General features: G+C 53.3%; 4 protein-coding genes across 7 annotated transcripts in view; 1 reads left to right on the top strand and 3 right to left on the bottom strand.

Moving 5' to 3' along the window:
- Positions 1–1507: 1507 nt before the first annotated feature.
- Chrnd (cholinergic receptor nicotinic delta subunit) lies at positions 1508–9276 on the bottom strand. 4 transcript variants are annotated; one of them, XM_036173669.1, is made up of 12 exons: positions 9225–9276; positions 8834–8988; positions 8387–8431; positions 7719–7828; positions 7417–7572; positions 7087–7199; positions 4979–5179; positions 4378–4489; positions 4180–4294; positions 2673–2877; positions 2468–2586; positions 1582–1764 (listed from the first exon to the last, which is right to left on the bottom strand). In XM_036173669.1, exons 1-12 carry the CDS (start codon positions 9274–9276, stop codon positions 1582–1584), a joined length of 1566 nt encoding a protein of 521 aa, XP_036029562.1. The 4 variants fall into 4 exon arrangements, with proteins under 4 accessions (XP_036029564.1, XP_036029562.1, XP_036029563.1 ...); XM_036173670.1 differs by having other exon boundaries at positions 8834–8979; XM_036173671.1 differs by lacking the exon at positions 8387–8431 and having other exon boundaries at positions 1508–1764; positions 8834–8979.
- Positions 9277–11872: 2596 nt separating this feature from the next.
- Prss56 (serine protease 56) lies at positions 11873–16859 on the bottom strand. Its single transcript, XM_036172764.1, has 13 exons — positions 16578–16859; positions 15821–15928; positions 15438–15491; positions 15146–15335; positions 14709–14808; positions 14462–14621; positions 14112–14254; positions 13715–13877; positions 13412–13591; positions 13168–13332; positions 13010–13072; positions 12661–12767; positions 11873–12329 (listed from the first exon to the last, which is right to left on the bottom strand). The coding sequence occupies exons 1-13, from the start codon at positions 16678–16680 to the stop codon at positions 12054–12056; spliced, it is 1812 nt and encodes a 603-aa protein (XP_036028657.1). The 5' UTR covers positions 16681–16859; the 3' UTR covers positions 11873–12053.
- Positions 16860–44940: 28081 nt separating this feature from the next.
- On the top strand, positions 44941–53831 carry Ecel1 (endothelin converting enzyme like 1). The gene is made up of 18 exons (XM_036173400.1): positions 44941–45047; positions 45993–46877; positions 47480–47548; positions 47676–47786; positions 47874–47966; positions 48146–48270; positions 48870–49092; positions 49542–49640; positions 49906–49980; positions 50069–50172; positions 50424–50482; positions 50560–50611; positions 51777–51844; positions 51999–52123; positions 52404–52469; positions 52837–52932; positions 53192–53268; positions 53411–53831. The coding sequence occupies exons 2-18, from the start codon at positions 46092–46094 to the stop codon at positions 53508–53510; spliced, it is 2328 nt and encodes a 775-aa protein (XP_036029293.1). The 5' UTR covers positions 44941–45047; positions 45993–46091; the 3' UTR covers positions 53511–53831.
- Positions 53832–68275: 14444 nt separating this feature from the next.
- The window catches only part of LOC118573277 (intestinal-type alkaline phosphatase), a 3014-nt gene continuing 2662 nt past the window's right edge, over positions 68276–68627 (bottom strand). The window contains exons 11-12 of the mRNA XM_036173545.1: positions 68549–68627; positions 68276–68467 (exon numbers count right to left, since the gene is read on the bottom strand). The exon at positions 68549–68627 is cut by the window's right edge and continues 130 nt beyond it. Coding sequence (XP_036029438.1) covers positions 68276–68467; positions 68549–68627 — 271 coding nt within the window. The remainder of the gene's footprint in view (positions 68468–68548) is intronic.

The raw sequence follows: 68627 nt of genomic DNA, 5'->3' as shown, positions 1-68627 counted from the left end.
GAGTTCTGGACTCCCGGCTTCTCTGGTATGTGTCGGGTCAAGCTTCTTTTCCTGAACTTTACCTTGAGTTTGTAGACAGTTCACTCAGGATGCAATTAGGGTTAGTTTGGGGTTGAAATGGGTTTCTCTTTTCCTCAGTCACATCTCAAGATGCAAACCCTTACCCGCTGCTGTCAGGACCAAATGGCATCACCACTTCGCTGTGATGAAATAGACTGAGCTGTGATGACCTTACATCTGTACAAGGAGACAGATAATTGGGCCACTGTCTCCTGTCTGGGTTCTTCTCTGTCACAATGATAGATGTGTCACAGGATGCAAGAATCCTGGGCACAAACCCCTCTGACTGTGTCCTGCAACCCAACCCCACAAATGAGGACCAGGATAAGAAATGACCCCTGGAGTTCCCTAGATTTCTGGAACACAGGTACTTTTACCCCAACAAATATATTTGGTGTTAATCACAACTTGAGAACGGGTCTTACTGCATGCATAGTGCAGATGAAGACCCTGTAGCTAAGGGCTGGGGTGCAGCTGAATGATGGGAATGCTTGCCTCTGTGCAGGCCTGTGGGTTCCACCCCCTAGCATCATAAATCCCAGCATTCAGGAGGCAGAGCCAGGTGTATCTCCGTGAGTTCAAGGTCTGGTCTACAGAGTGAGTCTCAGGACAGACTCCAAAGCTACACAGAGAAACCCTGTCTAGAAAAAAAACAAAAACAAACAAACAAAAAGATGCCGGGTGTTGATGGCGCATGCCTTTAACCCCAGCAATCGGGAGGCAGAGCCAGGCGGATCTCTGTGAGTTTGAGGCCAGCCTCGAGGTCTACAGAGCGAGATCCAGGAAAGGCACAAAGCTATACAGAGAAACCCTGTCTCGAAGAACAACACAAAAAGACAACTGGGTACACATTTAAATTTGAACTTCAGACAATTCTTTATCATAAGTGTGCCTCAAATATTGCAAAGCAACCCTGGTTTGGGGAACCAGGGACAAGGAGGAAGGGAATTGGTGTAGGGATACCTTGGGGGGGGGGCTGGTGCTCTAAGATAATTGATGCCAAGCATGACTCTCCCACACCAGTCCCCAGCTTCTCAGAAGGACCCAGATAGAATGACCAAGGCTGGCAGATGACACTCAGGACAGTCCCTCACTATATATAACCTCCTTCCCCTGGGGACTGGACACAAGGTACCCCCTCTTCGGCCCCGGGTCAGCACTGGGAGCCCGAGTTTGAGGAGCAGGTGGGACAGGAAGACACAGAAACAGGAAGCTCAGTTCTGATCTGCCCCAGAAGGGAGCAAGGCAGAGAAGTGGCTCAGGCTGAGGGCCCTATCCAGTGCTCTTCCCAAGAAGCCAGTCCAGTGTCAGCCCCCTGGCCCCTGAACAAGTCCCTTGCCTCTCCCCCATCCCTGGGGCCTCCCTCCCACCATGTCCACTCTCAGCCCATCTCAAGCTCCCCCTCCTTTATTTGGAAAGGAATTGCTCCAGCAAACGGCATCAGCTAGGCCCAAGCTCACGGCCAGGAACTAACTGCTGTAATCAGACTACTGTCTTCCTGGCTGCCCACTCATGCTTGCTCTAGATGAAGCGCCTGTCCTGCTCTTGGTAGGAGAAGGGGTCCCCGGGGAAAGGCTGGGGTGGGGGCTGGTTGTAGACACCCTGCAGGAAGATCCAGGCTGTGCCGATCATCATGACGGGTGTCACTACAAACAGGCAGAGACGGTCCAGTGTGCGGGCCACCTGGTTCCAGTTGTCCTTTTCCTACAAGGAGGGCCAAGACACCATGGGGAGAGGGAGGTCCTCAGACTGCAGGCCCATACCCCCAGAAATGGAGGCACATAAACTTGGCTTCTATGTGTCTGTGGGGGCCACCTCAGACTTGCATCAGATAGGGTTAGAACAGGCTGCCATTACTCCCAGTAGGGGCCTAAGCCATTAGGGGTTGTTTCCAGCCGTGGATGAACAGGGGTATATAAAGAACTGTTAAGAAGTTGCTTAAGCATAGACAACCCAGTATGGCTGCTTTTGAAAGGTCTGGGGCTGGGCTGGGAGTGTAGCTCAGTGGCACCGTGCTTTCCCAGCATACATAAAGCTCAGAGTCAATCCCTAGTACCACAAAAGTAGCATAATAATAAAATAAATATAATCAACACCTGACATGGTTTGGAGTATCTTAGCAGAAAGGAGGGACCCAAAGAAGTACTTGGAATATGTCCTGGTGGGGTAGGGTTATATGTCTGTTTGGGCCCCCCCCGAGCTTGTGCCTGACCCAGTGTGATGCTGTGGGGTTTCATGAAGGAATTCTGCCTTCTTGGGAGAACGTACATCAAGGGATCCTTACCCACCATGCATCTCTTCATCTAAGTGGGCATATGAGGTATGAAGTATATGAGGGAAAGACAGAATTCCCTTGACTGGTATACCACTTGAACGTCTGATTCCACAGTGAGCCCAGGTCACTCACCTCATTGTAACTGTTTTGGTCCCTCATGTGGTTGACGATGAAGTTCGCCCCATCCACAGCTGGCTTCAGTTCGCTCAAGAGCTCCTGTTGTGCCTGCTCAGAGCTTGCTGGGGGCCTGCCTGTAGATATGAGTCAGAGGCAGGAGTGATGCCTATCCACACCCACTGCCCACACTGGGCCATGCTCCATGGCTACCAGAACTCACGGGCTGTGGTGAGGCGCGGGGCCAGCCCATGGCGCCCTGACTGCTTCTCAAACATGAGGTCACTGCGGGACTTCAGGGAGAAATACTCCTCGGCCTTGGAGATGTATCCCAGGGAGCTGCTCCTCCGGATGGGAGTCCCGGGGCCAGGGCCCTCCTCTGCTGGCTGGGACATGTGCAGGAACTTGGGCAGGATCTCCAGGAAGAACTTGAGCAGTCAAGGGGACACAAGATAGGCCATTTCACAAATGTGGAGTGACTTTTACACATTCTGATGTCTCTGGTTGCCACACACAGCTCCCAGGCTGAGCCCATCATCTGTTTCCCAGCTCCCCACTGATTGGCATGAAGGATGCAGTCAACTCTCCCTCATTATTCAGCACAGAGCAGAACTCGGTCACTGAAAATAAATATTAAAAACAAAAAGCTGAGGGTGGGAATACATACCTTTACTCCCAGCATTCAGAAGGCTGAGGCAGGAGAATTAAGAGTTTGAGCATATGCTTTTTTTTTGCCCTTGGTTTTTCGAGACAGAGTTTCTCTGTGTAGTTTTGGTGCCTGTCCTGGATCTTGCTCTGTAGATCAGGCTAGCCTTGGAACTCACAGAGATCTGCCTGGCTCTGCCTCCCGGGTGCTGGGATTAAAGGTGTGCACCACCACCACCTGGCTGAGCATACACTTTATCACAGAGCCACACCCCAGCCTCCGCCTTTTCCTCCCTCTCCTCTTTCTTCTTCCTCTTCCTCCTTCTTTTCCTTTTCTTTATTTGAATCAGGTTCTCCTGTATCCCAGGTTAGCCTAGAATTCACCACATAGCTGAGAATGACCTTGAACTTCTGATCCTCCCTCGAGGATTATAGGCCTGTGTCATCAGCTGGGTTCACCTTCAGTATTGTGCCTTGTGCATGCTAGGCAAGCACTCTACCAACTGAGCTCTATACCCATCCCTCCTCTTTTTATAAGCTGTATAGTAAGACCCTGTCTCAAATAAATAAAAGTCCAAATGTTGAGCTCCCCCTTCAAGCAATTAAAGACAAACGCCGTTAAAGAGCTACAGAGCCATTATCCTGAAGACGATCTGTTCCAGAAGAGCCTGCTGGCCCGGAGAGACTTAGAGCAAAGACAAGCTTGTTCCAAGCAACCTGTCCTCTGTGTCCTCACCAAAATTACTCCTTCGTTTTGTTCTACTTTTAAATTTGCATTTATTTGTGTGTGTGTGTGTGTGTGTGTGTGTGTGTGTGTGTGTGTGTGCAGGAGTTGGTCCTCCCCTTTATACCATGTGGGGCCTGGGAATCAAACTCAGGTGGCCAAGCTTGGTGGCAGGTGCTTCAACCCACTGAGCCATCTAACAGGCCCCTTAGTTTTTAAAGTTTAGTGGAGCAGAGGATTGAACCCAGGTCCTCATTCTGCACCACAGGACCAGTGCTTCTGCGGTGCTTCTGAGCATACTCATCATTCCCAGTGCTCCTCCTGGCCAGGACTTGGTTTCCAGCTTTAGGCAAGCACTCACCTTCTTGACTCCCTCCGACAGCACGTGAGTGCTGGGTGTTCGGAAGTGGATGTTGAGCACGATGACACAGATCACTACAACCATGGTGACCAGCACCATACCGAAGAGCAGGAACCTGAGGGTACACACCATGCCTGGAGCTGGGGACTAAGGGCCAGGGGCTTGGGCAGGGCTGGGTGTGGGCAGGGCTATACTCACTTGCCTACCAGGGGGATGGCCATGGATGTGGCAGGCAGCCTCTTGGAGATAAGCAACAGGAAGACAGATTGGGCCAGAAGCACCGAGATGGCCACTGATGTCTTCTCTCCACCTAGAGAGTAAGATCTAGCTGGAAACTTACACTTCCAGTCCACAAGGTCCCCCCCATGGCAGGGCCCTACTACCACTGTTCACAATACCATGATGAGTATCATAGAGTACATACAGCATCCTGTGCCTGGGTTTAAATCCTGACTCCACAGCTTATTAGTTGAGAGATCTGGACAAACGCGAATCTCAAACTCCGTTTCTCAAAGCATTTCAAGCATAAAATTAGGTAAGTGATCAACACTAACTATTATGTTTGCTCAGTCCCTGCCACTCAGAAAGTTCCCAAGCATCCTAGTAGAACCCCAACATGCAGTTCCTAAACCAAAGACCAGCCAGGCCTGCCCGCCCTTCCTGCTGAGTTATACACAATGCCATGCACAATCATTGCTCCTCTCGAGTGAAGAGAAGGGCAGGCCTGGAACACCTGTGCTAGGTGGCCTAGGGAGAGTCTGCCTGTCCAGGAGGACAGGGAGTGGGACATGAGGCTCACAGTCGCCTGGCAGGTAGAAGACCAGGTTGATCATGAAGGAGATGAGCACACAGGGTACCAGGATGTTGATGATGTAGAAGAGAGGCTTGCGGCGGATGATGAGGTAGAAGGTGATGTCTTGGTGGTTGGTGCTGTCCATCGGGACACTGGGGTCCACATTGACCTTAGCTGCCCGGTGGACTATCTCCCATTCACCGTTCTCTGAGGGATGTATTAGGACAGCTTGGGATCGAGCTGGAGAAAGGAACCCATGGGGCCAAGGACTCTTGGGATAGGATGAAGGGCTGGGGTGGAGCAAAGCAGGCTAGGGTGTTGTCTGCATGGAGGAGTCGTGGGTACTGTGGGGTCTGTCTCTGGGGATTAGGCTAGCAGGTTCAGTCTCTGAGGAAGAAGTTTTCCTCTGTGACTTTTCTGGGGGAGTTCTTTCATGGTTTTGTTTGTTTGTTTGTTTTGTTTCTCTCTCTCTCTCTCTCTCTCTCTCTCTCTCTCTCTCTCTCTCTCCCTCTCTCTCCCCACTTGGGAAAAAACCCAGAAGCTGAAGCCATACAAGGTTCAAATAAGTAATATATTTTGCCTTAAAAGGTATCACAAGGGGCTGAAGAGATAGCTCAGCAGTTAAGAGCACTTGGCAGCTCTTCCCGAAGTCCTGGGTTTAATTCCCAGCACCCACATGGCTGCTCACAACAGCCTATAACTGTAATCCCATGGGATCAGATGCCCTCTTCTGGTGTGCAGACATACATGCAGGTGAGACAACCAGACACATAAAATAGATAAGTAATTTCTTTAAAAAAAAGTTATAACAAGTCAAAAGTAGGTTGTGTGACAAAGATAAAGTTTTTAAAGCTCACTGTCGGGAGCCTATGAGATGGTTCCATGAGTCGTAAGGTGTCTGCCAAACCTGATGACCTGAGTTCAATCTCTGGGACTCCAGAAAGGAGAGAACTGACTCACGCTAATTGCCCTCTGACCTTGACACATGTGCTATGGCATGGCTCGAACCCACCCCCTCAGAGTAAACAAACAAACTATATATATACAAACTATATAAACTAAATATATAAACAAACTATATATGTATATACATGCACACATACGTATATACACACATATATGTATATACATACACACATATATGCATATACATACATATATGTATATACATACATACATATATGTGTACACACATATACATACATATATGTATATGTGTATATATACACACATACATATATGTATGTATGTCTAAAACAAATGCTCTCAGTCCTAGAGTCTGCAGCAGTTCAGGCTGGTATCTTGGTATCACTATGTAGCCAAGGCTGCCTTTGAACTCATGATCCTCCTATCCTAGCCTCTGAAGTACAGGGATCACAGGTATGCACCACCACACTGGCTTTCCTTCCTCCTTTGTTTTGTTAGTTTTTTTGAAACAGGTCTTGGCATGTAGCCCTGGATGGCCTGAAACTCCTTGTGTAGACCAGACTGGCTTTGAAATTGGGCAGCTCTGTTTTCTGCCTCCCAAGTGCTGAGATTACAGATCTGTGTGTTACCATGCCCTTTTGAGTCTGTCTTCTAGGTTAAAAACCAAAACTCCAATGCCATTTCTTGGCCATTCTTCCTTGGCCTAGATCTTAGGGAGAACATTAGATGAGTATAAAACTCCCATCTAGGATGTCCCAACCCTGAAACTGAAAGACTCGGGTTCTTCTTCTGGACAGGGCTGAGCAGGGAGCCCCACAGAGCTGAGCTTGTCACAGATGCAGTCTGTGGTGGCCTACATCCATCCATGGGACCCCAGGCACATCTCCAGGCTCTCTAGGTGCAGGAAGGCCCAATCACCCTGTATCAGCCACATCCATCCTCAGGGACCCTGCCATATTCACAAGTATGTCCTGAATGTGTTGAGGAATAATGAGAGGTCCCTGCTTCCTTCAGCTCTGACTCTGGAGTCTCTTTGGGTCAGTAAACGTAGGTGTGTAGGCTGTGCTTGCATGCCATCCCTGCCTGTACACACATGTAGCTGTGAGTGTGTGAAGTGCTGGTGTGACTGTATGCACATCCACAATGTATGTGTCTTCAGGGCCAGTCCACCATGGTTTCTGAAGTACCTGTGAAACCCTCAGGGTCAATGATAATCCACTCGATGGGGTAGGTGCGGCCATCTTCCTCCTCCTCCTGCTTCAGGCTAAGTCTGATCTCCTTGGCTGTGTACTTGAGTGAACTGGAGAGATCAGTAGGCAAAGAGTGACCATGAGTCTCTGGATGGGCTTCTGAGGACAGGAGGTGGAGGCACAGGGGGAAGGGCTATCTGGGGAAGGTCAGGGTCTGAGAGGATTCTGGTCAGCACAGGACCAAGGCCTCTGCTGGAGAGCATTTCATTCACAACCTTCTGCCCCTGGCAGCATGCCCTGGACCGAGAGACATTCAGGTGGACGCACCTGAATTTGAGGGAGCAGTTCTGCCAATCAAAAGGAAAGTAGGTGACCGAGATGGGGCAGGAGGAACGGAAGATGGACGGTGGCAGCCAGGTCACAGAGCCCGAATTATAAACGAGCACATTGCAGGCGAAAGAAAGCTGGAAGGAGCCGTCATTGCTGCGGGATGGGGACCATGGTCACTGTGTGCCCTGGGCAGTCAGGAAGGGGAGGAAGGGAGGGCAGGCAGGGTTGGAGGTGCAGGCTGAGGGGCATAAGGAAGGGAGCAGGATGAGGGAGGGAGGTCTGGGAGAGCGCCTCTCAACTTGTTCTCCAGCACAATCTCCGGTAGCCACACCATGTCGGAGGGCAGGCGCAGGACAGTGATGTTTCCAAACTCTTCAGCATCCCATTGTAGCCGGCTGTCTGTCCAGGCCTAGAAGTCCAAAAAGCACATCAGAAGTGGGCTCTGCACTGTGTACCCTCCCCAGTGGTCCTCACTTCTCTAGGGAAGATGGAGCAAAGCCTGCAAGTTGGGACAAAAGAAATTTGGGGGAGATAGGTAAAGAGTGAGGCCTGAGGCCTCACTGACAGTTGTGTAGGAACACAATTTCCATCCTGGGAGGCTTGTTTTGGTGCCATAAACTCTACCAGCTCTGTGTTTTCATGAGAAGAGTGACTTCTAATGCAAATAGGGGCTGATGTAGTGGTGTACACCTTTAATCCCAGTGGTCAAGAGGCAGATGCAAATGAATCTCTGAGTTTGAGGCTAGCCTGGTCTACATCTTAAGTTCTAGGCCAGCCAGGGAAATAGGGCCAGAGAACCCTGTCTCAAAACAACAACGGAGCAAGTCAGGACAGAGTGGCAATTTTAGCACAGGGGAAAAGGGCAGCTGGGCTCTGTGTAGTCAAGCTCTCCCGAAGGAGTGTCTGCAGGAGCTTGTGGATCCCTAGCAAAAGCAAGCGGCTGGAGCCTTCAGCAGGGTGTCCTTACATGATCTATCCACACGTTGGTGGTGAGGGTCTCCTCCACTTCTTTCTGTAATCAGATAAGAGGGCTGTTGCCAAAGGTTCCCACCAGTCTTTCCCCCAAACTCACTCACCAGGCATCTAATCTGCCTGGTTCCAGGGGACCACGGCATCTGGAAGGGCCAGTGCCTGCTGGAGCAGTGAATGGAGGTGGGTTGGCAGACCACAAAAAGCAGAAGGCAGAAGGCTGCTGTGGTGAGTCCTGGGGGGGGGGGTGTCGAGGGGGGGCATAGCGACCAGCAGTGACACTGGAAGGCAGAGCTGCCGGCTTTGAGTGGCTGAGGACTGTGATGCCATCCGGCATGGAGAACACTCAGGCATGTCTCACGGAAGAGGAGCTGGTCAGCCTAGAGCAACTGTCCATTCTCTCCTTCCTCTCCCCGGTCTATCCCATCCCAAATGGTCCACTCACCAGGGAGATGAGGTTGGAGAGGGTGAGACTTAGAGCGACATCCACTCTGTCCTCTTTGCGAGCCACGGGCCGAAGTTCCTTCTTGTAGCCCTTTTCCTGGAACAGGTGCCGGATCAGCCGTTGCTCCTCATTCAGGCCCCAGCTGCCTGGGAGGGTCAGGGAGAGGAACAGGGTGCTGGTCACTGGACCCAGAAAGAAAGCTTCCCTGTGGTCCTGCTGGGTCAGGGCAGAGCAGAGGGAAGCCAACTGCTCCCTGGGAGTGGGGTACCTGAAGTTAGGAAAGCCTGAGTGGGAGTGGGAATTAGGCGTAATTTTAGGGAGGGGACCATGCAGTGGTGGTGGTGGTGGGGCAGGTGAGAGTCCCCAGTAAGGGAGTCATGTCCACCCTTACCACACACAACAAGGGTAGCCAGCAGCCCCAGTATGGGCACAGGCCCTGCCATCCTCCACCTCTGACTGGGGCTTATGTCTTCCACTCAGCCTGTTTGTTGGCTGTGGAATGGAACAGGTGCTGGGTTGGCTTGGGGGTTTGGAAAGAAGGGGCCGGAAACGCAATCTGATACTTCAAGGCTGGTGATGAGGGGGTGGGACTTGCCAGCTAGGGCAGGATGCAAAGATCCCAGGCAGAGATTGTCACCCATAGCTGGGAGGGTGGGGTCTGGGAGGGTGATGGAGGGTAGGGACACGTGTGTGTGTGTGTGTGTGTGTGTGTGTGTGTGTGTGTGTGTGTGTGTACACGTACGCGCGCTGGTAGCCATGAATAGGTCGGTGACACATAGGCCAGCAGCTGCCACTGGGAGGTGTTAGCATATCAGTAGCTTCCCTGCCTCTAGCTTCTTTGGTGCATGTGGTATATGTGTATGGTATGTGTATACATGATATATGTATATACATGGTATGTGTATATATGGTATGTGTATACATGGTATGTGTACATGTGTCTGGTGTGTCTGTGCTTGTGTGTGGGCCTGTGGAGATGAAAGTCTATTGTTCTCCATCTCATCTGTTTTTAAATAGTCTATTAAATATTAGTGTGTGTGTGTGGTCAGAGGGTAACTCACAGATGTTTCTCTCTTTCTATAGAGGGTTCTGGAAGTGAACTCAGGTTATGTCAGGGCTGTAAACCAAGCACTGTGGCCAGTTGAGCTGTCTTGATAGCTCTCCACCTTTACATGTGAATTTTTTTTACTTTAAAAAATATTACATTTAGCTGGGCAGTGGTGGCGCACACCTTTAATCCCAGCACTCAGGAGGCAGAGGCAGGTGGATCTCTGTGAGTTTGAGGGAGCCTGGTCTACAGAGCTAGTTCCTGGACAGCCAGGGCTACACAAAGAAACCCTGACTCTAAAAACCAACAAAACAAAACAAAACAAAACAAAAACCATCAAAACCAAAAAACAAACAAACAAGCAGGTGTTTATTTATTGTGTGTGCATACCTGCATGTGTGTGTGTGTGTGTGTGTGTGTGTGTGTTTCACAGCATGTGTGTGGAAGTCAGAGGATAACTTGAAGGAATTAATTCTTTTCTTTCCCCATGTGGGTCCTGGCAATCAAACTCAGGTTGCCAGGCTTGGTAGCAGGTGCCTTTACCTGCTAAGCCATCATGACAGCTCATTTTTATTTATCTATTTATTTATTTATTTATTTATTTATGTTTTTTCGAGACAGGGTTTCTCTGTGTAGTTTTGGTGCCTGCCCTGGATCTCGCTCTGTAGACCATTTCTTTCCTTTATTTAATTTTAAATGAAGGTCCCTTACCTTCCCTGCTTCCATGAGTAGCCAAGACCAAGGGACAAGGGAGGGGGACCCACTGGGCAAGGAGAGGTCATTCTATAAGTTTCCACTTACACACTGAGTTGGACACACCCAGAGTCAACACTGTAGGTAGAAGTTGGCAGTGGAGATAGATGCTAAAAGAATACATCCACCTTCAAACTGGGTGCCTGGGGCATCTTGGTCCGCTCTACACAAGACAAAGGGTCTGCAAAAGCTAGAACAATCAGGAGCGGTGGGGAGCCGCTGGTGTGGGGCCAGGAATACTGTTTAGTAATGGGGTGAGTCTGGCAATGACAAGAAGGGTGCCACCTGCAATAGCCACGGGCAGTTCTGAGGCTGTTCTTTGTTCTAGGCTGGGGACTGGAGGTGACACCTGAGCACGTGCCCTCAGGGAGTCGAGAGCCCCGCCACTGTCACTGCCAGGGCACAGATGTCCTTGACATCTTTGGACTCATTGGTTGCACTCCGTGTACTTCCTGGTGGCAGCTTTGGAGCTGATGTGGATCACTTCGCTCGTATGCAGGGGTGGGGGACACTTGTAGAGACACAGAAGAGGAGCGGCAGGTCATCTTTCTTGCTGTCATTGGCCTCATAGGTTGTACCACACAGGGCAGAGTGGCAGTGCTGCTCTGGCAGCATCTTGTCATAGGTTTGGCCTGCATCACCTGCCACATCTCGGTGCCCTCCCCCAGGAGGGTGTCCTTGTCCTCACTCAGGCAGAAGAGCACAGCCTTGCTCTGCGCTCCCCCTGACATGTTTGATGTGCACACCTTCATGTCACTGATCAGCCACTCGAGACTGCCCCACCAGAGGCCATGTTTCCGGAAGTGAGAGGGAGACAAGGAAGCCACAGAAGGACTGAGGCCCTGTAGCTGCTGCTGGGATCCAACTGCACCCCTCCACCTTTTTTTGAAGACAGAGCCTCTTCCCTGAACTTAGAGCTCACCTGGAGCAGCTAGAATGGCCAGAGGCCTCCTGAGGTCTGTCTGTCCCCACTGCCCTTTCCTCCTCCAGGGCTGTGGTGACAGGTGGGTGCTAAGGACCTGAACTCAGATACTTATGCCTGTGTAGCACTTTCCCCACTCACAGCAATCCCCCTGCCTCAGTTTCCAGAGTGCTAGAACTGCAGGCACGGGCCACCACTCCCGGCTCCCTCCAGATTCTCTGTCATCTCTGTTAACTGCTTCTGGGGGCTGGCCCCTGCCCTTCACCCATCTAATGCCCCCTCTTCCCATCCCAATAAAGCTCCAGATTTTAATGTGGATTATAAATAACATTTATTAAAGCAGCTGTGTCTGGTGACACATTTGGGAAGACATGTGAGGTACAGGACCCCCACTCTATCCACACATACAAGATCAACTGGGATAGTGAGAGTTTGTCATAGCTCCTACAACCTCCTTAGCCCCTGGGGACAATGTGACCTTCACAGGGCTTCCTGGCTCAGGGAACAAGAGGCTGGAGTTGGCGGTGGTGCTCCTTCCCTGGCTTCTGTCCCTGTCCCACACCCATCCAAGGTCCCTGGGGCTCTCCTTCTGTCTGGAGAGCTGAGCGGAAGGCCTTCAGAGCCTGCACTAGCAGCCGAGGGAGACTATGAGCCAGAGTCGAAGGCTCCAAGCCCACCAGGCCACTGAAGACTACACGCTGGTCCCCCAATCCGGCCCTCACCCAAGCTCTGAAGAGCCCTGTCAGTGTCTTGGAGCCCAGATCTGCCAGCACCTGCAGAGGGAGGAGATCGGGCCCAAAACCACTCCTGAAGGTTTTTGACCTAGGGGTCATTCCCTCCTCCCAGAGCCTAGGAACCCACTTAGATCCTAGCCCCTCCCCCTTCCTCCACCCGCAGTCCCCCTATTTTCCTGATTAGGTGGACATCCACATGAGCCCTTTCCCTCCTGTTTCTCTGTGTCCCCTCTTCATATTCTCCTGTTAACTATTCCAGCTCACCAACTCCCAAAAGTTGAGCCTCCCTGTCCCTTTGCTGCACTGGGCTCCAGTCAGGTGAGCCTTCCCAGCCAACCGTGAAGGAGCTTGGGCAGCCTGGGAAACCTACCTCGTGAAAGTTCATGGCCAATTGCTCAGCCGGGATCTGTAGGATCCAGGCGTGTGTTCGCTGAATCGCCGCCAACTTCTGTTGCAGGGGCTCCAGCCCAGGGCAGCCTGCAAGAAGGGGAGATCCCTAGACTATCAGAAAACAGTAGAGGGTGCTAAGGATGGGCATCCCAGGGCCAGCAGCCTCTGCGGGCTCCAGATAGGGAAAGGGAGGCTGGCAGAGATTCCGTGGTCATTCATGTTCTCTCAGAAGAGAGGGAGATAGCAGGTCTTTTCTGTTGTCTTTTGGGGCTTTCTAGCAGACAATCGCATCACCTCTCAAGAAGAAGGCCGGCAGGGGGCGACATTACCCTTTGTTTCCGCGCGCCGCTCTGGTTTTGGCTTCTGGAACCAGGTTTCTGCAACTTGCGCTCCTGGGGGAAAGCTAAGGAGTTAGGGTTCACGCCTCGGCGAGGAAACGCGACTCCGAGACTCGAGGGGCTAGGCCTGGCTGGGGCACACGGGATACCTGAGTACAACCGCTGTTCGCGGGCATTGTGGCCGGGAGACTCCCGGAGCGACGAAGCGGAGCGAGCAGGCACGGGAACTCCACGTTGCAGGCCCGGACGGGGACCGAGCAGCTCTTGCGCGCCCCGCAGCAGGCCGAGCAGCGTGTGAGCCAGAGACCGCAGCTCTAGAGGGACAGAGGTCTGAGCGGTCGTCCCAGGGTGGTGGCCTGGCCCCCTACCCCGATCTGGGAGAACTGGACTGACCGCACCGCCGCCGGCGCTGCAGACACTGTTGGAGAGCCAGGCGTGCACAGGAGCGCTCGGACCCCGGGCACAGGCGCGCGTAGAAGGCGCAGAGCCCCGCTGCATCCACGGCCGGCTCCTCCTCCCGGGGGTCCCAAGTTAGAAGTTCTCTGCAGCTAGGCTCGCGAGTGGAGGGGGCCGCTGCAATCAGATGACAGCACCTCTTGTCACTCATCCTCAATTCCTCCAGAGACCAGAGCAGCAGGATGAAAACCCGGTTTATCCAGAACAGTCTGAGGGACCATTGTTGGCAGGGGTACTCACCGCTCATCTGCTCCTGCAGCCAGTCTTTGAATACTGCCACACGGGTGTAGACCCCAGGCTTCCCTGGCTCCCCACAGCCATCCCCCCAAGAGGTGACTCCAAAAAGGACCTCTCTGGGGTGCGGGCCGGGCTCAGAACAGGTTAAAGGGCCTCCGGAGTCACCCTAAGGGACCAGAGCCAACAAGGAACAATGCATTCACCATGCTTCTGTATTATACCTGACTTGTACCTGGCAGGGAAGGCGGCTCTGGCCGCCTTTGTGGTTACCACCTGTTGACATTTTATTAACGAAGACTTAGCGGTTGGTAGGCGCTATCAGCCAGACCCCAAAGCGAAGAGGGCTATCTTGCCAAGAGGAGCAGCGCATCCAGCGCCCCCTGTCAGTTTGAGTTCATACCTGGCATGAGTCGATGCCTCCTGCCAGGTAACCAGCGCAGAGCATGGTGCTGGGACGCAACCCAGGTCCCAGGGCCTTTTGACAGGTGTCTGCACTGAGCAGCGGAACGCGGGCCTCCCTCACCGCCTCGGACTCGGGTCCGTCTACAGGAAAGAATGTAGGGGGTCCGGGGTTGGAGGGCAGAACCTGCTCCTTGAGATCCCCCACTTGCCCTCTTTGATCCCCGTTCGTGAGCTGGAACATCATCCCAGCCTCCCCAAACTCCACCTCCTTAGCTTACTCTCATTCCGCTGCTGGCTTGTCCACTACCACTACCACAGGCAGTTTATCCAGGCCCTAGCTGGCAATACCTTCGAAGAGGGCCCCCCAGCCTGCGATGGCGCAGGGGGTGCCGGGAGGAGGCTCCCTCGAACCCTGGGGTAGGCATACAGGGCGCGCCGGCCCCTCTGGGCTCACCGGCGTCCAAAGCTGTACCAAAGCCAGGTCATTGTGAAAGGTCTGCGGGTCAAACTGGAGAGCGGGTGGCGGTACAAGGTCAAGGAAGAGGGTTTGGAGGTGCTGTTCCCAGCTCCGAGGACACAGGGCGTGTCTTCTCACCTTAGGGTGGGGCAAGATGCGGTTCACTTGCACTTCCTCGGCTTGCTCCCCCTGGGGCCCCTCGGCTAGCGTTACAGTCCAAAGAAGCTCATTCGAGGCACTGCCGAGCAAGCAGAGGGTGACAGGTATCAGGGACACAGGTGCTTGCTGTAAGGCCCCTGGGAGGCCCAGCCCCTCCTGCACGCGCACCGGGCAGTGATCCTGCAAATGTGATTATTGTGGTCCTAGGGGCAGAGAGGGAGGCCTCGCAAGGTGCTCTCCCACCCTGGGGTCCCTCCCCTCCCCTGGCAGCCGGCATTTTGAGGCCCAGGGCTGGGAGCTGGCTTCCGCTAGGAGGCAGCAGAGACCTGCTCTGCTGTGCTTTGGCTCCCGGGTGCTAGACTCCTTCCTGATTGGGTAGCCCTGCTGGGCAGGTGCCTGGGATCTCGACGACGTACCCGGAGAAGCAGTGTGCAGCCGTGAGCACCCAGGACGCAGCCACCAGGACGCCGCCGCACAGAGGCTGCCCCCCAAGTTGTAGTCTTACTAGCCAAGGCCAGGATCCGGATGGAGCCGTGTTGCCCCCGACTATACGACTGTGAGCCCGGGTTACGTTGGCAACGCCCTGGCGCCTTTCGCCACATGGCCCTAGAATGGCAGAAACAGCGTCGTGAAGGCAAAGTTCCAGCTGTCTTCACATCGAGGTCCACCTCGCTCTCAGCCCTGCTCCTTGGAGCCTTTTTGTCTCACCCGGCTCGGGTGGGTCCCGGAGGAGGGCAGCTTGAAGTCTGCGCCGTCCAGAGCCTGCTGAGAAACAATCCTTTGAGCCTCACTGCCAGCCTCTTGAAGATCCTCCATCCTGTACTGGGTCTGAGCCTGGTTTCTCAACCACTCTCCTCTAGCACGCAGGTACTATTTGAGCAGCCCTGGACTCGACCACATGAGCCCACACTGTCCCCAGCTCCCTGCTATGCCTCGAGTTTGGCATACCCCTTCCACTTGGACCTTCAAAACCAGTCTGACCCCAAGGAGGATGGACCCTAAAAATAAGGGGTGGGCGTGGGCGGGAGAGTGAGTCCCCCGGAAGAGCATGGGTTTGCTGGGGCATGGGTGGGGTAGCACTGTAGTACAACCTTGACACTCATGCAGTCTGTGCTGGATCTCCATCAACACACGCCTTATGGCCCACTGGGCACTCCTCTGGGCAGCCTGCAGTGCCTGAGTCCCCTGGACAGACAAAACTGCTGGGGACATGGGACACAAAGTCATATCTCCTTGGCAGAGAGCCTCAGTCTAGCCTTCCTGAATCCTGTCTAGAGAGACTGTGGGGAAGCAGGATAGGCTCCTGGCCCCCGAGGGATGTAGAGACAGGGAGAGGGGTCAAGCTCCCAGGGCAGATGGTTCCCACTGCTCAATTGAACTGGGCTGGAATCTCTGAGAATTTTTTTTTTTTTTTTTGAGCTGAGGATTGAACCCAGGGCCTTGCGCTTGCTAGGCAAGCACTCTACCACTGAGCTAAATCCCCAACCTCAAGAAATTTTTTTCTTAAAGACTTCAGAGGAAAATCATTGTCCACTGCCACCCAAGAATTGTGGTTGAGGTATCCATCTGTAGGCCTGAATTACCAAGGTGTGCCACCCTGGATCTTCCAGCTTCACTAACTCTGGAACCCCTTGGCAATGCCTGCTGCCTCTGCTTCCTGGGTGAGGCCATCTGCCCCCTCCTTCCCTTCCCATATTCCAGCTCCAGGTCCCTCCTCCCAGCAGGTGGGCTTGGAAGGGCCATGGGTCCTCCTAAGTGCGAGTGACAAGCTCATCTTCCTTACCCAGGGCCTCGTTTTCTTGTACGCCCCTCCCATCCCAGTGGCTTCCTCAGACCGGCCCGGCTCACCTTGCAGGGTGCTGGGGGACAGGCGCGTGTACAGTGGATGCCCACGGGCAGTCTGGGAGTCTCGGGGCAGCAGCAGCAGCAGCAGCAACAGAGCCAGCAGCATGGTAACCTGGGGCCAAGGCAGGAGACCCTGTTCTCTTCCTGGAGTCCACCCTGTCCTGGGCGTCTTCCCAGGCTCAGGATTTGTATCCCTCAAACCACTTGATCCTGTGTGTCGTCTTACACGGAATTACCCGTTTCTAGTGGTCTGCACCTCACCTGGCCCTCACCTCCTGGGAGCCCTCAGGGAAATGGTGCTAGGGGGCTATATAGAGGAGAGAAGGGGGAGTGCGTGGGAGGGCAGCCAGGCCTGGGCAAGGGAATGAGGTAGTGGGCTCGACCCTCACCTTTGAAGTCTCATCATCCCAGCTCTGAGTCCCCCCACTTCTGTCAAAGCGGCCCTTGTTACCGCGGCCGCTTCAAAGGGGCTGAGATGGGGAAGAAAAGCTGACAGTTGGGCCAGGCAGAGGGAGACAGGCGGGCAGGGGTTGGGAGGGGGGATCCCCATCTGCTTCTGCCCCCCTGGGGAGTTCACTGCTGTGCTGGGGGCAGGCACGCTTGGAGGGAGGAGAGGGATAGGGGTGGGTGTCCTGGGCATTCTTACCCCCTAAGCAAGCCGCTGAACTCCCAGCCCCCTGCCCCTAATTGCTCGTCAGTGTCCCCTCCTCCGTGTGGCCGGCCGTTTCTAACGATGATCAAAGCATCCTAATTTGCCCCGTAATTGCTGCACTGGGGTAGTGGGAAGAGGCCACGGGCGGCAGATGAAAGGCCCCACTGTGGCCCAGTTCAGGGAGCCCAGACCCCGTCCCAGCCCGCTCACTCTGTCCAGCATTGTTTTCAGTTGCTGTGACCCTGATCTGGCAGGAAGGAGTCTTGAGAGAAGGCGGTAAATAGGCAGCTGTCCTGGTATCCAGTGACCACCTGGGGTAGGGCGGGGCCTTTGGATAGAAACAAAACAAAACTCTCCCCAGCCCTTCAGTTTATGCTGGCAACAGGGCCACTTTGGTTAAGTATTTAAGTACAGGAATTGGGACATACTGTGACCAGGGGCTGTGTTCTCTTCCAAAGGACTGTTTATCACAGCACTTACCCATTCTCCCCCTCTGTTACCACCACACTGCACTCAGGAAGGTGGGGGAAATTCTAGATGTGGAGTGTTCTGTGACTTTAATGACACTAGGGATCAGAGTTATCTATGTATATCACAGGGTAAATCTTATGTGGTCTCCAAGTTCTAAGCAGAGAGGTGTGGTTCCTGGGCTCCTGAGGTAGCCCTGCCAGGCTGGAGTGGTTAGCATGAGCCATCTTTTCCCACTCTACTTCCCTGGCGTAGAACAGGCTTTAAGGACTCCGATGGCAAGAAGAGATCAGAGCCTCCTCCCTCTCACACAGCACAGGGCAGGTGAAAACTCAGTCACTCCAGGTCATTTCAGGTCTGTCTCCTGAAGGCTGAGAAGCCCCTGCACCCCAATAAGCTAGTCAGAGCTATCTGCACTTCTGAGTTGGGTCATCCCACACCTGCCTGTGTGGGGAGCAGTGCCTGTCCACCCTGTCCCCAGCACCAGGACTACACCTGACACATGCGTGTGATGAGCAGTGCAGACTCCTGTCCTTGTTTGGAGGTGTCAGACACCCCCCCCCACACACACATCGTGTGTCCTTCTTTCTGTCTATGGCCACCTCTAAGCCCTTAGCTTCTTGGGCATGTACTGGGAATATAAGCAGGGTCTGCACTATGCAGATAACTGGTCTGCTCCAGGAAAGAGAGTCGGGGTGGAGTGGGGGGATGGCTAGAAAGGAGATCACAAAACAGAGAGAGGAGAAATCAGGGTCACACGGATATCACTATAGGTCCCCCTCTGTGTCCCCATCAGCATCCTGCATGTCACTCACTCCTCACAGTGAAGCAAATCAGGGGAAAGCTGTGCTCTGAATTGCATCCCTGCCCTATATCTGGCAGTGACTGAATGAGGTGTGGTGGCCCCCCCCAAAAATTCCCAGTGCAGTGGTGCACACCTGTAATTCTAGGTAGTGGAGGCAAGGTGGTTGTATGGCCTCAGGACTTGGAAGTTAGTCTGGGCCACAAAGCAGGACTACATCTCTTAAATAAAATAAAAGGTTGTCTTCCTTCATCTGGGAGAGGAAGTCTGTGTTACTGAGGGTTTTAAAATAAAAGACTGGGTTCTGAGAGCCAGCCATAAGCCAGGCTTGGACATTTGTTACCAATACGCCAATTGAAGAGACAGACTTATTCAATGTGGTCACTTTGAGAAGGGGAACCAAGAAAGGTTCCAGTGGCCCCTCCCCCAAGTCTGTCTTCTGGTGGTGCTGACATGAGATTTAGGTTTAAACGGATGGTAAATTTTCATGGCTGAGCAGTCCCGGTCAAGATGTGGGTTCTGTCCCCCACTGATCCATCCTTGTTCTTGGGATCCTACACATTGTCCGAAGGATGTGAAATGTCTTCCTGGGGGGCGGGGTCGCCCTCGGCCGGCATCAGAGCAGTCTTTCTCTTCCCCCAGGATGAGATTCCTGGGGAATTTTCATTTGGGGTACAGGGGTCTTAAGCGTGTCATACCAAATGGAGGGTCACAGCTCTCTACCTTGTCCCCCCTAAAGGCCGAGACAATCCCTTAGCCCCAGTATTTCCATTCTAAATGGAGGAGAGGGGAGAGGGAGCCTACTCTAGGAAGTTCTCAGGAGGCAACTGTGAGTTTGGGTGAGGAGGAAGGGGTGGGGGTGGGAAACACAGGTGGTAGTGGAAGGCCCTCCCCCAGGAACCATTGGTGCAGCTTCTTCACAAGTATGCTCTAGGGGAGGGCATTCCCTCCCTTACTTAGGCCTCCCTGTAGGCACAGCGGGCCTGTCCCTCTCTGTGTCACAGAGTCCCCTGACTGTGTGGTGGTGCACGCCTTTAATCCCAGTTTAGTGTCAGGAGGCAGAGGCAGGCAGATCTCGGTGAGTTTGAGGCCAGCCTGGTCTACACAGTGAGTCAGGACAGCCAGTGATAAACACACAGTGAGACCCTGTCTCAGAACCAAGAGACACTGACCTCAGTCAGGAGAAGGAGCGACGCAGAGACTGGAGGATGAACTTGCTTAAGAAACCCCAGGCGGGCTGGAGAGGCGGCTCAGGGGTTAAGAGCACCGGCTGCTCTTCCAGAGGTCCTGAGTTCAATTCCCAGCAACCACATGGTGGCTCACAACCACGTGTAATGAGATCTGGCGCCCTCCTCTGCCATAAAGGCATACACGCAGACAGAACACTGTATATGTAATAAATAGATACATTTTAAAGAAACCCCAGGCTGGCCTACTCCCCACAGTGACCTCTGCATCAGCATCAGCTGACCTGATGGGCACAGAGGTGGCTATGAACTGACGCCTGACCAATGAAACGTGAGAGGGACTGACATCAGAGTGGGCTGAGAGGCCACTCAGCTGTGACTCAGAGCTCAGGCCTGGGCGTCTGACTGCATTCCGGTGTGAGCTTTCATGAGTCACTTCCTGCTTGGGCCCAAATTGTCCCCCCAAAAGATGTGCTGGAGTTCTAACCCCCTTATCTCAGAATGTGACCTTGTTTGGAGCATGCAACAATGAAGAGGTCTGGGTGCTCGGTCCAGTGTGACGTAGAGACAGAGGCCATAGGATGAAGGCTGTGTGACAGTGTAAGCAGGAATTAAGGGATAGAGACCTAAGAATGACAAGAACTTCCAGAAACACAGGGAGAAGGGAGAAAAGCAGAGAACAGGTTCCCGGCAGTGGCCTGCAGACAGCAAGACCCTCCTGAGCCCTTGGCCTCAGAAATGTGGCTCAGTGCTTTAAGCACCCAGTGGGTGCTTAAACAACCCCTCAGGAATGGGTGGTTTCTGCCTGGGTGGCCATCCAGGAGGATGGTTCAATGTCTGCCCTGTTGGGAAGGTTAAGAGTCGACACAAATTAAGTCTTCCTGCAAGGGGTTGGCAAGGTCATCGCTCTGGGTCTCTGGGGACGGGGTGGGCAGCAGGGAAGATGTGGTAGCCCAGCAAAGGCTTTAGAGGGGACCTGGGAAGGTGGGGGTGCTGTCTGGGAGTAGGGGGTTGCAGAAGCTGGGCTGTCTGTTACAGGCTGCATGAATTGAGATCAGGGTAGTACTGGGATCTGCCTGAAGGCCTCTGTGGCTGGGCAGAACCTACCTCTCCCTTCCCTTCTTACCCAAGCTGGCCTCAAACTTAAAGCAATTCTCCTGCCTCAGCCAGACACATGGACATAACCAGACCACCACCCACATCACTACAGGCCACTGTCTAACCTGTGACTGAAAGAAAACAGTTTACAGTCAGAACTCCACCTCTTTCCTCTCCTTCCCTCCCTCCTCCCCCTCTCTCCCTCCTCCCCTCTCTCCCTCCTTCCCTCCCTCCTCCCCTCTCTCCCTCCTCCCCTCCCTCCTCCCCCCTCTCTTCCTCCTTCCCTCCCTCCTCCCCTCTCTCCTCCCCCCTCTCTTCCTCTTTCCCTCCCTCCTCCCCTCTCTCCCTCCTTCCCTCCCTCCTCCCCTCTCTCTCCCTCCTCCCCTCCCTCCTCCCCCCTCTCTTCCTCCTTCCCTCCCTCCTCCCCTCTCTCCTCCCCCTCTCTTCCTCTTTCCCTCCCTCCTCCCCTCTCTCCCTCCTTCCCTCCCTCCCCCCCTCTCTCTCCCTCCTCCCCTCCCTCCTCCCCTCTCCCTCCCTCCCTCCCTCCCTTCCTTCCCTTTTTGGTACAAGGGATTGAACCTAAGGCCTTGCCCACACTAGGCAAGTACTTTCCCACCAACCTACACCCGCAAACTTCTTTTTAGTTAGTTATTGGTTTGTCTCTCTTTCTTTTTCTTTCTTTCTGTTTGAGACATGGTCTCAAGTAGCCTAGGCTGGCCTCAGACTCACTGCATACTAAGGATCCTCATCTTTACCTCCTAAGAGCTAATTGCAGGTGTGTGCACCATGCCTGCTTTTCGATGTTCACTCTTTGGTTTTGAGATGGCCTCTCCAATCTGCCGAGGCTCACTTTGAACTCACTCTGTAGCCCAGGCTGGCCTGGAGTTTACAATCCTCCTGCCTTAGACTCCCCAGGAGCCAGGATTACAAGCTTGTGTAACCTTTTCTCTTTCTCTCCCTCCCTTTCTTTTTCTCTCTTACCCTCTTCTCCTGTCTCTTGCCTTTCTTTCTCTTCACACACTTTCTTCCCCATTTCTGAACGTGATTTAAGCCGTGTTGCTCTGACTCTTGGTAACTGAACACATTTTGATATGGAATTTCCATTATCCCTTGTGTAGCGAGCACATACCCTGATTACGGGGGAGGAATAATCACTCTTGATTCAGACTTGGTATAACACTCATTTATTCACACAGTAAGGACTACAAGCAATATTTATCCTGTCTTCCAAATGGAAGCAGGAGTACCTCTCCGGCTGTACAGGTCCGGACTCGCCACATCTGTTCCTCTGGATCTTGGGTCAGCCTTCCCCTGGTCAGCCACATCTGCACTGGGGACAGGATCTCACGTCTCTGGTGGAGGAGAGTTGTCTCATGTGAGGGCCTGACAAGCTCTGTTGGTCAGGTCTGAGGCTTCATCTTTTATATCTTTTTCTGGCTAGGTTTCAAGTCTTATTCCCTACTTCCACACATAGCTTATAGCTTATCACTACTCCATTTGTGGTTTATTTACGTTATTCTGTTGCTTATCACTCCTGACCAGGGTTGTTCACCCTAGGTCTTACATGTTCCTTACATCTTGTGATGGTTTAATGCTGATTGTCAACTTGACAGGGTTTAGGGTCACCTTGGAGACAAATTGATGAGCATGTCCATGAGGGTATTTCCAGAAGAGTTGACTTGGGTGGGAAGACCAGACCCACCCTAACTGTAGGTCACAATATTCCAAGGACTGGGGTCACTGACTTCAAAAAAGGAAATAAACACAACAATCCTCCCAGTGTGGGCAGTGCAGTGTGAACAGTGCAATGTGAGCAGTGCAGTGTGAACGGTGCAGTGTCAGCAGTGCAGTGTGAACAGTGCAGTGTCAGCAGTGCAGTGTGAATGGTGCAGTGTGAGCGGTGCAGTGTGGGCAGTGCAGTGTCAGCAATGCAGTGTGAGTGGTGCAGTGTCAGCAGTGCAGTGTCAGCAGCACAGTGTCAGCAGTGCAGTGTGGGCAGTGTAGTGTGAGCAGTACAGTGTCAGCAGTGCAGTGTGAGCAGTACAGTGTGGGCGGTGCTGTGTGAGTGGTGCAGTGTGGACAGCTGCCTCTCACTGCCATGGCTACCCTACCATGATTGACTGTGCCCTTGAACTGTGAGTCAGAACAGAACAAAGCTCTCTTTGAATTGCTTTTTTTCCCCCCACTTTGTCAAGGAGGAAAGTAACAAATAAATCCCACTTCCTGTGTAATATGTTTTTCTTGATCAGGATTTCAGATCTTTTTGTTAACATTAGATATCTTTTTATTTGTTTTGATTTTTTTTAAGCTGAGGATTGAATCCAGGGCCTTGCACTTGCTAGGCAAGCGCTCTACCACTGAGCTAAATCCCCAACCATTGTTTTGATTTCTTGAGACACAGGCGTACACTGTAGTCTAGGCTGTCCTAGAACTCAATGTGAAGCCCAGGATCACCTCAGACACAAAACAATCTATCTGCCTCAGTCCTCTGTGTGCTGGGTTTACAAGGGTGAGCCACTCTGTCTGGCTTAGATCGTCTTTTGAGGTTAAAAATAAAATAAAATAAAAATAAAAACCTCTGGGGTTTGCCTGGTATGTACAAGGTTCTGGGTTTGATTCCTAGTACCACAGAAGTTGGGCACAGGGTAATCCTCCCAGCACTCAGGAGGTGGAGGCAGGAGGATCAGAAATTCACTGTCTACTTTGGGAGTTTGAGGCCTAGTGAGTCTGGGATATGTGAGACCCTGTGTGTGTCTGTGAGCTGGGGAGAGACTGTGAAGAGACACACTGGAGTCATGTGGTTCTCTTCAGGGTCACTTCTGTACATTCTTTCCACATAAATTAAAATTAAACTTCGTCAATTCTATTAAAAATCTTCAGTTAGACCCTTCTTATAACAATATTAATCCCTATCAGTTTGTCTCTAAACTTCTATCTGCATCAATGCAAAATGAGATTTCGGGAAATAATGGCTGTTCATTAATATTAATAATGTTTAATTCCTTTCCTTCTTTTCTTTTATTTTTTTAAGACAAAGAGTGTCACTGTGTAGCTCAAGATGGACTCAATCTCACGGTCCTGTAGCTCAGCTTCCTGGTGCTGGGAAGACCACACGGATGCACCACACATCACCCGGGTGAAGCACAGTCTTATTTTTCAACTTGCTTCCATGTGCTTTCCTGCATTTCTGGAGGAGGGGCTGTCTTTAAAACCAGCAGGCAGTATTGTGACAGTAGACATGTTAAGAACATTTTTTTAAAAGTATGAGAGGCAGAAACCTTCTCAATGATATGTTTGTTGTTGTAGTATTTCACCCCTAAATACACACACACACACACACACACACACACACACACACACACACATACACAATATATATAGTTATTATTTACTTATTTTTGGGTTTTCGAGACAGGGTTTCTCTGTGTAGCCTTGGCTGTCCTGGAACTCCCTCTGTAGACCAGGCTGGCCTTGAGCTCACAGAGATCTGCCTGCCTCTGCCTCCCCAGTGCTCAAATTAAAGGGCTGTGCCATCACTGCACGCGGCTCCCCCTAAATATTCATGCTGTGCTCCAGGCTCTGTAAGTGACATCGATGACTGGGACAAAGACAATTAATTCCGTGAAGTTCACGGTGTTGCAGTGTATCAAGCCTTCCTCATAACTGTTCAAGGAGTTATGCATCTCTAGAGGAGGAGATGTCAGATCTGATTGTGCCTGTTCCTGAAGCCCTTTCTCCCAACCTCAACCCAGTCCAGCCTCTGTGGCCACTTCACCTCCTCATTACCACTCTGTATGGGTTTCCTGAAGCACCTAAGCAAAGGTGGAAGGTTCTAGAAATGGGAGGGTTGGTATCCAGGCTTTGCCTCACTTCAGTGATGAATCTGGCAGTGAGGAGGTGGAGAAGAGGGTGGAAAGAGAGTTAAGGGAGTTGCAGTGGCACCTGGGAGCCAGGGCCTGCAAATAGCAGGCAAGATGCTGAGGGACCAGGGTCCTGGAGGGAAGAAGCGGGGAGCCCAGGGCTACCAATTTTCTTCAGTACCTCTTGGGAATCTTGTCCCCCTGATTCCAGAGTAGGAGAGAAATGAAGCCAGAGTATGAGGGTTTGTGGTCTGGAACTCCTCGGGGGTGCCCCAGACACTCTCTCCTTTTGTTTCCAACTTCCAGGCATGGAGCTGGAGAGGTTAAATCTGTATCAAGGCCCCCCCTACAGGCCACACCCAGCTCTGGCTTACAGCATCAAGTTCTGTCCCTAAGGACCAAGAGAGGTGGGTATCCAGGATATGGACCAGAGGGGAAGCCAGGGAGGTGTGGGTCACAAAGCCAATTAATCCCTGGAGGCAATTACAGAGAACAAGGCAGGAAAGGGTGCTCTTGCTTTGCCTGCTGCAACCACTGTTCTTGCATACACACACACACACACACACACACACACACACACACACACACACGCCAACCCATTTGCGGGGTAATGGCTTTGCGACAGCAGGAATTATCTGCAGCATTAGAGGCAGCCCTGATGGGGAGCGTTACCGCTTTGCCTTGGTTTGGGGCATTCCAAAGGAGGAGATAGGTGCTTGTAGCTCAGGATCTGGCACTGAAGGAACAGGGAGTCTTGGAAGGAACTGCAGAGGGCTTGGTGAGGGAGAGGAGCGGCCCCTGCTGCTGTTAGCCCACTGCCCCTTCTCTCTGCTCCAGGCTCTGTACATGATGTCGATGACTGACGCGGGACTTGTGGTAGCCTAGCTCCTGCTTGACCTCGGGACCTCTTTCTGTCCAGCCTCAGGCTGCCACACCCAGTGACCAGAAAGGGACAGAGGGAGATGAGGGGGCAAAAGAGGACTCGGGAAGGTGGACCGGGCTGTGAATGTGGTGGTGGGGGGGGGCATGCAGGCTTTGCAATAGTGGGTTATTCCCTCCTGGAGGGGCCTGGCAGTATCGGGAGGCAGCAACTCAGAGGAGGGACTGGATCAGAAAACTAGACCTTCCCCCAAACCTGTATCTTGAGGTGTCAAGCTGAGGTTTGAGATGGCAGTCTCCCCCTTACCCCCAATTCTTCAGCTGGGAAAAGGTGGTGGAGTAAGATCCTGGGGGCAGGGGTGTCATCAAGTCAGTGTGGGGTGGGGCTGGTCCCTGGGTCCCCAGTGTCCTGCTTCAGGGCTTGGCTAGATCTGGCCTCTTCCTTGGGGGTGCTGGATTTTTAGTCATGCCCATCACTCTGACAATAAAGCCAGGCTCCGTGACTCTGGCAGCAGTGGAGCATCCTGCCCACCTGCAGGCACACCCAGATTGCATTTACTGAAATAAATTGCTGGAGAAAATAAATCCTGCACACATGATTAATGGGAGGCAGGGAGGGAGGCTGGCAGCCACCATGAGGAGGAGCCCCTGGGAACAGAGTGACACTCCAGGCACAGAGCCAGCACAGATGCAGGGCCTCCGGGAAGGGGTCGGACAACCATGCTACCGACCACTAAGGTCACTGTGGCGCTATACCACCACCATACAGGGGACCTGGTCCCAAGACTACAGCCAGCCCCAGCCTGGCTGCTCTCAAGGTTGGTGGTACAGGGGAACACCACCCTCCCCACCCATGAGCTGGGAACTGTAATCACCGCTGGAATAGATCTCCTGGCTGTTGGGAATCCACTTGTGGATCTGAATGCCTATGTCGGGGAGGGTGTTGTAAAGAGAAGTTCTCAGAGAGAAGGATGGGAGCATCAGAGATCTGGTTAGCAGTTAAACCCATCAGCAAATCATGGTAAGGTCTCCCCAGCCTCAGGCTCCATGTCTGTTCAATGGGGCTAAGCCCACTACTCCCTCATTGTGTTATTGAGAGGTTGAGCAGTGTCTCCTACACAAAATCCCCATGAAGGCGCTGGGCACATAGGCAACCACCTCATATAGCAAATTCTGGGACTACACATCTGTACCACTTGACACAGTGTGTGTTCATAGAAAAAAAAAACCCAAAACAAACAAACAAACAAACAAACCCCACAAATCAATAAAAATGTAATAATTTTTCAAAATTCGGGAGCTGTTTCCTTCTGGTGGTTTCCAGGTGGAAACTCCACTCAAGACTGAGGAAGCCAGCAGAAGCCTGGTACTGGGTGACTGTTCTTTTTGCAGGCCCGACCTCCAGCCCGGGTGGCCCAGGCATAAGCATTGATGCGCTGGATGAGTCTGAACAAAGCAGGCGTGGGAACCATTGCTGCGAGGAAACCTGGGATGGGCTGAGGCTCAGCATCAGTGGCTGGGACCAGAGCAGACCACACCAGACCCCGACTGGCAATGGTCTCTCTGCTCAAAACAGTTCTCCGAGGCTAAGAACAGGACACCTGACCTTGGTGGGAGCTGAAGAAGCACCGATGACAGGCTCACTGGTGGGACATTCGCCACATCGGCTCAGCGGTGGGGGCTGAGCTGCGATCAGAGAAACACTGGGTATGAGAAGGGACATAGGGACTCTGAGTTTCTCAGAGGCTTTCATTCTCCAGGGGCAGTCCTACCCCATCCAGGCAGCAGAGAAGGGGATCTGCAGGTGCGGGGCGCCTCCTGGCGGCTCTGTGTGAAAGAAGAAGCCTTGTGAGACATCCCATCCCCCCCCCCCCCCAAGGGACAACGTGAGGTCCAGAGCTGCCGCAGGACTCAGGACAAACCCAAAGGGGTCAGAGCAGGAACGCTGTGAGGGTGCATTTCAGAAGCCCCTTCTTCTACGCTATCTACCCTTCAGGAGACTCCTTCAGATGCAGGCATCAGAAGGGCATCTGCTCTGCCTTGAGATCTTCTGGGACTGCTTTTCTGAGCCCCAGTACCCCAACACTGGACCTCTTTGGGGTCATATGTAGCTCTGCTGAAGCAGGTTTCCTGAGTTGTAGAACACATTCTGTTTTCCCTCTGTCTTGGGAGTATTGAGGTAGCAGGCACGTGCCACCACACTCCGTTCATGGGGACCTGGCAATGGAAAACCCAGGGTTTTGACCACGCAACCAATCCTTGCATGGAGCCTTGTTCAACAAGCCTTACGGGCTTTGAGTTTGTGATGTCAGAGGACTGCACTGAGCAGGTTGCACCCAGGAAGCTGGGAGATGCTGGGATGGGATGATAGGCAGTATGGTTCAGTGGTGATAGCTGACCCCTAGATCTTTATTCTGTACTCCATTAAGACCCTAGATCTGGCATAAGCCCTCCACCCTTTGGGTCTGCCTGACTGTCTTCATTCTGGGAAGCTCACAGCTTTAGCTCTCCTGCACGAGTGTACCCCTGCAGGCATGGAGAGGAGATGGAGGGCAGCCAAGCAGAAGGCTGGGATTCTAGGTAACTCATGCGACTTCATACTGCTCACTCCACTGAGCTTCACAGGAGGCCCATTTTCCAGACCAGCATACTGAGGCACAGAGAAATGGATGCTTTCTCTGTACATGAACCACCGGAAGACCCCTCTGAGGGAGAAAAATGGTGCTTACTGGGCCTTGCATTGGGTTTCATGTTGGTTACACAGACATGGTAGAATCTGGGGAAAATAAAATTCACATTTACATATGAAGTTTACTGAACCTGCCTCTTCTTGGCATCCCACAGAGGGTTCCTGAAACTAAGTCACAATCACTAGGTTCTCCAGGTGGGGGTCTGCAGGAAGCACAGCAAGGCTTGGGTCACAGCACTGGGATGGAGCCCAATGGGGAAGGTTGGGCTCAGGGTTTCGGGGGAGACTGCAAGGCTGAGGGGGCCATTTTCCCATGGGCATCTCTGGAGTCCATCCTTTCTGTTCTGATAGCGTCTGTCTGTGCCGCACTGACTTCAAACCTTGCTCATTGTCTGGCTCCATTGTGTCCCTCAGAGATCCTCTCCCCCAGCCAACCCTGCCCCTCAGAGATCAGCAATGGGCAGCCAGTGTCTACTGAAGAGGGATCAGGGGGTGCTGGTCCTAGGTACTGGCTCATGGGAACAGGACCCCTCCCCTCCAGGCCAGTAACCAAGTCCACTTCTGCTGGGACTGCCAGGTTCACCCAGTGAACTCTCAGAATCAAGTAGAGGGACATCAGAGGACCAGCCATGATGCCCTGCCTCCAGGTGGCACTCTCCAGCGGTCTAGGGCAACCACAGTGGCCAGCAGGAGTCTAGACGCCCCCTGGTGGCCAGCCTGCTCCTTTAGCCCCTTCATACCCTGTGAGTATGCAGTCTCCTCCCTGGGTTTCCCTTCTGTTCCCAAAGTCTTGTCTGTCTGGTCACTATCCCCCCTCTTCCTGTCACCTCTGACTGGGGCTCTGTCTCCTTGTTTGCCTGACACTCTGTCCTCCTCTGACTCAGGACCCCTCCCTTTGGTGTCTCCCTTGGGAACCTCCACCATCACCCTCCTGGTGCTCACTCTGTCCCAAGCCTCCTGCTCAGAGCTACTCCCTGTTTTGCAGAGGTGGGGGTGGCACGTCCCCCTCCCACACACCCCTGGCCAGGCCTAATATCTTAATGCAAGGCCATTACTCACCCGGCGTCCAGGCAGGGCAGGCTTTTCTCTCCTCGTTCGTCATCCAGAGTGAAGCCTCTGCTGTTCCTCTGGGACCAGATTAAGGGACTGACAGACCGGAGGAGCAAATTTAGTTGCAGCACGCATCCCCCCCTCCCCCCCACCCCGCCTCACTCCTCCTGCCTCAGCCTCCCATGCTCAGGGCTCCCGAACTGTGGTGCCAGCTTTCCGTAGGAGGGCCGTCCTGGGGACGGTCTTGTTTCTGCTTCAGTTCCTCCAGTGACTAGCAGGGAGCGAGGCACACAGGTAACCCTGCTTCTGAGGAAAGGAGGGGACAAAAAGATGGGTCCACAGTGGTGTGGACTTGTGTAAACTGGTGAGCATCTAAGTTAAAAATGTAACTAATGCCAATAGTCCTTAGAGCCTGCCGGCCCTGTTCAAAGCCAAATTTGTCCATGCAATCTTTGCAATGCTACGTGAAAAGTACTGTTACTATGCCCGCTTTACAGAGGTTCAGGGAGGCTATGTGACTTGTCTAGGGTCACAAAGTAAAGTCTATATATCAGGCTTAGTGCCATTGTCAGGTTTCCAACACTGTGGAGAGGACCTAGGGTATGCCCACTCTACACAGTTCTAGAGCCTCCTAGGTGGCTTTGCCCTATCCTAGTCTTGCTCTGCATTTTGCTCTTGCTTCCTGAGAAGAGGGTGCTGTCTGTACTACCGGCCAACACCAGTCATGGAAGCAGAAATGTGAGGCTCCCTGAGCTGCCTGTCGTAGCACTGAGGGGTCCAGGGCATTCTTGGTCTGCAATGTGCTGTCCAGCGCCACTACACCTCCCTTTGGTCTCCTTAGCACCTGCTACCCAGATCCCAGGAACCAGAGCCCAGAGCTGAAAGCCTCCCTGTGTGTGTGTTGGGTGGGGGGAGGAGCCAGGGAGCCCACCTGGAGCCTTCCTGTTGCTGTCTGGACACCAACTCTTTCCACCTTCCCCATCAGCCTAGTTCCCATAGTAACCACCAGTTTGCTGTCTCCTAGCAACTAAGTGGTCCTTGGAGGGGGAGGCAGAGCAGCAGAGTGGCTGACATTTAAGGCCAGAGCATTTGAGTTCAAATCCAGGCCATGGCATGTTACAGTTGTTGAGGTCTTTGGCCAGCTACTTACCTTCTCTGGACCTCTGCTTTCCCATCTGTGAAATGGGGAGGCTACTTCTGAAGGATCAAGCATTTAGCTAAGAATCTGAAACTGGGAAGGGCCACACAAAGATCGGGGTCGAATGAAAGAAGGCCAGCTGCTTAACACTAGACCCTGGCAGGAATGGACAAGCTGGTGTGGGTTCCAGGTGTGCCGGTACCTCTTCAACAGAACAACCCCAGTTTATCCTGTCCCACAGTCCCACTCAGGCTCAAGACCCTTCAGATCAGTTCATACAGATGGGTATGGCAGCCATACTCAGACAGAGGCAATCACCTCACCCCAACGTTTAGGGATGCATTCTCAGAAGTTGGGGGTCAGGGAGGAGAGAAAGATCACACACTTTGGACTAGGAAATCAGCTGCCGTTTTTTGGCTCCTCTGTCCTTGCAGGGGAGGAGAGGAATGGAGGGTGTCAGTATGAGTGGCTGCTGAAGAGGGATGTGAACAGGCCAGCAATGGGTGTCCTGGCAGGGACACAGTTAGCCCAGGGGGTGTCCCTCTACCCCTGGTTCTTAGAGCCTGGTCCTCAGCCAGCTCCTGGGGGCGCCTAGCCCCAGGTTCTTATGGCGCAGGGGGAGGGAAGGTTGAGTGGGACATTGACCTACATTCACACATCCCTGCATCTCCCCCGCACCCCGCCCAGCCTAGGTGAGCCCCGCAGCCTCGGTGAGCTCCCGCAGCAGCCCTCCAGTCTGAGCTTCCCCCCACCTTGCCCAGCCCCCTCTCAGGGGCCAGGGCCGAGGTCACTGCGGCAGCTCAGACCGCCTGATTCAATTAACTAATTCCCGACAAGACAGATGTGCAATTCTGCGTCGCCTGCCATTAGGCGGAGATGAAGCACCCCGCCGGGGGGGGGGGGGGGGGGGAGCAGGAGGCGGGGGCGGGGCAGTGACGTCACGGCCCAGTGGCTGACGTCAGGACCGCCAGGCCAGGTGTCCTGCAGCGACCTAGCAGGCCCAGTTCACTTTGTAGTGAGCCAGTGCCTGCTTCCCACACAAGTCTAGGTCTCAGGGTCTCGGGGATCTATAGTGGGTCCATGATTGGGCCCAACTGAACTGACACCTACCACATCTCTTCCTCACCACCCAGGGCCTATGAATTTGCTGGCGTCCCCACTCACTCCACACAATCATTCACACCAATATCTCTTACTTTAGGTGGTGTTTTCTGTAGGCATGTGCTGGTGACACAGTGGGTGAGGGCCTCACGTGTGTGTGTGTGTGAGTGTGTGTGCGTGTGTGTTGTGTGTGCGTGTGTGTGTGTGTGTGTGTGTGTGTGTGTGTACACATTAAGGCATGTACACATGTGTGTACACAGACTTATACCTGTAAGCATTTTTAATGCACACAATGGGTAGAGGGCGCATATACGTACTCAAGTATGCCCAGGCATCTCCCCTGCACACTCCAGCCCCTGGAGGCCCTTAGCTTTGCAAAAGGAGGAAGCTCAGCTTTCTTCAGCCAGACTCTAAGGAACATTAGAGCCCAGGTTGGGGAAGGGGCAGGAGAGGGGGAAGGGAGCCTTGTCAAGGACACTAGCAAGGGAAGGGAGGGGAAAAAAATGAAGTGGAAGAAATAAAATCAAAAGGCTTTTAAGGCTGCTCTCCCCAAGCAGTTGATGTCTTGGCTGCGATTGCCAGCAATGAAATATTGTGCTCTCTGATCGCTTAATGCACAGAGCCCAGCAGCCCCCTCCCCATGCCTGTGGCTGCGCCTCCCCTCCCCCTCGGCAGCCCCTCCTCCTCCCCCCTGGCAAAGCAGCCTCCTTACTCCTAGGGGCCCAGGGTGTGAGGTGGAGTGCCCGGCCTGCCACTGCCCTGGGACCAGCCCTGGAAAGCCACAGCTTGTTGAGGCCCACAGCCTGGGAAGGAGGAAGAAAAGCCCAACTCCAGCGCCTTCTCCCTACACTGTGCTGGCACAGGGAAGGTTTTGAGATGTGAGGACACACCCTCAGCCAGAGGAAGAGGGAAATCAGGACCCCTGCGTGGCACATGGGGATCCCCACCTATAGAGAGCCATTAGAGAGGCTGGCGGTCCTGGGGTTAAGACACTGTTGAGCAGGTGAGTTACAGGGGTGGGTGAAGGGTGTCTTGGCCTGATTCTCGGTCTTTAGTTCCAACGGAGCCCAGTGATAGTCGGAAGGCCTGGCTTTAAGCCTCAACTCTCCCTTCCAAGTCCCATCATTTTCTGGCCGTATGACCTTGAGCAAGCACAGTGCCTTATGCCGAAATTCCACATCAGGAAGGATGGAGAAAATAATAGAAATGGCCTCATAGGGTTATGGAGGATTAAAAAAGGAAAATATATGCAAAGTGCTTATCACAGGAGGGGCCTGTAAGTGGGGGTAATTATCTCTGTAATCTCCCCAATGGCTCCACCTCTCCTTGCTGGACTATGAGGCCTCAGCCTGGAGCAGGCAGAGAGGTGGGGGTGCCTGCGGCCCCTTCCCTTCCCGTCCTCCTCAGTTCTCCCACCCCACCCTACCCTCAAGCAACTGTTCACTCTGTGCGCCTTTCTGTCAGGGCCGCCAAATTGGCCAAATCTCCGTAATGCTAAAAAATTGGTCCATTAGCTGGCAGGGAACATTGACAGCCGTGAGTATGGCTGCTGTAGCCTCCAGAGGTGGATGGTAAGGGTGGTGGGGGTATCAGGGCTCCTTTCAGGGGAGCCAGCCATGTGTGCATGCGTGTGTGTGTGTGTGTGTGTGTGTGTGTGTGTGTGTGTATGTGTGTGCATGCGTGTGTGTGTGTGTGTGTGTGTGTGTGTGTGTGTGTGTGTGTGTGCTTGTGTATGTGGCTAGGTCCCTACAATGGTAAGCTTAACATGCTGCTGAGAGCTTTCATTACATTCCTTGTACAAATCCCACAATTCCCTGAGAGGCTGCCCCTATTGGGATTTCCATGTAACGGATGAGGCTATCGAGGCTCAGAGACAAGGAGGGCTCCAGCTCAGCGAGTAGCGGCAGAGGACTCGCTTCCTGGAAGCTTGTCCTCCTCCCTGTCTCAAAGCCCTGTCCCCTTGAGAACATCTCACTGACTAAGCTCTGCCCCGCCCAGCTGCTGCTGGAAGAGGGCACTATCTAGACACAGCACCCACACAGGGTGTCTGCGTCAGTGGCACGGGGCTCTTCTCTGCCCTCCTTGAAAGTAACCTCCTTTAGATCTCAGCAAATCAAGAGAGATCTTATTGTTCCCATTTTCAAGCCTTAAAGAGGCTAAGTAACCTGTTCATAGCTAGTAAATGGTGCTGCGATTTCAGCTAGAGTATCCTCACTCTGGAGCCTGAGGTGTCAGTCCGTTTGTTTGTTTGTTTTTTTCCAGTGATGGAGACTGCCTCTCCTGGTGGGTCCTAGCCCACTGAGGGGGCAGCTTTAATCCTAAGAAGGCTTCTACTCACTCTTTCCATCCAGGTGACGTCCTGGGATCACAAAGAAAATTGAGACCCTTCCTTGTCCACAGGTCAAGCTGCTGTGCACAGCAGAGGCGTCCCCTGTCTTACACAGAGACCTGGGGAGTCCCCAGCCTCTTCCTTCTGCTCCTGTATCACTTACTTCTAAGACCACAGAGCTACCATCATGGACAAGAGGATGAATAGGCTGTCATCCTTGCCTTGAAGAGGGAAGCTCCTTACTTACAGTGCGTCCTTACTTCTCTGCTCTCTGCTCCATGAGGAGGAAGAGGCCATCTACCAAGAGGAACAAGTCCTCACCATCACCTGACCATGCCAGCCCCCTGCTCCACATTCCCAGCCTCCCAAACCTAGGAATTCCAGCCCCACTATGTTTATCATAACAGTCCCAACTAGACACAGTCCATCCTCAGCTTGACCATCACTGGTGACAGGTGCCTTCTAGAGCTAGTCATGGCTCACAAAATGAGGGAATACAGGGCAGTCTGGCCTCTACTGTACTGGAGAGAAAATGAATTCAGGACCGGGAAATGACTCAGCTGGTAAAGTGCATGCTATATAAACATGAAGACCCAAGTTCGGTTCTCTAGAATCCATGTTTTAAAACCAAACCAAATAGGTTCAGTGTGTTTGTACCTCTCCCAAACAAATTGAAATTCAGCTTAAATATTTTTCAAGGTATATGTTTTCCTGTGTTTTGAGCTAGGGTTTCTCTATGTAACAGCCATGGTTGTCTTAGAACTCTCTTTGGAGGCCAGGCTGGCTTTGAACTCACAGAGATCCACCTTCCTCTACCTCCCCAGTGCTGGGATTAAAGGCATGCACTAACATGCCCAGCTATTTATTTTAATTTTACAAGTACGAGTGTTTGTCTGAATGTATGTGAGCCATGTGTTTGTCTGGTACCTGTGGAGATCAGAAGAGGGCATTCGATGGTTGGGAGCCACCGTGTAAGTGCTGAGGATTGAGCCTAGGTCTTCTGGTTAAGGGCTCTTAACTGCTGAGCCATCCATCTCTTCACCCCCTTAGCTTGAGCATTAACAGCTTTTCTTGGAGTTATCCCTCCCCTGCAGTTCTGGTGAAGCCCAGCAAAGGGAGGGCTGGGAGCCGGGCTGTTAAGCACCTCCAGAGTGACAAGTCAGAGTACAAGCAGCCGTCTGCTGGGGAAACTGAACTAAGTACCGGGCACACCTCTGTCGCTGCTTCTCCCTAAGGAGTCCTAGTGGACCTCTCCCAACGTCTCTGTCCTCTTCTCATTGACATAGCCCAGTCCTCTGGGCCGACAGTGGTGATAATGTAGCAACTGTGACTTCAAATTCTGGGGTCAAGCAGTTGAGATTCCAATTCTGCCTCGATAGCTTTGGATAAGCTCCTTGGCTGCAAGGTTGGCTAGTCCACCTGAGAAATCAGAGCTTGGAGGTCTTCTTCTGGGGATTCAATAAGATTAGCTAGCGCTGGGTACCAGGTGAGCCCTGACAATGGTGGTGGTGATGGCAACACTTGGGATGGGACAGTGATTACATGATGTTGTTGATGATGCCCACGGTAGAGATAATGATGAATTCTGGGAAGACAAGGATAACAGATGAGGTGATGGTGTGATGATGGTGATACTGATGGTGGTGGAGAAAGGGATGAGGATGAGGATACAGATGCGGTGATGCTGAACCAGGCCCACATTGAAAGGAGAGAATAGGCACATGGGAAGTTGGTTGGAGGAGAACAAGAAACACAGAGATGTGGTTCAGTTGGACCTGGTTCTGCTTCCTCCACCAGTGATGCTGTTAACCCACCACCTCCAACCACCCTAGGAGAAAGCAGGGGACCTTCTGCTTTCCAGCCTGACTCTGGCTGGTTAATTACCTAGGCTCTGTTCTGATTAGAGCCAGTGCAAGTCCTGACTCTCCTGCCCCCAGGGGCCTATCAGCAGGTAGCCATAAGGCCTAAAGCAGTGGTTCTCAACCTTCCTAATGCTGAGACCCGTTAACACAGTTCTTCAGGTTGTGGTGACCCCCAACCAAAAAAAATATTTTGTTGCTACTTCATAACAGTGGTTTTGCTGTTGTTATAAAACATAATGTAAATATATGATATGCGACCCCTCTGAAAGGTTGCAACTCACAGGTCTAGAGTGACAGGCGTGGACTGATGCCTGACAGTAGGTATAGTCATGCATCTCAGGGCTGTGCCCCTTCCTATGGGGCTCCAAGGAGAGCCAGAGTGGAGCTGCAGGACTCTGGGAGGGGACAGGTATGTATGGATGGGCAGGTTGACCTAATGCTTTGGGGTTTAGGGTCTGTCCAGTTCAAATCCCTTCCTACTAGGGGACTGAATGAGAAGCCGGGGGTCGTGGCTCTTTCTTCCTCTCTTCTGGATAATGGCGGCATCTCCACAGGAGAGGTTGTTTTTGCAAGTTGAGCAGCCAGCAAAGCACCTGCGTGGAGGAGGCATGGGGTACGTGCTGACTTCATTGTCATGGCCTTTGTTGGGTGTGGTGGGCTCCACAGTGTAGTCTGGGCTACAGGGGCCTCCTGGAGGCTGGCTGGGCTTGATGCCTCCTCACCTTTCTGACTCCTGCATGTGCCAGGCGCCTAGCTCTCTATTGCCTCCACCTCCTGGCTTCCCCCTGTGCCCTCTCCACAGCTTGGCGAGGGCTCTGACGTGTGAAATAAAAAGGCATTTTAATTACCTCTCAGCAAAACAGCAATTAGAGAGAATCACAGCACAACAGTACCCACCCCCCACTCGCCGCACCAGGCCCGCCTTCTGCCCTGCTCTCCAGTCCCCATCCAGTGCTGAGGCTAGATGCCATGGGAAGTCCTCCGGTTCAGCTCAGCACCTCTGTTCCCTGCACCCTAGGAGGGAATTGGGTACTAAGGGTTAGGGCTAAAGAGACTCCATAGGAAAAGCCCCCCAAGCCAAGTTCTGGCTTTTGTGGCTACATCTTAAAGACAGTACCTAACTCTTCAAGGTCCAGGGGGTACCATGGTCTGTGTATATATTGCTGATGCCCTGGTACCAGTTGGTGCTTGTGCTGTGTGACCAGCACGTGAACACACTGTGTGCTAGCTAGCAGCCTGTCAGCTACCTGGGTCAACATAACCTCAGGAAGACAAGGCTGTACTGGGCAGGCAGCACATTTCCCTCAACAGGCTTTTAAAATAATTGCCTGTAACCCTGAGCTGTGGCTCTCTGCCCACTGGCCAGCCCCACCCCAGAGCTCTGCTGCAGGGGTCACATCTCTGTCCATCTGCACAGTCTGGGGCTCCTGTGCTACATTTGGGGGGAGGTGGGGTGGAGTGGTGGGGTGTCCCTATGGGTGGCCTGAAGCTGGGGGGGTGGCGGGTGGTGGGTGGCTGATTGAAGTGGTAATTGCAGGCAGCAGGGCCTAGCTAATGCATGTTATGATTAAGCCCATTACTGAGGGAGGCAGCTCAAGCGTGGGGGGCGGGGGTGGGAAGTGGAGGAGGTGACCATGGGGGTGACTGACAGCTTTTCTCATGGGGAGGGAGCAGGTGGCCATTGCCTCCTCTGCATCTTGCCTCTCTCCCCAGAACTACCTCACAGAGAGGAGAGAGTGTTAAGAGAGGCACACCTCACAGATACATGTATCTACCCTAGCCGAGGGCTTCAAGTCCCACTCCAGTGTCTAGAGGCCAGCCTGCGTTGGTGAGCAGCAATCCCTGGCCATTGATCTTAAGGTTCTTGATCCTGGGAGACCTCTCAACCTCAATGATGAGGCACTGTCTTTGGGTCATAGGGTCAGACTGGCTGTAGTGGGATGGGCAACAGGGACCAGCAGCCACACGCCAACTGGCTATGGAAGGGATGGACTAGCTTGCTGATCTTCTATCATGTGAGCATGGAATCTGACCTACTTATCTAGAGAATGTATTTTAGCATTTTCATAGAACAGAGGCCCAGAGTAGTTACATGATTTTCCCAAGAACACACAGCAAGGTCTAGATCAGACCCTTGGAAACACTTGCATCTCAGCCAGGCTCCTTATCAGGTGTGTGGCTTTGTGAAATTCACAGTATCTTGGTTGCATTCTCTGTAAAAATAGGGGAATAGTTAAGCTTAAACTTGGGATCATTCTGGGGACTGAATGAGGTAAATTTAGCCTTAGAGTCCAGCGCCTGGCCCAGAGGCTATGTTTTAATTAGGATTCAGTTACTGTGATATAAACATCATGATCAAAAGCAACTTGGGGAACAAAGAATTTATTTCAGCTTACAGTCCTTCATGATGGGACATCAGGGCAAAAACTCAAAGCAGGAACCTAGAAGCAGGAGCTGAAGCAGAGGAGTGCTGCTTATTGGCTTGCTCCCTGTGGCTCACTCAACCTGCTTTCTTATACAACCCAGGACCACCTGCCCAGGGGAAGCATTGCCCACAGTGGGCTGGGCTCTCCCATGTCAGTCATTAATCAAGAAAATGCCCTCACAGTCTTGCCTATGGGCCAATCTAATGGAAGCATTTTTCCAATTGAAGTTCCCTCTTCCCAGATGACCCTGATATGTGTCAAGCTGACTAAAAATCAAACAAACAAAAACCAAACAATTAACCAGGTCAGATCAGTGCTCGGTGCTTGTATTTTAGCACTGGCTCTGACCTTTGTCTCATCCTTGTGACGGGATTCCATGGGGTCATCAAGATTCTAGGCCCCTGGTGCGTACGTGCATCTCTCCCTGTAATTCAATCAAACACACATTTAGATACTACTGTGAAGTGGTTTTGAAGATGCCATGAATATTCCAGTGTGTTGACCTCGAAATGGGGGAAACTGTCGAGCTGAACTGACCTAGCACGCGAGCCCTGTAGAGCAGAACATTCTCTTGGTTGTTCAGTATGATCCATTAGCTGTTGAGATTCACTGTGAAGCGGATAACCCCTTGCTGGCCTTAGAGATGGGGGGTGCTGATTAGGATGCAGGTGACCCCCCAGGAGCTAAGAGTAGCCCCTGGTGGACAGCCAGCCCAAGCCAGATACCTGAATTATCTAGCTACAAGGAACAGAATTCTGACCCACCAGTGACCATGGCAAAGGACCCTGAGTCTCATGGGAGAGTGACAGCGTGGTTGATCTAAGTCTAGTGGGACATGGAGCACAAATATATAGTCAGCTGCACCTGGGCCAGGAACTGAAAGAGTCCAACTGTGTTCCAATGGCTGTGTGTGGAGTAGCTTGTTGGGCAGCGACAGAAAATGAAAATCTCCTTCGGCAACAGTGGCAGAGGCCCTGGGATATATTTCCAGGAGGGGCTTGGAGCCAAGCTGATGGCATTCCCAAACGTGACTGGTTTTCTAAGCTGGTGGACACCTACCTAGCTTTTGGCTGACTCTGTGAGGCTAGAGTGTCTGCTCCAGGGGCCAGTAGGAGAGTTAGCCAGGGCAGGAACTTAGCACCAAGACTCCCTGGCCAGAGGTCAGCCTGGAACTGGGTGTCCTGGCACCCTGACGCTTGTTTTCAGAGGATACTATAGAAGACCTTTGCCAGCCTCCATTGCAATCCACACCTGGATGGGTGGGTGCAGAGCATAGAACTAGGCATGGACATCCATGATCTTACACAGGTGCTCTATGGGGCCCTAAACTCTGTTCTGGTCCTCCATTCATTTTGCCTGCTTTCTGACTATATCCCTCTCCCAAACACACAGACATTCTAGAAGGCCTCACCCAGGGCCAGAGCCAGGCTTAGCCCCTTGAGACTCCTTGTCCACCCCCTCTCCCCTGCCCCCCCCACCCTCCCACCCTCCTCTGCTTCCAGGCTGTCTTTCCTAAAAGGAACAGTTAATGGCTCAGCTTTAATTACCTAACAATCCCCTTCATTTCCAATCACTTGAGATGATGATGGAGTGCTGGGGGAGGGGACCTGGAGACCCTTTGAGCCAGGGAAGATTCCTTTTGGGTCCCTTTGGCTTCTTTTTTTGCAGCAATGGTCAGTGGCCATGGTGACAGGCAGGAAGGGGTACGTAGGCTGTGAGGTCTTATGTCACACAGTCCCTAATCCCCTGCCTTATTTCTGTCTGCAGCAAGAGCTGAGCTGTCTGTCTGCCTTTCCATCAAAACCGTGAGCCCCAGAGGCCTAGCTGTCAGAGCTGCAGGCTTGCAAACCCGACTTCCAAATGCCCTGTCCTTGCAACCTCTGATTGATACTGCCTTGCCTGCTCTGTTGGCCCGGCCCCACCCTGACCCCATGCCCAGTAAGTACCCAAACTTCACTAGACAGGATGGATGGTGCAGTGGGAAAAATATCTGCTTCCAACAGACTGAGGAAGGGAGGCTGCCATTGGGAACCGAGCAAATCACAAGAGAATGTCAGGTAGGGACAAATCTGGTACAGGATGTACCCAGAACGACAGATGAAAGAGGGCTGGGCCACCTCAGACCAGGAGATCCAGGAAAGGCTTTTGGAGGCAGGATGTCTGGACAGGAGGCCAAGGTCCCAACCAAGGTCTGAGACTCCGTCAGAGGTTTCTGGGTAAAGGTAACCCTGGCACCAGTCCTCTCCATACCCAGCACCTACAGCTTAGGTTCTGGACCTTATAGCTGGACCCCAGCCAGCTTCAAGATGCCCTTGCCTGAGTTTCTGGGCACAGTTGCAGAGCTGTTAAAAAGGTAGAGTGGGCTTGAGGAAGGGACACTCAGTTGCCATGAGGAAGAATGTGGAGCCACACTAAGGAGGCCTCAGAAGCCAGGGGCTCACATGGGGTATGGATATACAGGCCCAAGCAGATGGGAAGAAATAAGGAGAGTCTTCAGGACGGTCCTCCCCATGTATGTATGGCTTGAATCTTTTGAACCAAGAAGATACTTAGATATTTATTAAGATAAAACATTGTTCTAGAGGCTGGGAGATAGCTCAGTTGGTAAAGTGTTTGCTGTGCAAGCGTGAGGACCCGAGTTCAATTCCTAGATGCTGGGTGTGGTGGCAAACTTGGTGTTGGGGAGGGGGTAAAGCGGATTCCTGGAGCCCACTTAGCAAGTCTGTGCTGGGCTCTGTGCAGGACTGTGGGGACTGTAGTGGGGACTCAGGGCAGCATGCCCCAAGTCCACGGAGATAGCATATGTCCAGGCTTGAGTCCTGAAGATGCCACTTGGGAATGCTCCAGGAAGCCAGAAAGATGGCTGTCAATTGGCCAAGAGGTGATGAGGAAGGATGTTCCAGTCAGTAAGGTCCTGAGGTGTAAGGAAGTCAGCTGTGTTCTGGGAAATGAAACTTAGTCGGCGTTACATGGGGAAGAGGAGGAGAAGGTGTGGATGACTCGGAGTGGGAAGGACAGAGAAGGACATCGAAGTGGCCACTTCCAGGCTGGGGAGCAAGAGTTGAGCTGGTTAAGTGCTTGTCACGCACACATGAGGACCTTCGTTTGGTTCTCAGAACCCGTGTAAAAAACAAAAGCAAACCAAAAAAGCTGGGTGTGGCGACTATGCTTATAAAACTCATAGCAGCATGGTGGGGACAGGAAGCTCCCTCAGGGCCGGATGGCCAGCTCAAGGCCACTGAGAGACCTTGTCTTACAATACAAGGTAGGTAGTACCTGGGGAAGGACACCTGCAGGAAAATATTAAAGTGACTAAACTTAGTCCCGAGGGGTGACTCAGGGCTCTGGAGACTGGAGGCCAGTGGGAAGCCAAGGCAGCAGCCTAGACCAAAGGAAACACAGAGAAGAGTCAGGGCTTCCCACAGGAGCCCAGCTGGGGACCTCTACTAGATTGGGTGCAGGAGACCCCAGGCTTCCTTGGTCTCTGTCTGTCACCCTAGCCACTAGGAAGTGACATTTCATTTCTCAAATTAAAAAGTCATTTCATAGCCAGGCGTGGTGGTGTACCCTTTAAATCCCAACACTTGAAAGGCGGAGTCGGGTGGCTCTCTGAGTTTGAGGTCTACAAAGTGAGTTCCAGGCCAGGCAGGGCTACACAAAGGAAAAAAAATGTGCCCCCTCTCTCCCAGCTATTTCATAGCCAGGCTTGATAGTGTGCTCTGACTGTGATCCCAGCTACTTAGGAGGTTGAGCAGGATCACTTGAGCCCAGGAGTTCCACACCAGCTGGGACAACATAGTGAGACCCTGTTGCAACAGTTAACTAAATAATAAATGAAGGACAATTAAAAAATACAGTTTGAGCTGTGAATTACTGGATGGGCTGAATCCTGGGGAGCCAGATGACCAGGCAGTGAAGACCAGGACTTTGAGAGGTGGCAGACCAACCAGGAGGCTGGCACAGGACTCTGAAAGCCAATAGATGGGGCTTGATTTGCTCCCAGACCTCACTGTGGGCTGAGGCAGAACTGATGGGCACCCTTAACTCAATCAGTGACAGAACAGCATAAGTGGAGGCATGGTCTGGGTTGTGGGTGGGGTATATGCACCTGTGGCACCCCCATCACCTGCTGTGGACATTCATTTTCCCACGGAGATCCATAGTTAACAATGTGCAGCCATCTCTAAGAGCCGACCTCTCTACCGGCCTCACTGCCACACCAGCCACTAGGGAGAGTCATTTCATTTCTCAAATTAAAAATCCATTTTGTGCCGTGAATAATGGATGGATGAGGCCAGGGAGGCCGGGTGGAGGGCAGGAAGCTGGTTGAGGCCTAGGAGACGCCACAGAACTGCTGGGAAACCAGGGCGCTGACTGGATGGGGTAGGGGCTGGGTTGTATCCCAGGGCTGACACATTGCAGGGGCCGGGATTCTATCCCACATGGTATAGAGCTGGGAGTGACCATAGCTAGGTCTCTGATTGGCTGCTCTGGCTTCAGGTATCGCCCTCTTTTAGGGCAAGCCACACAGCACTTTGGTGAATACTAAATAGCTGTGAGTCCTTTGTGTGAATACTGCTGTCCTAAAGAGTGCCAGAGATGGGGTTACTGGCGCTCCTTCTTAGAACCCAGACTCAGTGACACCCCATCAGCAGAGTCAGTGGGACATGCCCTTGGCTCATGTGGAAGCAAAGAACTGCTTCCAAATCCTTCCTTCTCTTCCACCCGGCACTAGGTTGTGCCTTCTCTCCCCGTGCTGGACTTCTCAAGTCTCCTTAGAGGCTCTGCTGGACTCAGCTAGGCTTGGCCGGGGCCTGTCACTCTTCTGCTAGTCAGTTCTGGGATCACCTAGTACTTGAAGAAGGATCTCTGAGTACCTCGGAGACTGAGGAAGCAAGGAGCTGGAGTTCAATCCCTCGGCCTCACTCATTTTCCTCTTCTGAAGACAGGCAGTTGAGAGAAGGGGGGAGGTCTTTGGATCGTTTCTATGGACAGCCTGACTACAGAACATGTCAGGGTGATGGGGACCCAATTCTAAGCTAACTCCTGCTGCCACTGGCCCTACACTCAGGGCTCGGTGTGAAGAACAAGATGTTGAACAGAACAGAGAGACTGGGAGGCCCAGCAGCCTGGCTGGGAGGCAGGGAAAGGCTCAATGGCAGCTGAGTGTGGGAATGGGAACCAGATGAACAGGGTGCCAGCGCTGGCCCCAAGGAAGGAAGGAAGGACCCAGGACTAGGGTCCCCACCCTCCTGGCCGCAGTGGGAAGTCCCTGGGGAGGCACATTTGCCTCTGTGCCTTCCTGTCCGGGTAGTCGGCTCCTTGAGACAATATCCATTTTTATAATTCTTGGAAATTTCACGGCATTCATTTCGGGGAAAATAAAAGCTGTCATTGCTGGAGAAATGATACCAATCAGGGCCTGAAAAGGCTGGAAAATTATCCTCCTGGAGATGGAATGTTGAGGGGAAAATGCAGATTAAAAGCACAAAGAGGCACTCTGCCACTGCCCTGCCCTCCCCTCCCCCTCACGGAAACACGGCATTTTGCGTAATTCCATCTCCCCTCAGTAGAATTAATTGGACCTGAGAATAATGCATGGGGGTAGAGGAGGACCTTAGGATGGCTAGATCCAGAGACATCTCTGCGAGTGGGGCTTAAGAGAGAGATGGACAGACTGGACAGGCAGGATAAGGGAAGAGGTGGCTACTGAAGGCTAGTGATTGGGTAGCTGACTGAAGAACAGCCCCCGAGGAGGGAGACAGGATGGTGGACTCATTTCTTCGTTCCCACCTTATCATGAATTCCATCACATGGGTATTCACCAATGTCTGAAACATTGCTTAGGCCAGGGTTGCAGGCTGGAGCCACAGCGCTGGGATTGCTGAAGCTGTCCACTGGTCCTTTGCCAGGGACACAGGAAGAGATGGGTAAGGCAAGGCAGAGAGAGCAGATTCCGGAAACAGTATCAGTTCTTCTGGAAGTTCCTGGTTCTCTGTCACATGTAGGCCTCACCCCATGGACACAGTGGAGAGGCAAAGATGGTTCTGTCTCCTGGAAGGAGGGAGGTCCAACATTTAAAAAGCAAGCACAGCTAGACGCTGTGGAAGGCTGGATAAATTTACCTCATGTAATCGCATGAGGTGTAGTTCTGAGCCAAGAAGGGTAAGATACCTCCCTCTCCTGGCCTACAGCATCCTTTTCTTGGTCCTTCTCCCTACGTGGGCCAGGGACTTCCTGGCACTGATGGCAGGGGAAAGCTAAGGTTGAGGAGGCCCCAGCTCCAGCCTCTTCTTGCAGCCTTTCCAGTAGAGCAAGGTGAAGGGCACTGCGCCAACCAGAACCCAGACGGGGCAGGCATGAGCTCCAGTTAAAAGGACAAAGAAGTGCCGATGTCGAAGGCGCCTGGCAGAGTGCAGGGCAAGACACAAGCTCTTCACCTCCCACAGCCCACTGGAGTCCTTCCTGGGCTGCGCTGCTGTGGGCTCGGCCCAGACGGCCCTGTCGCCTCCAGACCTCCAGCTTCAGCCCCTTTACCGCAGACTGTAGGTGGCTCCAAGCGGAGGCACCTCACCCAGAAGGGACTGCGCTTCCTCCTCCCGGGACAGAGCTGGACTCCGGAGTCCTGGAGCCTGAAGCTGGTGCACCACCCTCAGGAGTGTGTCTCTGCGGTCGCCATCCCCACCTCCCCGCTGCGGGAGCTGACAGGTATAGCCCAGAGGGAAGCAGGGAGAAGGAGGGGTGCAGGGGGCGGGAGGAGGAGGGTGGAGCTGCCTGCGCGCCCCCTCCTTCGGGGCCGGCGGGCGGCGCGGCGCGGCGGCAGAGGAGGCGGCGGGCGCACGGAGCGGCAGCCAGCCCAGCTCCGCTCCGGCTGAGGCCGGGATTGCTCCCGACTCTTCGGTCCTCGCCCGGCTCAGACGCGCACCTGCCCGGTAAGTGTCATTTGGCACCTCCACTGCCGCCGAGGCCAACCATCGCGGCCACCCCTGGGGCCACCGCGGCCGCTGAGCCGAGCTTCTTGGCTTTGTCTGTGTCCTCCCGGCTCTGGCTCCAGCTGCGGCTGCCGCTGCGACTCTAGGACTCGGCTCTTAAGCTCCGCTGACTGCACCGCGCCACGCAGGAGACTCGGAGCTCAGGGCCGGCGTAGCAAAGGGGTGAAACTTCGCCCAACTTTGGGTTCTGGGGAGAACCTGTTGACTCCAGGAATGGCCCGAGGCTGCGATGGGTGGCAAATGATGAAACCGATCTCTGGTCAGGGCCGTCGGGTGTGTGTGTGTGTGGAGATGGGGGCTGGAGGGGGCTGCTGCTTGGGGAAGGGGCTGGTGGGTTTTGGGGCTACTGAAGAGAAGCAGCCAGAAGCTGGCTTGAGAGTGGTCCTGCAAGACTTCCCCGAGGACAAAGTTTGGGTGTCTGATAGCTTTGTAGTGCAGAGAGCTCAAGGAGGGAGGCTTCAGGGTCCGCACAGAGGCGCCCCTGACCACACCTCCTTTCTCTGGCTTCTGCTTCCCCCTCCCCCACCTGGCCTTGCCTGGAGCAGACGATGGGCAAGAAAGGCAAAGGCAAGGGAAACAGGTTGCGGGTGAAGCCCCACTTTGTGCCCGGTGCTCTTTTGCTTTGTACCAGGGCATCCCAGTTGTGACGAGCATGTGGAGACCGGGCAAGGCAGGTTAAAAGACTACTACTATTCCCGTAAGAGCTGGTGGCTACCGAGCCCTCCTCTTTCCTTCTTCCTTGGGTGGCGAGGCGAAGCCAGGCACAGGCTTTGGTTGTGGATCACAGGTGGTCTCTATCTTCTTAAACTAACCCTCATCTTTTGTCCCTGGGCCCCCCTCGCTTTCTAGGGCCTGTCTGAGCCTACTAATGTTCCCTTCCTACAGCTGCGACCGAGGGCTATGTGGGCGCCGACCAGAAAGCCAGTAGACAGAAGCAGCCTATAGCCGACCAAACAAGGCGTGTGCAACCACAGCCTCGGCACCATGGAGGCCCCATATTCCATGACTGCACACTATGATGAGTTCCAGGAAGTCAAGTATGTAAGCCGGTGTGGCACCGGGGGCTCCCGAGGGACCTCGCTGCCTCCAGGCTTCCCGAGGGGCGCAGGGCGCAGCGCTAGCGGGTCCCGGACCGGGCTGCCACGTTGGAACCGACGCGAGGTGTGCCTGCTGTCGGGGCTGGTGTTTGCCGCCGGCCTCTGCGCCATCCTGGCGGCCATGCTGGCGCTCAAGTACCTGGGCCCGGGAGCGGCAGGCGGTGGCGGAGCCTGTCCGGAGGGCTGCCCCGAGCGCAAGGCCTTCGCGCGCGCCGCCCGCTTCCTGTCTGCCAACCTGGACGCCAGCATCGACCCGTGCCAGGACTTCTACTCGTTCGCGTGCGGGGGCTGGTTGCGGCGCCACGCCATCCCCGACGACAAGCTCACCTACGGCACGATCGCGGCCATCGGCGAGCAGAACGAGGAGCGTCTGCGGCGCCTGCTGGCGAGACCCGCGGGAGGCCCCGGCGGCGCTGCGCAGCGCAAGGTGCGCGCCTTCTTCCGCTCGTGCCTCGACATGCGCGAGATCGAGAGGCTCGGGCCCCGGCCCATGCTCGAGGTCATCGAGGACTGCGGCGGCTGGGACCTGGGCGGCGCGGCCGATCGCCCGGGGGCGGCTCGCTGGGACCTCAACCGACTGCTGTACAAGGCACAAGGCGTGTACAGCGCGGCCGCGCTCTTCTCGCTCACAGTCAGCCTGGACGACAGGAACTCCTCGCGCTACGTCATCCGCGTGAGTGTGCCCCCCCTACCCCCACCCCCACCCGCAACCCCGGCGCCCCGCCTGAGACCTGGGACCCTCGGCGCCGGTGCCCCACGCTCGATCCCGCGCCCGAGAGATGCGGGTTCGGACCGCGAGGGGCGCGGGAAGGAGCGGAGCGCGGGCGAGGAGAGCGCGGGAGGAGGGCGCAAGTAATTTCCCTGGAGTAATTGCGGTGTTTAGCGGAGCCGCGGGAGCCGCAATTCCCAGCCCTCAGGCAGGCGGGGTTCGGGGAGTAGGGGACCGCGGGCTACCGCCCTGAAAGGCTGGGGTTGGCCAGGAATTCCAGAGGCGCCAACTCCTAGCACAGCGCCCCATGGTGTCCTACAGGTGGGAAAGTGAGGGCTGTTGGGGAAGGACTGAAGGGAGGGCTCTCCAAGGTCTTCAAGCTGGACTAACAGCCATGGGGTTTGGCTAGCTTCTCTGGGTGGAGGGGGGGGGGTTGGTTTTCATGCTCCGGGAGCTTGTGGCAATGGATCTATGTTTGGCTCATCTTCTCTTTTGTGACAGTTGGGTGGGGACGCTGGAAAACTGGCCATTCACTTCTGACCTGGAGTCCCTGTTTCCCTCCTCAGATTGACCAGGACGGGCTCACCCTGCCAGAGAGAACCCTGTACCTAGCTCAAGATGAGGAGAGTGAGAAGGTGCATGGGACCTCAAGGAGAAGGGCATGGCATGGGATGGGGCTTCTGGAAAGGAAGGGGCTCCAGGAAGGGAGATCCAGGGGTAGGTAGATATCTCCCTAACTGAGGAGCTCCTGTCTTGGTGCAGATCCTGGCCGCATACAGGGTGTTCATGGAGCGTCTTCTCAGGCTATTGGGGGCGGATGCTGTGGAACAGAAGGCTCAAGAGATCCTTCAACTGGAACAGAGGCTGGCCAATGTGAGCAGGAGGGGCTGGGAGCTCCGGGGACTGGGATATGGGCGGGGAGCATAGATCAGGCCCGGGTCTATCTGGTCTCCACTCCAGATCTCTGTATCAGAATATGACGACCTCCGTCGGGATGTCAGCTCCATGTATAACAAAGTGACCCTGGGGCAGCTGCAGAAGATCACCCCCCACGTGAGTGTTACCAGACCTGGTGGATGGGTGCTGCGGGGTTGGGGGTGGGGTAGAGCGGGGGGGGGGGGCAGGATGGCAGGTCACCTTCTTCAGGTATGTCTGAGGTCTTCCATGCCCCCCCCCATGCCTAGGGGCCTTTGTTGCCTATGACCCCTTTTTGGTCCCTTGTTACCCCACAGTTGCGGTGGAAGTGGCTGCTGGACCAAATCTTCCAGGAGGACTTCTCTGAGGACGAGGAGGTGGTGCTGCTGGCCACAGACTACATGCAGCAGGTGTCCCAGCTCATCCGCTCCACACCCCGCAGGTGAGGCTGCAGACCCCCGCCCCCTGCACTCCTGGCTCATTCCTTGCCTCAGGGCCTCTCCTTCAGCAACCGAGTCCACTTGGTGACCTTGGTAAACCCTGTCTCCGCTGAAGCCACACTTCAGGAGGCAGGAGGGAGTCCTGGGATGGGAATCCACATCTTGGGGTCACATGCTGGTGCCCAGTTCTCCCCTGTGGGAGCCTGGATAGACTGGGATTCCCTTGAGCTGCCCTCAACCTCCTGGGATGGTGAGGCAGAGAGTTTGGACGTCACTAAGTGATATGTTGCTAAAGTCATACTGCACATGGGTAGATCCTTGGGGGAAATCCTGCTAGTCCCTGTACATCCAGAGAAGGAAGAGAAGGCTATCTAGGCAACCATCTCTAAGTGCCAGTGTCCCACACAAAAGCTGGAAACAATGCTGGTCTGTCAGGGTCAGGCTTAAAGGCTCTTGTTATTAGTAAGATCATATTCTGCTGGGGTTTGGGACATTTCAAAATTGGTTTCTACATATCTGAATTGACCTCTTTCCCCTTCTTAGTGGGCACGGTGGGTACTGGGTCCTATCCTACCTACCCCCTGCTTTACCTGGCCTCCAGGATCCTACACAACTACCTAGTGTGGCGTGTGGTGGTAGTTCTGAGTGAGCACCTGTCCCCACCATTCCGTGAGGCACTGCACGAGCTGGCCAGAGAGATGGAGGGCAGCGACAAACCCCAGGAGCTGGCCCGAGTCTGCCTGGGGCAGGCCAACCGCCACTTTGGCATGGCTCTTGGTGCCCTCTTTGTACATGAACACTTCTCAGCTGCCAGTAAAGCCAAGGTCAGGCTGCCCTGGGTCTAGGGTGGGGGTGCAGGTGGTGAGCTCGGTGTGGACAATGGAAGAGCCCATACCTCCCTTTGTGGCTCAGGGCGTAGGTTGGGCTTAGGGTTTAGCTGTCCCTGAGGATCTAGGATGCTCCTCCCCTAGGAAGCTTGCATGCAGGCAGTGGCAGGTGGCCTGTTCTGCCTTTCCCCTGCCATCCATCTTAGCCCTGCTCAGGAGACATAGCCTTGGGACTGTATAGAATTGTGCTGGGGTGGTTCCTTCTTCCAGGCTGGGAGCTTGCTCTCATGCTTCTGAGTGTAGGCCCTACTTGCCACGACTCCCCTTGGTGTGCAGCATGGTGCCCTGTACTGAGTAGACAGGAAGGAATCCCTTTGCTGTCAGGTGCTGGGGTCAGATCTAAAACTTCCGTAATTGACTCTTGATCTCGGGTGTCTGACCCCCAGGTACAGCAGCTGGTGGAAGATATCAAGTATATCTTGGGCCAGCGCCTGGAGGAGCTGGACTGGATGGATGCCCAGACCAAGGCAGCCGCTCGGGCCAAGGTGAGACAGGGTCTGAGTCCCAATTGTTGGTTCCGCATTGTTCAAGTGCCTGCTGGGTATCAGGCACTGGGAATAAGAAGAAAGAGACAAAGATTCCTTTACGGAATTGACTGGTCTGTTCTGTCCTACCTGGATCCCAGACCCAGGCTAGTCCGAAGCTCTATTTTTTGTTTTGTTTGGGTTTTTGTTTTTGTTGTTTTGTTTTGTGCCTGTGAGAGGCTGTTTCCTAAGGCCCTGGGTCCCTTGCCCTGTCTTTCACCTGCAGCTCCAGTACATGATGGTCATGGTTGGCTACCCAGACTTCCTGCTGAAACCTGAGGCTGTAGACAAAGAATATGAGGTAGGCAGGATTTCATTGCGGCCCCAGACTTGGGAGGGGGAACCATGGTTCCCCGGCTCTAGGCTGAGCACTGCCCATCTCCATGCAGTTTGAGGTTCATGAGAAGACCTACTTCAAGAACATCCTGAACAGCATCCGATTCAGTATCCAGTTGTCCGTCAAGAAGATTCGACAGGAGGTGGACAAGTCCACGTGGGTGCCTGGCCCTGAGCTAGGGGTCAAGGAGGGCCATGAGGGAAGCAAGGGCATGCTGGGTACATGGGTCAGTGTAGATAGAGCACAGGTGAGGAGAATAAGGGGATGGCCTAGCCCAGGGGAGGCCAGAAGATGCACTGTTAGAAGCTAGCTGTGATTTGATAGCAGGACCACCTTGAAGGGAGCTGGGTGTGAGGCTCCTGGGAAAGGAGTGTGTACCCTCCAGGTGACTCTGGCCTCTTGCACAGGTGGTTGCTTCCGCCACAGGCACTCAATGCCTACTATCTGCCCAACAAGAACCAAATGGGTAAGGAGATGTGTCCTGACCTGCCCAGGGTGGGCCGAAAGTGGGCGCGTTTCCCACTAACCAGACCTTCCTTTTAGTTTTCCCAGCTGGCATCCTGCAGCCCACCCTGTATGACCCTGAATTCCCACAGTAAGTAAAAGGGTGCAGCTGGGCCCACCAGCCCTGCCTGCAGGGGGCAGGGTGGGGGAGTTATACACTCTGGGGTCCCTTAGTCCCATTTCATTTCATCTTCGGTAGTTAGAAGAAGTAGGTGATAACTTCCTGATTATACCCTTGTTCCAATTTTAATCACTTGCTGCAATAAAATAACCTGACCAGAGGCAACTTTGGGAGGAAAGGGTTTATTTGTCTCATGGTTCCTTCCTTCCTTCCTTCCTTCCTTCCTCCCTCCCTCCCTCCCTCCCTCCCCTCCTTTTCTTTCTTTCTTTCTTTCTTTCTTTCTTTCTTTCTTTCTTTCTTTCTTTCTTTCTTTCTTTCTTTCTTTTTGGTTTTTGAGACAGGGTTTCTCTGTGTAGCTTTGGTGCCTGTCCTAGATCTCACTCTGCAGCCCAGGCTGGCCTCAAACTCATAGAAATCCACCTGCCTCTCCCTCCCGAGTGCTGAGATTAAAGGCGTGCGCCACCACCGCCCGGAGGAAAGGGTTTATTTGGCTTACACTTCCAGGTCACAGTCCATTATTGAGGGAAGTCAGGCAAGAACCCATGGAGGAATGCTGCTTGCTCACCCTCTAGCTTGCTCTCCCGCTCATGCTCAGCTTACTTTCTTACACATCCCAAGCCCACCTGCCTAGGGATGGTGCTGGCCACAGTGGACTGGGCTCTCCACATCAGTCATCAGTCAAGACAGTCTCTCAAAGACATGGCCACAGGCCAATCTGACTGGGCAATCCCCCATGAGACTAGCTCAGATGACTCTAGGCTGTGCCAAGCTTACAGCTAAAGCCAACTAGCATATCCCTTACCCATTTTAGGCCCAGAAAGTGGAGGAACATAGAGATGAGGAAGGAGGCCTGGTTCTCAAGTAAATTCCTCAGTTCCATTCCTGCTTCTTTTAACTCACAGCCTCCATCAACTTTGTAAGATGTTATTTCCCAAAACACAGCTAGACATGTGTACACTGGTCCCTCTCATGGAGCCTGTGAGGAAGCTGAGGGACACATGCCCAGGACCTTGGAGATGCCTAGACCTCTGAGGCCTCGCTGGCCACCTGCCTGGAGCAGTAGGGGCCTGGGCAGTGATGTGGGGCTCTCAGAGGGCAGGAGAAGGCTTGGGCCTAACCCGCTGCTGTGGTCCAGGTCTCTGAACTACGGGGGCATCGGCACCATCATTGGACATGAACTGACCCATGGCTACGATGACTGGGGTGAGAGGGACTTGGGGGAGGGGAGGGCAGATACTGGGAGAGTCATAGGGGACAAGGCAGTGTTGGCTGGTGGGAGAGGAGGGGCTTAGTGCCCAGCCTGGCCTTAGAGTGAGGCTCACCCTTGGCATACTGGCGTACCCTCTACTGCCCACAGGGGGCCAGTACGACCGCTCAGGAAACCTGCTACACTGGTGGACAGAGGCTTCCTACAGCCACTTTCTGCGCAAGGCCGAGTGCATTGTTCACCTCTATGACAACTTCACCGTCTACAACCAGCGGGTGAGACCCTCCGCCTCCTCTTTCGTGCCCTCTTAGCTGGCCACAGACTGGAAGCATGCATGCTCATGCACACATACACCTACCTGCACACACGCTCCGGATTTCCATGTGCACGAACAGCCACACAGTTCACCAAGAAGACTCACACTTCGTAGTGGGGAGGGGAGGAGGAGGCTTTTCCTGAATTCCCTGGGAAAGGGGGAGGAGGAGCTCAGGGCAGCCAGGGATGCATGAGGCCAGCAGGCCCCATGAGCTCCTTTCTCGTCCTGTCTGGCTGCAGGTGAACGGGAAGCACACGCTTGGTGAGAACATCGCAGACATGGGAGGCCTCAAGCTGGCCTACTATGTGAGCCACCCAGCCTGCTCTCTGTCTCTGCTGGGGAACAGGTGGAAACGGATGAGAGCCCCAGACTAGGGACGTGGTCCCCCTTTTCTCATCCTGCTGATGCTGTGGCCTAGGCTGGGGTCCTCTGGGGGGGAAGAAACACGCACCACCTTCACTGGGAGAAAGAGAGGAGTACCTGGATTGGGTGGCACTATCCTGGGGTCAATGTACCAAAGCAGGAAGGTGGACAGGCAGGGAAGACAATGGAATGGGGGGGGTATAGAACTGGGGCTGATGACAGAGGGGCTGGTCTTCTCCTGGGAGGATGGAGAAGGGGCAGCGTGCGGCACAGGTGCTCACAGCAGTTCCTTTCTCTCGGCACCCCCAGGCCTATCAGAAGTGGGTCCGGGAGCACGGCCCAGAACACCCGCTGCATCGGCTCAAGTACACACACAACCAGCTCTTCTTCATCGCCTTTGCCCAGGTGGGTTGGATGGAGACCTGACTGGGCAGGGGCCGGGCAGGGGCCGGGCAGGGGACACAGTGTCCAGGCTCAGTCTCAGCCTTGCCCAGGTCTCAAATGACCATTCTCCGGGTCCAGCCCTCTCCCATCACCTGTTCTCTCAGAGGTGATGGCCCATGGCTTCTGCTGGGGCCTCAGTGCAGGGACGGGAGAAGGGAATAAGCAAGAGACACCAGGCTGCATTTCTCTCTCTCCTTCCCTCTGCCTGCCGGGGTCCCAGAACTGGTGCATCAAGCGACGGTCGCAGTCCATCTACCTGCAGGTGCTGACAGACAAACACGCTCCGGAGCACTACCGGTATGCCCGTCCGCCTTTCTGGCCGGTCTCCTCCTGGTGTCTGTAATAGGGGCAGAGGGACAAGAAGGGAAATGAGTCAACCCAGAAAAAGTGAGGGGTGGCTAGTGAAGCCCCCACTGCTGGGGTCTCTCCCCCATCCCAGGGTCCTGGGCAGCGTGTCCCAGTTTGAGGAGTTTGGCCGGGCCTTCCACTGTCCCAAGGACTCTCCCATGAATCCTGTCCACAAATGCTCTGTGTGGTGAGCCTGGCTGTCTGCCTGTCCACCTGCACGTCCCCACTGCCCTGCACGGATCACCTCCACCAGCTGCCGGGGCAGCATGAGCCCCATGCTGCTCCAGGTCTACATGCCTTCCAACCTTTAAGTGACTGTCTTCCCATCCCCTGCAGTCCTTTGCTTCAGCAAGGGCCTGGAGTAGGGGTAAGGCTGGGTTCTGGGGGCACACTCGAGGAGGTCCCCACACCTGGCTCTAGGCAGCTGGACCCCAGCTGGGGCTGGACTGTACAGGTCCCACTGATGTGTTCTTGCTGATAAGTCTGGTCAATAAAGCTGCTGTGCTATCTATCACCTTGGCCTCCAGACCGAGAGGAAGTGGAGGGTCCTCTGGGTGGGAAGTTCAAACAGCAGCACAGCTGGGACCCCGGAAAGACATTCTGACTCCCCCAGTGTCCCGGCCAGGCCTGGATGTCAGCTTCCCATCTGGGAAGGTGACAGGGGCCCCAGGTTCCATCGACTTGAGATCAGCCTCCATAGCATCTGGCTTGCTGCAGCTTGGAGGAGGGCTGCTGTATGAACTAAGTAGTGGTGAGTAATTAGCTGAGGGGTTCAGGCCCAACCAGAGGTGAGAGGGATGCAGAATGTACCGCCCGGGCTGGACATGGCTGGGCAGTCTGAGAGACCCCGGGTCTGCAAGGAAGGAGGTGGCCCTCATCTCCATTTCACCACAGCTGTCTGTCTCTTACCAGCCTAGCACACTGCTGGGGTGCTCAGAGAATGTCTGACCAGCGTCCCCAGCCTCGAGTGACATTGAAAAAGTCCCAGTTATTTGAGCTTGGTCTACAATAGTGTGGCCCTGATGAGGGGGCAGGCTCTGAGGAGGAACCCCCAGAGTGGCCGGTATAGGGGGGACAGCTCTTCCTCCTAGTCCGTGGTGGTCACACAGGATTCCCAGGCGTTGGAGGAAGTCTGCAGAGGCACGCTGCTCAGGCTTGGACACAGAGCCCAGCTCAGAACTGCTTGTCAGGGACATTTTCATGACACTCCTTGGAGGTGTGTCCCATGTAGTAGTTTCTAGACCTTTTTTCTCCTGGGCCGGGTACATATATAACATTCCCCTTGGGTAGCTTTGGTACAAGGACACTCCTTGTGTCTTGACCTATGAGATATTTTGGGGTCCCAATGTTTGATATCCCTCATGTCCTAGACTCACCCCACCCTTCTGGACTGGGTCTAGATAGAACTGGGGCTCCAGACCCAACCTCCATGTCTCTACCAAGATTCCTCAGCTCTACCCAAGTCCAGTCCCTTCTGCCTCTGGCGTGCAGCCAAGGGAGGTCTCAGGGACAGGGCCCAAGCTCCTCCAACTCCAGTCAGGCCCTGAGGACATTAGTGAGTTGCTTGGAGAAGATATTCATTTCCCGGGCTAGAGATTGCTCCTGAGCAGGTAGCCTGAGGCCCAATGTCATTGTGTGTCACCCATTAGATCCCAGGCTGTGGTTTCAGATAGACCCTTACTCATCACAACCCAAAGAGACAGACCTAACAACAGGTCGCCTGCTGGCTTCTGAGTTTTCCATTCAGGAGTCCAGACTCTGTGTCTTCTCATCTGTGTCCTGTTAGGAAATGACAGCACAGACCATGGCTGTTCCCTGGCTAGCCAGGCCCCCAGCTGGAATTGATTAGCTCCCCTGAGGGGGAAGAGAGTGCATAAGCACAGAATAACACTGCCCCCCTCCTCCCCGCATACATACCCCCCTCCTGCATACGCCTTAGGTTCCATTCTGTTTGGTGAGGGGACATCAGTGCAGCTGTGAAGAACCTTCTAGGCCATAATGACAGGAGTCTAGAAGCCCAGAAGGGCAGTGATAGGACTGTCTCCACTGAGCTCGTCTTCACAGCAGGCAGACTCCAAATGACACCCTGGGATAACAAATGCAATCTTCCACTAAGCATTTAATAGCAAGAAAATAAAGGAGCTGGGGGACCTCTAACTGCACCTCAGCTTCCAGGCATCCTATGCCTGTGTCCCCGGAGCTGCACTACTTCCTCCCTGGCAATATTTTCTGAAATCAGCTGCCTGGGCCTTCTAGGCTGAATCTGATTCCACCACCAATCTTTCTGACTGGCCCTCAAGCCCAGGGGTAACTGCTGTGTGACCCTGGGGGAGATAGAGACCTGCTCTGGGTTCCTAGCAGCATATGAGTGAGGAATGCTAAGGGACCGCCGTATGTGGTGGTGGGACCCACACATGGGCCACCCCTCATCCCTCTCCAGTGCTGCACCTCCATGGTGCCCACCTCCGCCTTGCCCTGTCGTGCTTGCCAGGCATGGTCCATGAGTATGAGCTCACCTCGGATTTTCAAAGCTGGGGATGCTGGGTGAACTCCTCAGTGTGTGTGTGTGTGTGTGTGTGTGTGTGTGTTGGGGGATTCCTTTGAATAAGTAGGGAAAAATTTGAAGCTACTTAAAAAGATGCCTGGAAGGGACATCCTGAAAGTGAATGGATAGATCTCCAGCTTGGTGACCCTGGGGGTTATGTGACATCCCGAAGGGCCACTGTCTTGTGCCACTGAGGCCCAGGCTGCTCTAACATATTCCGTGGGGCCCAGATGTAGGTCTCTATATCCCAGTGGTTGACCTTTGGAGCAGATCCAAATGTCTAGCACCCTGGAGTGTGCTCCAGTGCCAGAGACCCTGAGTGCCATATTTTTTTAAATGCCTTGAACCTTATTCCAATTGTATTGGAAGTGAGGGTCTTCCACATAAGAATCCCTCTGGGATGGGCCCCTGGGGGTGTGGTCTGGCTCATCTGCTCCCCACCCTATGCTGAGCAGCACTCCATCTCTTCTGTACCTAGTGTACCACTCATACAAGACTGGGGACAGGCCCAGACCTGTAGAAGGGACAAGTTTGGGGGTACTGAAGGGGTGTGCACAGAAAGGCTGTGTGGCTGGTGAGGTGTCTGCTTCTCTTTCTCTCCCTTCTGAGTTCCCCACTTCCCCAAAGCTAGATTTTGATTCCAACTTTTCCTTGCACCAGCACCACATAAAGACTGGGGCGGGGGCGGGGGCGCTGGAGAGATGGCTCAGAGGTTAAGAGCACTGACTGCTCTTCCAGAGGTCCTGAGTTCAATTCCCAGCAACCACATGGTGGCTCACAACCTTCTGTAATGAAGTCTGGTGCCCTCTTCTGGCCTGCAGGGATACATGCAGACATTGTATAAATAATAAATAAATAAATCTTTTTTAAACAGTTAAAAAAAAATGGAGCGCCATTGGAACTGGGGACTGTGCCTCCCTTTCCCCCTGAGAGAAATGGCTGTTCTGACCCCACCTGGCCTTTCCCACAGTCCTCGTGATGACTTGGGAAACAGAGGCAGGGTATCAGGAATGTGAAGTTATCCTTAACCACATAGTGAGTTCCAACGTTTGCCTCATGAATGTGAGGATCTGAGTTTGGATCCCCTGAATCTATGAAGAAGCTGGGTGAGACAGCATGCCTGGCACCCCACTGATGAGAAGGAAGGCGGAGAGGGATAGATCCCTGGAAGTCTGCGGGCCAGCCAGCCTGCCAAATATGGTGAAGTACCAGGCCAAAGAGAGGACCACTCCAAACAAAAAGTGGATGACATTTTGTCCTGAATTTGTCCTCTGACCTCCACTTATATGCATGCATACCCTCCTACAAATGTACTCCATGCATGAATGGGTGGGAACACACACACACACACACACACACACACACACACACACACACACACACAGAGGCAGCAAGAGAGAAAGACACCACACACATACAGAGGCAGAGAGAAAGATAGGCAGAGAGAAAGACACATACACTCACAGATTTCCATTCCCTCCTTTTCCTGCTGTCTCCAGATTGTCTAGAAGCTGAGCACTCCCTGCCCACCCCACTATCCTTTGGAACCACCCCATGCCAGGGGAAGGGCAGAACTGTGGCCAGACTTCAGAGCCCAGCTTTCCTTCTCTTTGCCATAGCCTCTGTACCAACGAGAGATTTATTTGTACAGCTAAGAATTCCTTCTCTCCCACCCTTTGAAAGAGGAGAGTTTCTGTTTGAATTAGCAACTTCCCTTCCCATCCTTCCTTTGCAAAGGGTCACAGACACTTCTATTACCTCTAAACACACCAGGGATGTGAAGGGGCTTCTTGTGAAACCAGGACCCTATGGGCTGTGGAATCAGTAGCCTGCTGTCCAGGTTTAGGCCACTGAACAGCAATTGAACTGCAGGAGGTGGTCCTTGGGAGAATTCATGGAGAAAAATCCATCCCTAATCATGCTATTTATAATTCCTTCATACGCTCCGAGGTTTCAGGACAATGGGAAACTAAGCCCATCCTCCCCAGGGAGGTCCTCGCTTTATAAGCTCACCTGTCATTGTGTTTTGAAGTCCATGGATTTGGACAGCACGTAACTGACCGAGAGACCTTGGCAGCCTTGCAGAGGAGTGCGGATCTCCTCTGCTTCATCCGCCAGGCAGTCATGGGGCTTGGAGCGCCACTGGAACTGGGGACTGTGCCTCCCTTTCCCCCCGGAGAGAAATGGCTGTTCTAACCCCACCTGGCCTTTCCCACAGTCCTCGTGATGAGCTGGAGCCACGCTCTGGGTCCTTGGTCCCCGCTGCCCTGACACTGTAATGTCTCTATCTAAGGCAAACCACAACCCCCTTCCCTCGTAGATATTATACCACTCCCTGCCAAATAACCTCCTCCTTTTCCTGTTATTCATGTGACATGAGTTGTGGTTCATTTGGAGCCTCCGGGGTCTCCTGAGGTGAGGACCCTCAGCCTTTGCTTACTTGAAATCTACCTTTGAGGCATCTCCCTGTACACTCTATTTGTGAAAGCCCCTATACTCTACTCTCTATTGGGCATTATAGCTGTGTGTTGGTGGTATAACGGTGAACATAGCTGTTTTTCATTGTGCCTCATTTTACCACATATTACCAGCTCAAATTACATCCCTACCAATGTGTTCAGCACAAATAAATCCACTTGTTGGGTTACAGAGGATACTCTTCCTCCCCGCCCTTCCTACCACAGTAATCAGTGTGGGGTTCAAGGTGCTTGAAGTGATGCATTGGGGCATTGGGTCCAGTTGCAAGCCGGCCAGAGTCCAGCATGAGCTCATCTGGTGGACCGCAAAGCAGGCGCCTGGCTTCCACGACCTCAGCTGCTGCCTGGATGCAGGAGCCTCTGGCAGCCGCTCACAGCTGATTCATTGGGCCGGCAGGCAGCTCAAATCCCCAAGCTGCTGTCACATGGAGCTGTAAAGGCGCATCTCTCCTTGTCTATACTTTGCATAAATAAGGAAAAAATTCTCCCATCTTCCCCTGGGACCAAACAGTCGCGGGGGCTGCTGTCAGGGGTTTGTGAGGCAATGTCTAAAGGTGGCTCTTGGGGGAGCATTTTCCTTTCACCTGAGGAGCCCTGGCCATGGTAAAGAGAGCTGAGATGCCATGCTAGCCCATGGTGAGAACCTGTAAATCTGATGTAAAAAGGGCCAGAATACTACATGAGGACTTGGTGGCCCCTTTGATAAGGTTAGTGGGGAGGGTCTCACTGTGGGGGCAGGAGAAGGCAATCTCTTCCTTAAAGAGCGGTATCAGGCCCCTCCTCCTTTTGGTTCCCTGGCATCATGCCAGAGGCTTGCAAGCTGACATCCCCAGTGGACAAGGTTACATCAAGGAGAACTTCCAGCTACGTACAGGTGCTGCAAGCTGTTGTGTGAGCTGCTAGCAAATATGGAAGCTTGGAACAGCAGAAGTAAGTAGGCCCTGGGGCCACCTTTGATCAGGGATGTGATTGGAAACCCCACACGGCTTCTGTAGGCCTCTGAAAGGTCGGAGGCTGGATCGTGAGGAGGCTTCCTCAAGGGGCCATACCTTGTCATGCACCTGTTTCTAGGGCCAGTATCAGATGCTGCCGCAGCAGCAAGGGCAAGAGGAGGGCACACCTGGCACCTGCCTGAGTCCTCCCACGTGGCTAAGGCAGCTGTGCCCATTTCTTCCCTTTTTAGCACATTCTATGCCAGTTGTCAGTGCTTGGAAGGGGTTTGTGAGCAGGGGCAGGTGGTGAGAGTCTGTGGTGCCCCCTGGCCCTGGCTGGAGCTCATCTGTGCCAGGCAAGGTGACCACCATCATGAGGAGGAGTTATCCTGCTCAGTATCCTGTGCATCTGGCCCTTGGGGATTTGGCTAGAGGGTACCAGGCCTCCTGAGTGCCTACTATGTGCTACAGTGTCTTCAGGCATGCTTCTGTCATATGCTTTGGCACAGCCCTGTACAGTGGCAGGAAGAGTCACTCTTCATAAGTAATGTCAACCTTCAGTGCTGGGGATGCTGCTCAGTCTGTGAAATGTTGGCCTAGCATACATAAGGTACTAACTAGGTTTGATCCCAGTACTGCATAAACCCAGCACCCTGCTGTATGCCTTGAGGTTCAAGAGATCAAGGCCAGCCTGGACAACAACCAAGCCAAACCAACAAAAATGTGGGCCAGGAGGATGGCTTAGTCACCAAAGTATGTGCTTTTCCAGGACTTTGAATTTGCTTCCTGGAACCCGTGTAAAAGTCAGGCACATTGGTGGACACATGTGACGCCAGCTCTGGGGAGATGGGGCCAGGAGGGTCCCTGAGGGTCACTGATGAGCCAGTCTAGTCTATTCAGCAAGCTACAGATTCAGTAAGAGACTCTGTCTCCAAAACAAATAAACGAACAACAACAAAAACCCAACTCAGGACTGCCCCCTGAGAATATCTAAAATGCTTCTCTGGTCTCTATTTGCACATGCACATACAAGTGTACCACAGGAACACACACACACACACACACACACACACACACACACACACACACCCCTACTAGAAGTCACAGGGGTCCCAGAGGGAAACAAGAGGGTTTGCCACAAGCCAGGGTTGAACTATCTCTTCCCACCCCATTTACTCACTTTCTGTGTATTTCAATGTATTCAAGTTTAGTGTATCTGCCTAAGTGGATTTATGGATTATATCATCCAGCTTTAACCAAACTAATCCTCCAGGGTAGCCAAGTGACTTACAAGATTCCTGCCAAGAAACTGCAAACAATCCTGTGGAGCCGGAGAGAGAAGTGGCTGTCTGAGGTGTCCTATGCACGCTCATCACCACCATGTCACGGATGTGGGAAGAGTTCAGGACAACAGACATTGTAGAACTATTTGAGGGCTGGTAAAATGCTTGGAAGACAAAGGTGCTTGCTTGCCAAGCCCTTGACGACCTGAGTTCAATCCCCGAGACCCACATGGTGGAAGAAGAGAACGGATAGCTGAAAGTTGTCCTTGACCCTCTGACCTACACACACACACACACACACACACACACACACACACACACACACACACACACACACACACACAGACACACACACACAGACACACACACACACACACACACACACAGACACACACAGACACAGACACAGACACACACACACACACACACAGACACACAGACACAGACACACAGACACAGACACACACACACACACACACACACACACACACACACACACACACACACACAGACACACGCACACACAGACACACACAGACACACATACACACACACACAGACACACACACACACAGACACAGACACACACACACACACAGACACACAGACACACACACACAGACACACAGACACAGACACACAGACACACACACACACACAGACACACACACACACACACACAGACACACACACACAGACACACACACACAGACACACACACACACACACACACACACACACACACACACACACACACAGAGATGATGTAAACTGACTGTTCTTAAAGTACTATTTGATAGCCGGGCAGTGGTGGAGCACGCCTGTAATCCCAGCACTCGGGAGGCAGAGGCAGGTGGATCTCTGTGAGTTCGAGGACAGCCTGGTCTACAAAGCGAGCTCCAGGACAGCCTCCAAAGCTACAGAGAAACCCTGTCTCGAAAAACAAAACAAAAAAACAAAACAAAACAAAACAAAAAGTACTGTTTGAAACACTCCCACCCTTCCCAGTACAGCCTCAGCCCTGGACGCCTTGAGATATTCATCAATGACAGTATAAAATCCTCATGGTTCACCAGACAGTTAAAAACAGCTTTCACAACATGAAGACAAACCCCTGCAATTTTTTTCCCTTCGATGTTTAAAGCTATGTGCTTCTCAGCCCAGCACTTTTGATATTTCCCTAAGCAATGATAAATATTTGGAAAGCTCTTGTAAAGTTTCTTACATAACAGCATAAGACAAAAGAAAAAATACCTAACACCAGGCAAACACTTTTTCTTTCTGCTGCAGTAAAAATGGCAGAAACAATGAACAGTAAATGATCTGTCGACAAACCGAGAGGCATATCTTTGTCAGCAAATACTCCTGAAGGGTGGGGGAAACACTGCTGTTGATTGGGAGAAACGAGTATTAGAGAAAATTACCCAGTGTGGGAGGTTTTCTCTACAGTTGACTGAAAGTACAGATGTTTCTAACACATCTCAGCTAAAGGTGTCTTCTGGAATCTTTGTGTGTGTGTGTGTGTGTGTGTGTGTGTGTGTGTGTGTGTGTGTGCGCACGTGCGCGCGCGCGCGCCACTAAAGGCAAGCTACAGCAGAAAAGATATACTGCCCACAGTAAATGCCTTGTTGAATAAAAAGCAATGGCCTATGGGGAGTACGGTGGAAGTTACAATGTTGGAGGAGCCGCTTGGTAAGGATGTTTGAAAAGGATTCTGGGTACAGTCAGGGTTCAATGCCTTCAACTCACCCACCTGCTCTTCCAGCCATGGTCAAACCAGCACCAGGAGCAGAAGCCTGGGCACACATCAGATGAAGGAGGTGTGGGGGTAAGCTTATAGAAACAAGGTTGTTCTCTTAGAGCACAATCACTGTGATGCTTGCTCATGAGGTTGGGTGTGGTCTTGAAAAGCTTTCCAGGCCAGAGAGAATGAGTCAGAGATAACTGTGGCAAAGTCCTAGAAGGAGATGTCATGAGTCTACCCCACTCCTCTGCTGTGAAGCCTACTCCTGCTGATGCAATCTCACTATGCTGCCCCAGCTAATCTGGAACTTCTGAGCTCAAGAAATCCTCCGGCCTCAGCCTCCCCAGTAGCTGGAGCCATCTGGCTCCCTTTCTCCTCTTCCTCCTACTTTTCCTCCTTCCTCTCCTCTTCCTTCTCCTTCTCCTCTTTTTCCTCCATTTTTTGGAGACAGTATCTCACTATACAGTCCAGACTGCCTTATGTAGCTCAAGCTGGTCTTGAACCTGAGGCTATCCTCCTGCCTCAGCCTCCAAAGTGCTAGAAATCACAAGGCTGCACCACCATGCCTGGCTCTTCTTCAAGATGTATGTGCTGACATTTATTAAGGAGATGAGAGCTATCTGTTCAGGCACTCAAACTTTCCTTCCTTGGTCATGCCTGTTGGCAGAATTATTAAGGCCACTCCACGTAGTTAAAAGGGGGGTTTATTTTGTGGGGTAACTTACAAGTGAAGTGATAGGTAACAGGGTCTGGGAAAGGTGTAGCACAGCCCAGTGGTGTTCTCTGGAGAACTCTGCTCGGTCTACCTCCAGCTCTCTCCCATTACCGAAGCCTCAGTGGGGGTGGTACTTCCAGGTCAAAGCTGGACCAGCTACCCACTACACATGCCCTTTTAGTAAGGATGTCCTTTTAATGAAAAAGCAATAGGGGCACTGTCTTTGAATCTTTAATTTCTTTAACTTTATTTTATGTGCATTGGTGTGAGGGTGTCAGATGCCCTGGAACTGGAGCTACAGACAGTTGAGAGCTGCCATGAGGTTGCTGGGAATTGAACCTGGGTCCTCTGGAAGAGCAGCCAGTGCTCTTAACCTCTGAGCCATCTCTCCAGCCCCTTTGAATCTTTTAATAATGGTTTGTGGTGGGGAAAGAGAACTTGACAACTGATTTGGAAAGGATTTTCTTTGCAGGGACATGGGTACCTGAGAGAGCATCCATTGAGTCTGGAAGAGTGTCCCGTGATGTCGTCTAGGGCGCTCTGCATTATCCCTTAGAGTCAGTCTGGTTCTGAACCTGGAACTCACAGCTACCAAGCCCTGGAGATCCTCTTGGCTTTGTTCTCCCAGGTGCTGGGGTTATAGGAGCATGTGAGGCCGTATCTGGCTTTTTTGTGGGTACTGGGGTCTGAACTCTGGTCCGCATGTTGAGCAGCAAATGTTCTTACCACTAGTCACTAGACCAGTTCCTGACAAGGTTTTTCACTGAGGCTTGATCCCGTGGCCAAAGATGTATTTTTTGAAATTAAATTATTGCCAGGCAGTGGTAGTGCTCACCTCTAATCCTGGTACTCAGGAGGAAGAAGCAAGTGGATCTCTGTGAGTTCGAGGCCAGTCTGGTCTACAAAGCAAGTTCCAGGACAGCCAGGGATACACAGAGAAACCGTGTCTTGAAAGAAAATAAATAAATTAATAAAAGGAAGGAAGAAAGAAAGAAATTAAATTATTTATTCAGTGTGTGTGTGTGTGTGTGTGTGTGTGTGTGTGTGTGTGTGCCCATGCATGCAATGATTTCTTGTGGAGATTGGAAGACAGCATTGTAGCGCTGGATCATTCCTTTACCAGTGGATTCTGAAGATCAAGCTTGCATTGCTGGGCAGTCAGCAGTCGGAAAGTAACTTTATCTGGTGAGCCAGTCAGCAACATGTGTGACTAACAAAGCCCTCATACACACACCTTGAAGCTTGGAAGTAGAAACTAATCTACTCTGATTTTTAAAAATCTGGGTATAATCTACACACACCATAAAATTTGTCCCTTTATAGCATACAATTGAGCAGTTTTCAGAACACTCACAACGTTGAACATCTATTAACCAGCATCTAATTCCAGGATAAGCTGTTTTTAAAACTGCAAGTTTTAAAATGAAGAGGTTTTTTGGTTTTGAACAAATTTATAAAACATAAACGTGTAATGCCAGTCCATTGTGTTCAAAGAGCAACTGACTGACATCTGAGAAGACAGAAATATATCAGCTGGAGCTAGACAAAAGCCTTGCATAATTGGTGGACGGAATTTAAAAACCACTGTGATGATTCTGGAGGCTCTGCTAACCACGTCTTCCAGCGCCCATATTTTCACAACAGATACTAAAATCCGGAATTGAAATAAACTACTCTGAGAGCCAGGACTTCAAATTGATGTTTCACAGTGTTAAATCAGGATTTTAGCAAACAAGAAAACATATTCAATCCTCCTAATATTACCAGTGAGAGTAAAGTGTGTTTTGTACCTTCATAAATGCACAAATAAATTTGTAATGCTGCAAAATTTACTGGGAAGCACAGTTGATTCCACCTCTACGTAATTCTCTCCAATGTCCACATTGGGCAGGTTAGATAGGTACCAAGCATGACTGTACTGGGGTGGTGTTCCACAAAGTTCCCAATGTGGGTCAGAGATGATTAGGGTCTGCACCTTCCCTCTAGATGACCAACTCCTACCTTTACACACACACACACACACACACACACACACACACACACACACACATCTGAAAAAAAATAGAAAAGAAAGAAAGGCAAAAGAAAAGATTGCATGTCTCTCGAAACAACCAAAGTCCCACATCCTGAGTCCGGACTGGTCTCAATCCTATTCAAAGGCTGGTGACTACAGGACTAAAGCCTCCCAGCTCTTTCCCCTTGACACCTCTTCACTGGCCCAGTGTTACATCCTTCACCCCAACCTCTCTCTCTGACCCTACCATTCTAAAGTTCCCTGATGACTGCTACCCCAGGCCCTTTGCACTGCTGTTCTGTGATGCTCGAGCCTTTATTTGGTTCAGGATTCTTACTCAACTGGCTGTCTCTCCCTGGCCTGATCTCCACTATTCCCACCCCTCCCAACCTGAACCCTGTGCTCCAGGCACTCCGGCTTTCCTTCTAAAAGAACCTACTAGAATGCTGGGAGTGTGGCTCACACTGAAAATCCCAGCATTGGGGAGACTGTAGCAAAGGATTGCCATAAATTTGAGGCCAGCTTGGGCTGCAGAGTCTCAGAAATAAAAGGAGGAAGATGAGCAGGAGGAGCAGGAGGAGATGGGGGAGGAGCTGGGGGAGGAGCTGGAGGAGGGGCTGGAGGAGGAGATGAGGAGGAGCAGGAGGAGGAGATGGGGGAGATGGAGGAGGAGATGGAGGAAGAGATGGAGGAGGAGATGGGGGAGATGGAGGAGGAGATGGAGGAAGAGATGGAGGAGGAGATGGGGGAGATGGAAGAGGAGATGGAGGAGGAGATGGAGGAAGAGATGGAGGAGGAGATGGAGGAGATGGAGGAGGAGATGGAGGAGGAGCAGGAGGAGGAGCAGAAGGAGATGGGGAGATGGAGGAGGAGATGGGGGAGATGGAGGAGGAGCTGGAGGAGGAGCAGGAGGAGATGGAGGAGGAGCAGGAGGAGATGGAGGAGGAGCAGGAGGAGGAGCAGAAGGAGATGGGGAGATGGAGGAGGAGATGGGGGAGATGGAGGAGGAGCTGGAGGAGGAGCAGGAGGAGATGGAGGAGGAGCAGGAGGAGATGGAGGAGGAGCTGGAGGAGATGGAGGAGGAGATGGAGGAGGAGATGGGGGAAGCGATGGAGGAGGAGATGGAGGAGATGGAGGAGAAGATGGAGGAGGAGATGGGGGAGATGGAGGAGGAGATGGAGGAGGAGCAGGAGGAGATGGAGGAGGAGATGGGGGAGATGGAGGAGGAGATGGGGGAGGAGATGGAGGAGGAGCTGGAGGAGATGGAGGAGATGGAGGAGATGGAGGAGATGGAGGAGGAGATGGAGGAGAAGGAGGAGGAGGTGGAGGAGGAGATGGAGGAGGAGATGGAGGAGGAGATGGAGGAGGAGCTGGAGGAGGAGCTGGAGGAGGAGCAGGAGGAGATGGAGGAGAAGATGGAGGAGGAGATGGAGGAGATGGAGGAGAAGGAGGAGGAGGTGGAGGAGGAGATGGAGGAGGAGATGGAGGAGGAGCAGGAGGAGATGGAGGAGGAGATGGAGGAGGAGATGGGGGAGATGAAGGAGGAGCAGGAGGAGATGGAGGAGGAGATGGAGGAGGAGATGGGGGAGATGAAGGAGGAGCAGGAGGAGATGGAGGAGGAGATGGAGGAGAAGGAGGAGGAGGTGGAGGAGGAGATGGAGGAGGAGGAGGAGGAGGTGGAGGAGGAGATGGAGGAGGAGATGGAGGAAGAGACGGAGGAGCTGGAGGAGGAGCTGGAGGAGGAGCAGGAGGAGATGGAGGAGGAGATGGAGGAGGAGATGGAGGAGATGGAGGAGAAGGAGGAGGAGGTGGAGGAGGAGATGGAGGAGGAGATGGAGGAGGAGCAGGAGGAGATGGAGGAGGAGATGGAGGAGGAGATGGAGGAGGAGATGGGGGAGATGGAGGAGGAGCAGGAGGAGATGGAGGAGGAGATGGAGGAGGAGGAGGAGGAGGTGGAGGAGGAGATGGAGGAGGAGGAGGAGGAGGTGGAGGAGGAGATGGAGGAGGAGATGGAGGAAGAGATGGAGGAGATGGAGGAGGAGCTGGAGGAGGAGCTGGAGGAGGAGCAGGAGGAGATGGGGAGATGGAGGAGGAGATGGAGGAAGAGATGGAGGAGGAGATGGAGGAGATGGAGGAGGAGCTGGAGGAGGAGCTGGAGGAGGAGCTGGAGGAGATGGGGAGATGGAGGAGGAGATGGAGGAGGAGATGGAGGAGGAGCAGGAGGAGATGGAGGAGATGGGGGAGATGGAGGAGGAGATGGAGGAGGAGATGGAGGAGGAGATGGAGGAGGAGATGGAGGAGAAGATGGAGGAGGAGCAGGAGGAGATGGAGGAAGATAGGGACATGGCTCAGTGATAGAGCATGTTCCTAGCAGGCACTAGGCTCTTGTTTTGAGCTGAGGAAAAAGAAAACAATTATTGGCATTCCATTGCATAATACTTTATTATTGGTTTGCCTCTCCCAGGAGAATGCAGACCTTGGAAAGTAGGGGATTTCCTCAGTTCAGAAATTTAGGTGCAGCCTGATATGACCTAAGAATGGGGTAGGGTGCAGATCCTTGGATTTCCTGGCTGGGTAATAGACATGGGAGGGCTGAGTGGCTCCAGAATCTTCTCTCTGTGGATTGGTATGGTTGGGCTCATGGAGGGTTCTGAGTGTGGAGTTGGCTGTGAGGGTGGGAAAGGATTACACCAAAGGCGGGCTGGGGATCCTAGGGCAACAGCCTTCTTGGTGGGCAGAATGGGTTTGGGAATGGTGGAAACCAGCCTCTTCCTGTTTCTTGTGCCCTAGTCCTGGGTACCTCAGAGCTTGGTGGGAGCACCAATGGATGGGTGCATGTCTGGTCCTCCACAAATTACTGTTGGAAGCCTCTTCTTTGCTAGCAGCTGGTGGCTGAGGTCAGAAAGGAGAGTCCAGACTGCCCTAAGAGAATCAGGACCACGTTGTCATGGTACCTCCGGAAGGAGGAGCTCTGTGAGGTCTGAGGCTGGCTGCCAGTACAGAGGTGACTGCTCTCTTGTGAATGCCTGGGTAGGTACCCTGGAAGCGGCCACTCTGGACCGGGATAGGGGTTAAGGCCACTAGCAGAGAGGGTCCTAGAGTAGGGCCCATAGCTAGAATGCAGGGAGCACTGGGTAAGGATGCAGCCGTGGGAGGGGACCATGAAAAGTTAGTGGGAGGGCAGGGTAAGGGAAGCACCAGGTGAGGGCCTGGGATCTGATGGGTGGAGCCTGGAGGAACTGGAGTTTAAGACTCTGCAGCAGGCCCCAGAAGCAGCAGCAGCAGCAGCAGCAGCGGTCCAACTAGCAGCGTCAGGGCCAGCGGGGTGGTAGCTGGGCCTAGGCTACCGGCGCTGTCCCGGACAGGGATGGTGGTCTGGCGGGTGGTGGTGGTGCTCTGGCCCCTGGTGGTGGTGCTCTGGCCCCTGGTGGTGGTGCTCTGGCCCCTGGTGGTGGTGCTCTGGCCCCTGGTGGTGGTGCTCTGGCCCCTGGTGGTGGTGCTCTGGCCCGGGGTGGTTGCGCCGCTCTGGCCGGAAGGGGGCGCCAGGCCGCAGTCGGTGTAGGGCTCCAGGCAGCCTGCAAAGGCCATGACGTGCGCG

The sequence above is a fragment of the Onychomys torridus genome, chromosome 23 (assembly GCF_903995425.1).
Source record: "Onychomys torridus chromosome 23, mOncTor1.1, whole genome shotgun sequence".
Taxonomy (NCBI): Eukaryota; Metazoa; Chordata; class Mammalia; order Rodentia; family Cricetidae; genus Onychomys; species Onychomys torridus.
Note: the sequence above shows the minus strand (reverse complement) of the source record. Positions and strands in the feature narration are given on the sequence as shown.

Excerpts from the sequence above, each read along its gene's own strand:
- Chrnd (XM_036173669.1), bottom strand. The coding sequence starts at position 9,276 with ATGGCAGGGCCTGTGCCCATACTGGGGCTGCTGGCTACCCTTGTTGTG. Across the intron at positions 7,573-7,718 it reads GAGATTGTGCTGGAGAACAA|CAATGACGGCTCCTTCCAGC; the intron begins GTTGAGAGGCGC and ends CCCATCCCGCAG. Across the intron at positions 7,200-7,416 it reads AACTGCTCCCTCAAATTCAG|TTCACTCAAGTACACAGCCA; the intron begins GTGCGTCCACCT and ends TGATCTCTCCAG.
- Prss56 (XM_036172764.1), bottom strand. The coding sequence starts at position 16,680 with ATGCTGCTGGCTCTGTTGCTGCTGCTGCTGCTGCTGCCCCGAGACTCC. Across the intron at positions 14,809-15,145 it reads GCTGCACACTGCTTCTCCGG|TGCCTCGAATGAGCTTCTTT; the intron begins GTACGTCGTCGA and ends CTTGCTCGGCAG. Across the intron at positions 12,330-12,660 it reads TGGCCATGAACTTTCACGAG|GTGCTGGCAGATCTGGGCTC; the intron begins GTAGGTTTCCCA and ends CTCCCTCTGCAG.
- Ecel1 (XM_036173400.1), top strand. The coding sequence starts at position 46,092 with ATGGAGGCCCCATATTCCATGACTGCACACTATGATGAGTTCCAGGAA. Across the intron at positions 47,787-47,873 it reads TGGAACAGAGGCTGGCCAAT|ATCTCTGTATCAGAATATGA; the intron begins GTGAGCAGGAGG and ends TCTCCACTCCAG. Across the intron at positions 53,269-53,410 it reads CACGCTCCGGAGCACTACCG|GGTCCTGGGCAGCGTGTCCC; the intron begins GTATGCCCGTCC and ends CCCCCATCCCAG.